The sequence below is a fragment of the Lissotriton vulgaris genome, chromosome 3_1, assembly GCF_964263255.1.
Source record: "Lissotriton vulgaris chromosome 3_1, aLisVul1.2, whole genome shotgun sequence".
NCBI classification, from domain to species: domain Eukaryota; kingdom Metazoa; phylum Chordata; class Amphibia; order Caudata; family Salamandridae; genus Lissotriton; species Lissotriton vulgaris.
In genome coordinates, this window is record NC_141689.1 from 50,329,809 (window position 1) to 50,401,897 (window position 72,089).

Below are 72,089 nucleotides of genomic sequence, written 5' to 3' on the forward strand. Positions count from 1 at the left end.
ACCCCCTTTTCTGAATCGTTTTTTCCATCATAAGCGTGGAAGGGTATGCTCAGATGTGAGTCCCTTGCTCACTGCACCATCAGGATTCAAGCAAGCCGGGCCGAAGACGGCTGTAATGCCAGAAACCGGTCCCCGGAAGCTTGTTTCCTTTCCAGTATAAGAATTGGCTTGGTAGTTTGGTCTGCCCTGTTCCCATGATGCACTGGGCCAGGGACAGACTAATTTGCATGTAGCCAGGTTCTGAGCTGGGATGGTGCAGTGAGCTAAAATCCGGTGATGGATCAAGCCCTCATCTGATGACTGGGTAGGAGTGTTCTGCTTAATTCAGATACTCTGTCCATCACCACCCCCTTTTCTGAATCGTTTTGTCCACCATAAGCGTGGAAGGGTATGCTCAGATGTGAGTCCCTTGCTCACTGCACCATCAAGATTCAATCAAGCCGGGCCGAAGACGGCTGTAATGCCAGAAACCGGTCCCCGGAAGCTTGTTTCCTTTCCAGTATAAGAATTGGCTTGGTAGTTTGGTCTGCCCTGTTCCCATGATGCACTGGGCCAGGGACAGACTAATTTGCATGTAGCCAGGTTCTGAGCTGGGATGGTGCAGTGAGCTAAAAAACGGTGATGGATCAAGCCCTCATCTGTTGACTGGGTAGGAGTGTTCTGCTTAATTCAGATACTCTGTCCATCACCACCCCCTTTTCTGAATCGTTTTTTCCACCATAAGCGTGGAAGGGTATGCTCAGATGTGAGTCCCTTGCGCACTGCACCATCAGGATTCAAGCAGCTGGGCCGAAGACGGCTGTAATGCCAGAAACCGGTCCCCGGAAGCTTGTTTCCTTTCCAGTATAAGAATTGGCTTGGTAGTTTGGTCTGCCCTGTTCCCATGATGCACTGGGCCAGGGACAGAATAATTTGCATGTAGCCAGGTTCTGAGTGGGATGGTGCAGTGAGCTAAAAAACGGTGATGGATCAAGCTCTGATCTGTTGACTGGGTAGGAGTGTTCTGCTTAATTCAGATACTCTGTCCATCACCACCCCCTTTTCTGAATCGTTTTGTCCACCATAAGCGTGGAAGGGTATGCTCAGATGTGAGTCCCTTGCTCACTGCACCATCAGGATTAAAGCAAGCCGGGCAGAAGACGGCTGTAATGCCAGAAACCGGTCCCCGGAAGCTTGTTTCCTTTCCAGTATAAGAATTGGCTTGGTAGTTTGGTCTGCCCTGTTCCCATGATGCACTGGGCCAGGGACAGACTAATTTGCATGTAGCCAGGTTCTGAGCTGGGATGGTACAGTGAGCTAAAAAACGGTGATGGATCAAGCCCTGATCTGTTGACTGGGTAGGAGTGTTCTGCTTAATTCAGATACTCTGTTCATCACCACCCCCTTTTCTGAATCGCTTTGTCCACCATAAGCGTGGAAGGGTATGCTCAGATGTGAGTCCCTTGCTGACTGCACCATCAGGATTCAAGCAAGCCGGGCCGAAGACGGCTGTAATGCCAGAAACCGGTCCCCGGAAGCTTGTTTCCTTTCCAGTATAAGAATGGGCTTGGTAGTTTGGTCTGCCCTGTTCCCATGATGCACTGGGCCAGGGACAGACTAATTTGCATGTAGCCAGGTTCTAAGCTGGGATGGTGCATTGAGCTAAAAAACGGTGATGGATCAAGCCCTGATCTGTTAACTGGGTAGGAGTGTTCTGCTTAATTGAGATACTCTGTCCATCACCACCCCCTTTTCTGAATCGTTTTGTCCACCATAAGCGTGGAAGGGTATGCTCAGATGTGAGTCCCTTGCTCACTGCACCATCAGGATTCAAGCAAGCCGGGCCGAAGATGGCTGTAATGCCAGAAACCGGTCCCCGGACGCTTGTTTCCTTTCCAGTATGAGAATTGGCTTGGTAGTTTAGTCTGCCCTGGTCCCATGATGCACTGGGCCAGGGACAGACAAAATTTGCATGTATCCAGGCTCTGAGCTGGGATTTTGCAGTGAGCTAAAAAACGGTGATGGATCAAGCCCTGATCTGTTGACTGGGTAGGAGTGTTCTGCTTAATTCAGATACTCTGTCCATCACCACCCCCTTTTCTGAATCGTTTTGTCCACCATAAGCGTGGAAGGGTATGCTAAGCTGTGAGTCCCTTGCTCACTGCACCATCAGGATTCAAGCAAGCCGGGCCGAAGACGGCTGTAATGCCAGAAACCGGTCCCCGGAAGCTTGTTTCCTTTCCAGTATAAGAATTGGCTTGGTAGTTTGGTCTGCCCTGTTCCCATGATGCACTGGGCCAGGGACAGACTAATTTGCATGTAGCCAGGTTCTGAGCTGGGATGGTGCAGTGAGCTAAAAAACGGTGATGGATAAAGCCCTGATCTATTGACTGGGTAGGAGTGTTCTGCTTAATTCAGATACTCTGTCCATCACCAACCCCTTTTCTGAATCATTTTGTCCACCATAAGCATGGAAGGGTATGCTCAGATGTGAGTCCCTTGCTCACTGCACCATCAGGATTCAAGCAAGCCGGGCCGAAGACGGCTGTAATGCCAGAAACCGGGCCCCGGAACCTTGTTTCCTTTCCAGTATAAGAATTGGCTTGGTAGTTTGGTCTGCCCTGTTCCCATGATGCACTAGTCCAGGGACAGACTAATTTGCATGTAGCCAGGTTCTGAGCTGGGATGGTGCAGTGAGCTAAAAAACGGTGATGGATCAAGCCCTGATCTGTTGACTGGGTAGGAGTGTTCTGCTTAATTCAGATACTCTGTCCATCACCACCCCCTTTTCTGAATCGTTTTGTCCACCATAAGCGTGGAAGGGTATGCTCAGATGTGAGTCCCTTGCTCACTGGACCATCAGGATTCAAGCAAGCCGGGCCGAAGACGGATGCCAGAAACCGGTCCACAGAAGCTTGTTTCCTTTCCAGTATAAGAATTGGCTTGGTAGTTTGGTCTGCCCTGTTCCCATGATGCACTGGGCCAGGGACAGACTAATTTGCATGTAGCCATGTTCTGAGCTGGGATGGTGCAGGGAGCTAAAAAACGGTGATGGATCAAGCCCTGATCTGTTGACTGGGTAGGAGTGTTCTGCTTAATTCAGATACTCTGTCCATCACCACCCTCTTTTCTGAATCGTTTTGTCCACCATAAGCGTGGAAGGGGATGCTCAGATGTGAGTCCCTTGCTCACTTCACCATCAGGATTCAAGCAAGCCGGGCCGAAGACGGCTGTAATGCCAGAAACCGGTCCCCGGAAGTTTGTTTCCTTTCCAGTATAAGAATTGGCTTGGTAGTTTGGTCTGCCCTGTTCCCATGATGCACTGGGCCAGGGACAGACTAATTTGCATGTAGCCAGGTTCTGAGCTGGGATGGTGCAGTGAGCTAAAAAACGGTGATGGATAAAGCCCTGATCTATTGACTGGGTAGGAGTGTTCTGCTTAATTCAGATACTCTGTCCATCACCAACCCCTTTTCTGAATCATTTTGTCCAACATAAGCATGGAAGGGTATGCTCAGATGTGAGTCCCTTGCTCACTGCACCATCAGGATTCAAGCAAGCCGGGCCGAAGACGGCTGTAATGCCAGAAACCGGGCCCCGGAACCTTGTTTCCTTTCCAGTATAAGAATTGGCTTGGTAGTTTGGTCTGCCCTGTTCCCATGGTGCACTAGTCCAGGGACAGACTAATTTGCATGTAGCCAGGTTCTGAGCTGGGATGGTCCAGTGAGCTAAAAAACGGTGATGGATCAAGCCCTGATCTGTTGACTGGGTAGGAGTGTTCTGCTTAATTCAGATACTCTGTCCATCACCACCCCCTTTTCTGAATCGTTTTGTCCACCATAAGCGTGGAAGGGTATGCTCAGATGTGAGTGCCTTGCTCACTGGACAATCAGGATTCAAGCAAGCCGGGCCGAAGACGGATGCCAGAAACCGGTCCCCGGAAGCTTGTTTCTTTTCCAGTATAAGAATTGGCTTGGTAGTTTGGTCTGCCCTGTTCCCATGATGCACTGGGCCAGGCACAGACTAATTTGCATGTAGCCAGGTTCTGAGCTGGGATGGTGCAGTGAGCTAAAAAACGGTGATGGATCAAGCCCTCATCTGTTGACTGGGTAGGAGTGTTCTGCTTAATTCAGATACTCTGTCCATCACCACCCCCTTTTCTGAATCGTTTTGTCCACCATAAGCGTGGAATGGTATGCTCAGATGTGAGTCCCTTGCTCACTGCACCATCAGGAATCAAGCAAGCCGGGCCGAAGACGGCTGTAATGCCAGAAACCGGTCCCCGGAAGCTTGTTTCCTTTCCAGTATAAGAATGGGCTTGGTAGTTTGGTCTGCCCTGTTCCCATGATGCACTGGGCCAGGGACAGACTAATTTGCATGTAGCCAGGTTCTAAGCTGGGATGGTGCATTGAGCTAAAAAACGGTGATGGATCTAGCCCTGATCTGTTGACTAGGTTGGAGTGTTCTGCTTAATTCACATACTCTGTCCATCACCACCCCTTTTCTGAATCGTTTTGTCCACCATAAGCGTGGAAGGGTATGCTCAGATGTGAGTCCCTTGCTCACTGCACCATCAGGATTCAAGCAAGCCGGGCCGAAGATGGCTGTAATGCCAGAAACCGGTCCCGGGACGCTTGTTTCCTTTCCAGTATAAGAATTGGCTTGGAAGTTTGGTCTGCCCTGGTCCCATGATGCACTGGGCCAGGGACAGACAACATTTGCATGTATCCAGGCTCTGAGCTGGGATGGTGCAGTAAGCTAAAAAACGGTGATGGATCAAGCCCTGATCTGTTGACTGGGTAGGAGTGTTCTGCTTAATTCAGATACTCTGTCCATCACCACTCCCTTTTCTGAATCGTTTTGTCCACCATAAGCATGGTAGGGTATGCTCAGATGTGAGTCCCTTGCTCACTGCACCATCAGGATTCATGTAAGCCGGGCCGAAGACGGCTGTAATGCCAGAAACCGGTCCCCGGAAGTTTCTTTCCTTTACAGTATAATAATTGGCTTGGTAGTTTGGTCTGCCCTGTTCCCATGATGCACTGGGCCAGGGACAGACTAATTTGCATGTAGCCAGGTTCTGAGCTGGGATGGTGCAGTGAGCTAAAAAACGGTGATGGATCAAGCCCTGATCTGTTGACTGGGTAGGAGTGTTCTGCTTACTTCAGATACTCTGTCCATCACCACCCCCTTTTCTGAATCGCTTTGTCCACCATAAGCGTGGAAGGGTATGCTCAGATGTGAGTCCCTTGCTCACTGCACCATCAGGATTCAAGCAAGCCGGGCCGAAGACGGCTGTATTGCCAGAAACTGGTCCCCGGAAGCTTGTTTCCTTTCCAGTATAAGAATTGGCTTGGTAGTTTGGTCTGCCCTGTTCCCATGATGCACTGGGCCAGGGACAGACTAATTTGCATGTAGCCAGGTTCTGAGCTGGGATGGTGCAGTGAGCTAAAAAACAGTGATGGATCAAGCCCTGATCTGTTGACTGGGTAGGAGTGTTCTGCTTAATTCAGATACTCTGTCCATCACCACCCCTTTTCTGAATCGTTTTGTCCACCATAAGCATGGAAGGGTATGCTAAGATGTGAGTCCCTTGCTCACTGCACCATCAGGATTCAAGCAAGCCGGGCCGAAGATGGCTGTAATGCCAGAAACCGGTCCCCGGTAGTTTGTTTCCTTTCCAGTATAAGAATTGGCTTGGTAGTTTGGTCTGCCCTGTTCCCATGATGCACTGGGCCAGGGCCAGACTAATTTGCATGTAGCCAGGTTCTGAGCTGGGATGGTGCAGTGAGCTAAAAAACGGTGATGGATCAAGCCCTCATCTGTTGACTGGGTAGGATTGTTCTGCTTAATTCAGATACTCTGTCCATCACCACCCCCTTTTCTGAATCGTTTTTTCCATCATAAGCGTGGAAGGGTATGCTCAGATGTGAGTCCCTTGCTCACTGCACCATCAGGATTCAAGCAAGCCGGGCCGAAGACGGCTGTAATGCCAGAAACCGGTCCCCGGAAGCTTGTTTCCTTTCCAGTATAAGAATTGGCTTGGTAGTTTGGTCTGCCCTGTTCCCATGATGCACTGGGCCAGGGACAGACTAATTTGCATGTAGCCAGGTTCTGAGCTGGGATGGTGCAGTGAGCTAAAATCCGGTGATGGATCAAGCCCTCATCTGTTGACTGGGTAGGAGTGTTCTGCTTAATTCAGATACTCTGTCCATCACCACCCCCTTTTCTGAATCGTTTTGTCCACCATAAGCGTGGAAGGGTATGCTCAGATGTGAGTCCCTTGCTCACTGCACCATCAAGATTCAATCAAGCCGGGCCGAAGACGGCTGTAATGCCAGAAACCGGTCCCCGGAAGCTTGTTTCCTTTCCAGTATAAGAATTGGCTTGGTAGTTTGGTCTGCCCTGTTCCCATGATGCACTGGGCTAGGGACAGACTAATTTGCATGTAGCCAGGTTCTGAGCTGGGATGGTGCAGTGAGCTAAAAAACGGTGATGGATCAAGCCCTCATCTGTTGACTGGGTAGGAGTGTTCTGCTTAATTCAGATACTCTGTCCATCACCACCCCCTTTTCTGAATCGTTTTTTCCACCATAAGCGTGGAAGGGTATGCTCAGATGTGAGTCCCTTGCTCACTGCACCATCAGGATTCATGTAAGCCGGGCCGAAGACGGCTGTAATGCCAGAAACCGGTCCCCGGAAGTTTGTTTCCTTTACAGTATAATAATTGGCTTGGTAGTTTGGTCTGCCCTGTTCCCATGATGCACTGGGCCAGGGACAGACTAATTTGCATGTAGCCAGGTTCTGAGCTGGGATGGTGCAATGAGCTAAAAAAACGTTGATGGATCAAGCCCTGATCTGTTGACTGGGTAGGAGTGTTCTGCTTAATTCAGATACTCTGTCCATCACCACCCCCTTTTCTGAATCGTTTTGTCCACCATAAGCGTGGAAGGGTATGCTCAGATGTGAGTCCCTTGCTCACTGCACCATCAGGATTCAAGCAAGCCGGGCCGAAGATGGCTGTAATGCCAGAAACCTGTCCCCGGAAGCTTGTTTCCTTTCCAGTATAAGAATTGGCTGGTAGTTTGGTCTGCCCTGTTCCCATGATGCACTGGGCCAGGGACAGACTAATTTGCATGTAGCCAGGTTCTGAGCTGGGATGGTGCAGTGAGCTAAAAAACGGTGATGGATCAAGCCCTCATCTGTTGACTGGGTAGGAGTGTTCTGCTTAATTCAGATACTCTGTCCATCACCACCCCCTTTTCTGAATCGTTTTTTCCACCATAAGCGTGGAAGGGTATGCTCAGATGTGAGTCCCTTGCACACTGCACCATCAGGATTCAAGCAAGCTGGGCCGAAGACGGCTGTAATGTCACAGACCGGTCCCCGGAAGCTTGTTTCCTTTCCAGTATAAGAATTGGCTTTTTTAGTTTGGTCTGCCCTGTTCCCATGATGCACTGGGCCAGGGACAGACTAATTTGCATGTAGCTAGGTTCTGAGCTGGGATGGTGCATTGAGCTAAAAAACGGTGATGGATCAAGCCCTGATCTGTTGACTGGGTAGGAGTGTTCTGCTTAATTCAGATACTCTGTCCATCACCACCCCCTTTTCTGAATCGTTTTGTCCACCATAAGCGTGGAATGGTATGCTCAGATGTGAGTCCCTTGCTCACTGCACCATCAGGATTCAAGCAAGCCGGGCCGAAGACAGCTGTAATGCCAGAAACCGGTCCCCGGAAGCTTGTTTCCTTTCCAGTATAAGAATGGGCTTGGTAGTTTGGTCTGCCCTGTTCCCATGATGCACTGGGCCAGGGACAGACTAATTTGCATGTAGCCAGGTTCTGAGCTGGGATGGTGCAGTGAGCTAAAAAACGGTGATGGATCAAGCCCTGATCTGTTGACTGGGTAGGAGTGTTCTGCTTACTTCAGATACTCTGTCCATCACCACCCCCTTTTCTGAATCGCTTTGTCCACCATAAGCGTGGAAGGGTATGCTCAGATGTGAGTCCCTTGCTCACTGCACCATCAGGATTCAAGCAAGCCGGGCCGAAGACGGCTGTAATGCCAGAAACTGGTCCCCGGAAGCTTGTTTCCTTTCCAGTATAAGAATTGGCTTGGTAGTTTGGTCTGCCCTGTTCCCATGATGCACTGGGCCAGGGACAGACTAATTTGCATGTAGCCAGGTTCTGAGCTGGGATGGTGCAGTGAGCTAAAAAACAGTGATGGATCAAGCCCTGATCTGTTGACTGGGTAGGAGTGTTCTGCTTAATTCAGATACTCTGTCCATCACCACCCCCTTTTCTGAATCGTTTTGTCCACCATAAGCGTGGAAGGGTATGCTCAGATGTGAGTCCCTTGCTCATTGCACCATCAGGATTCAAGCAAGCCGGGCCGAAGACGGCTGTAATGCCAGAAACCGGTCCCCGGAAGCTTGTTTCCTTTCCAGTATAAGAATTGGCGTGGTAGTTTGGTCTGCCCTGTTCCCATGATGCACTGGGCCGGGGACAGACTAATTTGCATGTAGCCAGGTTCTGAGGTGGGATGGTGCAGTGAGCTAAAAAACGGTGATGGATCAAGCCCTGATCTGTTGACAGGGTAGGAGTGTTCTGCTTAATTCAGATACTCTGTCCATCACCACCCCCTTTTCTGAATCGTTTTGTCCACCATAAGCATGGAAGGGTATGCTAAGATGTGAGTCCCTTGCTCACTGCACCATCAGGATTCAAGCAAGCCGGGCCGAAGATGGCTGTAATGCCAGAAACCGGTCCCCGGAAGTTTGTTTCCTTTCCAGTATAAGAATTGGCTTGGTAGTTTGGTCTGCCCTGTTCCCATGATGCACTGGGCCAGGGACAGACTAATTTGCATGTAGCCAGGTTCTGAGCTGGGATGGTGCAGTGAGCTAAAAAACGGTGATGGATCAAGCCCTCATCTGTTGACTGGGTAGGATTGTTCTGCTTAATTCAGATACTCTGTCCATCACCACCCCCTTTTCTGAATCGTTTTTTCCATCATAAGCGTGGAAGGGTATGCTCAGATGTGAGTCCCTTGCTCACTGCACCATCAGGATTCAAGCAAGCCGGGCCGAAGACGGCTGTAATGCCAGAAACCGGTCCCCGGAAGCTTGTTTCCTTTCCAGTATAAGAATTGGCTTGGTAGTTTGGTCTGCCCTGTTCCCATGATGCACTGGGCCAGGGACAGACTAATTTGCATGTAGCCAGGTTCTGAGCTGGGATGGTGCAGTGAGCTAAAATCCGGTGATGGATCAAGCCCTCATCTGTTGACTGGGTAGGAGTGTTCTGCTTAATTCAGATACTCTGTCCATCACCACCCCCTTTTCTGAATCGTTTTGTCCACCATAAGCGTGGAAGGGTATGCTCAGATGTGAGTCCCTTGCTCACTGCACCATCAAGATTCAATCAAGCCGGGCCGAAGACGGCTGTAATGCCAGAAACCGGTCCCCGGAAGCTTGTTTCCTTTCCAGTATAAGAATTGGCTTGGTAGTTTGGTCTGCCCTGTTCCCATGATGCACTGGGCCAGGGACAGACTAATTTGCATGTAGCCAGGTTCTGAGCTGGGATGGTGCAGTGAGCTAAAAAACGGTGATGGATCAAGCCCTCATCTGTTGACTGGGTAGGAGTGTTCTGCTTAATTCAGATACTCTGTCCATCACCACAACCTTTTCTGAATCGTTTTTTCCACCATAAGCGTGGAAGGGTATGCTCAGATGTGAGTCCCTTGAGCACTGCACCATCAGGATTCAAGCAAGCTGGGCCGAAGACGGCTGTAATGCCAGAAACCGGTCCCCGGAAGCTTGTTTCCTTTCCAGTATAAGAATTGGCTTGGTAGTTTGGTCTGCCCTGTTCCCATGATGCACTGGGCCAGGGACAGAATAATTTGCATGTAGCTAGGTTCTGAGCTGGGATGGTGCAGTGAGCTAAAAAACGGTGATGGATCAAGCTCTGATCTGTTGACTGGGTAGGAGTGTTCTGCTTAATTCAGATACTCTGTCCATCACCACCCCCTTTTCTGAATCGTTTTGTCCACCATAAGCGTGGAAGGGTATGCTCAGATGTGAGTCCCTTGCTCACTGCACCATCAGGATTAAAGCAAGCCGGGCAGAAGACGGCTGTAATGCCAGAAACCGGTCCCCGGAAGCTTGTTTCCTTTCCAGTATAAGAATTGGCTTGGTAGTTTGGTCTGCCCTGTTCCCATGATGCACTGGGCCAGGGACAGACTAATTTGCATGTAGCCAGGTTCTGAGCTGGGATGGTACAGTGAGCTAAAAAACGGTGATGGATCAAGCCCTGATCTGTTGACTGGGTAGGAGTGTTCTGCTTAATTCAGATACTCTGTCCATCACGACCCCCTTTTCTGAATCGCTTTGTCCACCATAAGCGTGGAAGGGTATGCTCAGATGTGAGTCCCTTGCTCACTGCACCATCAGGATTCAAGTAAGCCGGGCCGAAGACGGCTGTAATGCCAGAAACCGGTCCCCGGAAGCTAGTTTCCTTTCCAGTATAAGAATGGGCTTGGTAGTTTGGTCTGCCCTGTTCCCATGATGCACTGGGCCAGGGACAGACTAATTTGCATGTAGCCAGGTTCTAAGCTGGGATGGTGCATTGAGCTAAAAAACGGTGATGGATCAAGCCCTGATCTGTTAACTGGGTAGGAGTGTTCTGCTTAATTGAGATACTCTGTCCATCACCACCCCCTTTTCTGAATTGTTTTGTCCACCATAAGCGTGGAAGGGTATGCTCAGATGTGAGTCCCTTGCTCACTGCACCATCAGGATTCAAGCAAGCCGGGCCGAAGATGGCTGTAATGCCAGAAACCGGTCCCCGGACGCTTGTTTCCTTTCCAGTATAAGAATTGGCTTGGTAGTTTAGTCTGCCCTGGTCCCATGATGCACTGGGCCAGGGACAGACAAAATTTGCATGTATCCAGGCTCTGAGCTGGGATGGTGCAATGAGCTAAAAAAACGTTGATGGATCAAGCCCTGATCTGTTGACTGGGTAGGAGTGTTCTGCTTAATTCAGATACTCTGTCCATCACCAACCCCTTTTCTGAATCATTTTGTCCACCATAAGCATGGAAGGGTATGCTCAGATGTGAGTCCCTTGCTCACTGCACCATCAGGATTCAAGCAAGCCGGGCCGAAGACGGCTGTAATGCCAGAAACCGGTCCCTGGATGCTTGTTTCCTTCCCAGTATAAGAATTAGCGTGGTAGTTTGGTCTGCCCTGTTCCGATGATGCACTGGGCCAGGGACAGACTAATTTGCATGTAGCCAGGTTCTGAGCTGGGATGGTGCAGTGAGCTAAAAAACGGTGATGGATCAAGCCCTGATCTGTTGACTGGGTAGAAGTGTTCTGCTTAATTCAGATACTCTGTCCATCACCACCCCCTTTTCTGAATCGTTTTGTCCACCATAAGCGTGGAAGGGTATGCTAAGATGTGAGTCCCTTGCTCACTGCACCATCAGTATTCAAGCAAGCCGGGCCGAAGATGGCTGTAATGCCAGAAACCGGTCCCCGGAAGCTTGTTTCCTTTCCAGTATAAGAATTGGCTTGGTAGTTTGGTCTGCCCTGTTCCCATGATGCACTGGGACAGGGACAGACTAATTTGCATGTAGCCAGGTTCTGAGCTGGGATGGTGCAGTGATCTAAAAAACGGTGATGGATAAAGCCCTGATCTATTGACTGGGTAGGAGTGTTCTGCTTAATTCAGATACTCTGTCCATCACCAACCCCTTTTCTGAATCATTTTGTCCACCATAAGCATGGAAGGGTATGCTCAGATGTGAGTCCCTTGCTCACTGCACCATCAGGATTCAAGCAAGCCGGGCCGAAGACAGCTGTAATGCCAGAAACCGGGCCCCGGAAGCGTGTTTCCTTTCCAGTAAAAGAATTGGCTTGGTAGTTTGGTCTTCCCTGTTCCCATGATGCACTAGTCCAGGGACAGACTAATTTGCATGTAGCCAGGTTCTGAGCTGGGATGGTGCAGTGAGCTAAAAAACGGTGATGGATCAAGCCCTGATCTGTTGACTGGGTAGGAGTGTTCTGCTTAATTCAGATACTCTGTCCATCACGACCCCCTTTTCTGAATCGCTTTGTCCACCATAAGCGTGGAAGGGTATGCTCAGATGTGAGTCCCTTGCTCACTGCACCATCAGGATTCAAGTAAGCAGGGCCGAAGACGGCTGTAATGCCAGAAACCGGTCCCCGGAAGCTAGTTTCCTTTCCAGTATAAGAATGGGCTTGGTAGTTTGGTCTGCCCTGTTCCCATGATGCACTGGGCCAGGGACAGACTAATTTGCATGTAGCCAGGTTCTAAGCTGGGATGGTGCATTGAGCTAAAAAACGGTGATGGATCAAGCCCTGATCTGTTAACTGGGTAGGAGTGTTCTGCTTAATTGAGATACTCTGTCCATCACCACCCCCTTTTCTGAATTGTTTTGTCCACCATAAGCGTGGAAGGGTATGCTCAGATGTGAGTCCCTTGCTCACTGCACCATCAGGATTCAAGCAAGCCGGGCCGAAGATGGCTGTAATGCCAGAAACCGGTCCCCGGACGCTTGTTTCCTTTCCAGTATAAGAATTGGCTTGGTAGTTTAGTCTGCCCTGGTCCCATGATGCACTGGGCCAGGGACAGACAAAATTTGCATGTATCCAGGCTCTGAGCTGGGATGGTGCAATGAGCTAAAAAAACGTTGATGGATCAAGCCCTGATCTGTTGACTGGGTAGGAGTGTTCTGCTTAATTCAGATACTCTGTCCATCACCACCCCCTTTTCTGAATCGTTTTGTCCACCATAAGCGTGGAAGGGTATGCTCAGATGTGAGTCCCTTGCTCATTGCACCATCAGGATTCAAGCAAGCCGGGCCGAAGACGGCTGTAATGCCAGAAACCGGTCCCTGGATGCTTGTTTCCTTCCCAGTATAAGAATTAGCGTGGTAGTTTGGTCTGCCCTGTTCCGATGATGCACTGGGCCAGGGACAGACTAATTTGCATGTAGCCAGGTTCTGAGCTGGGATGGTGCAGTGAGCTAAAAAACGGTGATGGATCAAGCCCTGATCTGTTGACTGGGTAGAAGTGTTCTGCTTAATTCAGATACTCTGTCCATCACCACCCCCTTTTCTGAATCGTTTTGTCCACCATAAGCGTGGAAGGGTATGCTAAGATGTGAGTCCCTTGCTCACTGCACCATCAGGATTCAAGCAAGCCGGGCCGAAGATGGCTGTAATGCCAGAAACCGGTCCCCGGAAGCTTGTTTCCTTTCCAGTATAAGAATTGGCTTGGTAGTTTGGTCTGCCCTGTTCCCATGATGCACTGGGACAGGGACAGACTAATTTGCATGTAGCCAGGTTCTGAGCTGGGATGGTGCAGTGATCTAAAAAACGGTGATGGATAAAGCCCTGATCTATTGACTGGGTAGGAGTGTTCTGCTTAATTCAGATACTCTGTCCATCACCAACCCCTTTTCTGAATCATTTTGTCCACCATAAGCATGGAAGGGTATGCTCAGATGTGAGTCCCTTGCTCACTGCACCATCAGGATTCAAGCAAGCCGGGCCGAAGACAGCTGTAATGCCAGAAACCGGGCCCCGGAAGCGTGTTTCCTTTCCAGTAAAAGAATTGGCTTGGTAGTTTGGTCTTCCCTGTTCCCATGATGCACTAGTCCAGGGACAGACTAATTTGCATGTAGCCAGGTTCTGAGCTGGGATGGTGCAGTGAGCTAAAAAACGGTGATGGATCAAGCCCTGATCTGTTGACTGGGTAGGAGTGTTCTGCTTAATTCAGATACTCTGTCCATCACCACACCCTTTTCTGAATCGTTTTGTCCACCATAAGCATGGAAGGGTATGCTCAGATGTGAGTCCCTTGCTCACTGGACCATCAGGATTCAAGCAAGCCGGGCCGAAGACGGATGCCAGAAACCGGTCCCCGGAAGCTTGTTTCCTTTCCAGTATAAGAATTGGCATGGTAGTTTGGTCTGCCCTGTTCCCATGATGCACTGGGCCAGGGACAGACTAATTTGCATGTAGCCAGCTTCTGAGCTGGGGTGGTGCAGTGAGCTAAAAACGGTGATGGATCAAGCCCTCATCTGTTGACTCGGTAGGAGTGTTCTGCTTAATTCAGATACTCTTTCCATCACCACCCCCTTTTCTGAATCCGATAACTGGTAGGCACATTCCTATCTGGAACCAATTAATAACGGTCACTGATCCTACTGAGCATGTCTGAGCATGCTGAAAGCGGAGACTACTAAAAATAGCCTGTTGCCGGGCAGACTCCAGGCGCAATGAACAAGAAGGTAGGACCAGGCATATGACGAGCACATGGCAGTGTATGGCATACAAAATGGCCGCTACAAATTCAAGATGGAGTCGGCACATTTATTACGATAATGGTTAAAACCGAAGCATGTCTTCTGCTAATGCTTGATCTAACCACTGCTGATTTACATCACTGGTCTATGAAAGATCTGGCTTGGCACTTTGGGCTGGTATTTTCCCATGAAGAGCAGGGTCAAGACTGATTTGCATGTGGCTGGGTCTGAACTAGGGTGGCGAAGTGAGCACCAGTGATGGATTTAACCCAGATCTAATAGTGACTTGGGGTGGGAGTCTGAAAAGTTTAAATACTCTGTCCATCATAATATTGTGTTTGCACAGTTTAAAACTGAACACACAGGCTGTAATGACAGTCCTAAGCCATAATTAAAAGGGCTACATAAGTGGGTAGCACAATAAGTGCTGCAATCCCACTAGTGCAAACAAAACAGGTGATGGACCGAATGTGGATCAATGTCACACATTCACCCCAGTCCAAAGATCTGGGCCCAAATCCATCATTTTTTTGCACTCCACACCACCCTGGGTTAGACAATGGCGATATGCAAATCAGCTCTGACCCTGTCGTTTCTACGTGTCCAGCCTGTTTGGGACACTCTTCTTCATCACTGCCACTCTCTGTCACCACTGCCACTCTCTGACTACTCATGCCACCCTCTGGCCCACCCATGTCACCCTCTGTTTCATCACCACACCCTCTGGTTGTCCAGTGTACATTATTTTCGGCAAAGCAAAGCACACCTTCCCTGCCTCAAGTGACCTGAATTAATTTGGGGCTGATTAATGTGTCACAGAATATTTTTTTAGCTGGCACCTGCTTCCTTAGTGCGCCCTGATTAGTGATCTTTTGCACTTGCTAAGTGCTTTCATTGTTGCAAAATTAGTTACAACACCTGCCCTGCCCCAACTGACAATAATGAATTAGGGGCTGATTAATGGATTTTAACTTCCAGCCTGGCTCCTGCTTGTCTCCCTTAGCTGTAATTCAGGACCTTTGTGGCATATGTGTAACTATTCTGAGGTTCAGAGCAGGGTCACATAATAGTTTCAACTGGCAACTGAACTCTGGAGGGGCCCCTCAGGAAGCACTACAGGAAATGGCTACTAATGATGAGCCTGAACTTTTGAACCTGGTAAGTAGTTACTTTCAGTTTTGCTAGGATCGTATTTCTGCAATTTTGCACTTATTCGCGGGGCGCGAACTCACGCGAACTCACGCGAACAGTGCGAGCAGTGCGAGCAAAATCCGCTGCTCGCGGATTTGCGGATTTTGCGGGAGATTCGCAAATCTCGCGGATTGCGGATTTCCCGAAAATCCGCAAAATCCGCGAGCGGAACGGATTTTCCGCCCACCCCTATTATAGGCTCATCGAGTATAAGAAAAAAAGATTTGAAGTAGCTCAATTAGAACTGCTGACCTTTAACCCCGCTCATTAGTATTTATAGCCAGACCGGGAGTGGTTTGAGTTAGACACCACAACCATTACGTTTGCTGGAGGCAGGGAGGGTGTGCACCCAATATAAGGTATGGTGGACTTGCGATGAAGTTTAGAATTCCTACATTATGCTAGGTATCGTTAAAATAGAATAGAGAGTCTGTTTTTTATAAATGCTGTTTAGGTAATCCGGCTTTGCTAGATACGGGGTCGCTATACCTGAGATAACTAGCACATATTGGGCACGATGTAGGTCACCAAATACCGGTCGGTAACAGCCAAATTTGGCCGTTACCGACCGGTATTTGGTGATTGAGATTTAGGGGCCATTATTTTACAGAATCTGTGAATTTACCGAATCGGTAAATTTACAGATTCTGTAAAATACCGAATCGGTAATTTTACTGATTCGGTAAATCCCTGATGTAGGTAGCACTGTTTACAGTGCTACAGGCCTTCAGAATTCGGTATTTTATCACCCAAAACAATTGGGTGGTAAAATACCGAATTCAGGTGTACATGCACATCTGTGCATGTACACCTGTACCATGTGACACATAGACAAGCCCTTAGGGCATGTATGTGTGCCACATGGCACACAAGCCTGGAATTGGGTTGCTACAGGGTGTCAAAGTGACACCCCGTTCACCCTTGCAGGATTCGGTATTTACTGATTCGGTAAATACCGAATCAGTATTTCCCATTGATTCCTATTGGCTTCAAGGCCCATAGGAATAAATAGGAAACACCGAATCGGTAAATACCAAATCTTACAGATTCCGTAATTCTAAAATAAGAATTACCTACATCTGCCCCCTTCCTATTTACCTACTCTTAAATACCGAATCGGTATGATTCGGTATTTAAGAGTAGGTAAATAGGAATTACCTACATCGGGCCCTAAGTGACTACACTTTTAAAGCCCTTCTGGTTATGTTAACCGACTGCGCAGTGATACATGTCCTGCTATGTCACACAGCAGTTATTTTGAAACGGATAAGGCGATTTAGGGGAAAGGTTCAAATAAAGTAGCACATCTGTGTGATCGAGGTACCTGTTTAAAAAGGGAGTCAACATACAACCAGCAAAACTGTCGCCTCGAATCAACCAACATCGTGATTAAGGGGAATAAGGATTACCAAGCATCACTTTTGAGTGTTTGGAAGATTAGAGATTTAAGTATAACAAGCCTCTGTTTTTTGCAGAAACACGAAGTATAGGTTGATTAAGGACCTTTATTACTGAGGCACCATTATAATATCAATGACAATATAGGAGAAGATAATATACCTAGGGCTCGCAAGGTGAGATATAGTAATAGCCAGATGAGTCAGAGCATACTAACATTAATAGTTTATAGAAACATACGATGGTGAAAGATTTAAAATATATCCGTTTCCTTCACAGACCATAAACTGTTAGACCTGTCAGCCCTATGGGTGGTCCTCTCTAATTTTTCTCCCCTTTTTGCCTTCTCATTCGTTTTACTTTTGTGTCCACTGTAATTTTTGGTGTTGTCTGTAGAGCTCTGGGTGCCTCATTCCTTTTTTTTTTACATGAAGGGGCACAGGTGCTCTTCTAAAATGGAAGTGGTAGTGTAGTGAACCCTCAACCCTGCACCTGAAACAAAAGAACTGTCAGGGCATTACTTAATGTCAAAGGCGGGATAAAGAAAACTCACCCCTATCGTTGCTGTGATACCGGAATCTCTGGCACCCCCCTGCACTAATGTGGCCTTGCCGCCGCTAGACTGAGAAGTCTCCAGAGATTGAAGGGGGACGCGGGGCTCGAGTGTCAGAGCCTGCTGCGACCATTGAATAAACCCCTTAGTATTCTGGTGAGGAGCGGGAGTCAGTGTTGAGCCCCGTCTGAGGGCCGGCGCCGAAGGGAACGTCAGTCTCACCGGAGAGGGAAGGGTGCCCGATCCCAAGTAACAAGGCACAGGGAACAGGAAGTGCGAAGGAGAACCCTCCGCCTCAGCTTTGGCTGGAGGCGGGTTCAGAGGAGTTGAGGAGGGCCTGGAGGCGTTGACAAGGGAGGAATCCTACACTGTGTGGTGGGAGGTGAGAAGCGCGGAGAACTGACGGCGGAGAGCGTTTCGCATCCCTGAAAGAAACTCGGCCTCAGAGGTCTTCCCTCTACAAACTGGGCCTTGAACTTTGCCGTGGAGGGAAGAGAGAAATAACGGCGCAACTTCGCCGCCTGATAACGGCCAATTCAAAGGAGTGAAGTAAGCGGATATTGTGGGTTGTAGGGACAGGAAGGGGAAAGGTTTGGTGCACCGAGATCCCTTCACTAAGCCTGGTGGGTTGGGCCTATCCGTATAAGGTATGTGATTCTAGAGATGTAGGACAGAAAATAGTAATTTATGAATACGTGGGTACCTGATAACATTGTTACAATAGTTGGTGTTTTGTTTAATTATGTTTTGTGTATAGGTGGTTTCCTATTTATCCACATTGGAATCAGCACCACCGCAAATGATAAAGCGGATCTGTTTGTCTTTTTAAAGTATGATGACTAGTCTTCATAGACTAGAGGTATATGTGTTTTTGATACTAATTGGGGACTAAAACTTAGAAAATTAACATACATGAATGTTCCCGGTTACTATTATCAGAGTAATGGACATATATGAACAATGATCCTTATTTCTTGAATAATCGTGGGTATTGGATAATATGTATGTAATTTTGACCCTCGGGTTTAGCCCACAATTACCGTAGATGGAGATATGTTGGGTAGGTTTTGAGCTTAATTAATTGTTGAACTTGTTTTAAAGTAAAACAATTTATAAATCAGTGAAGATGTGTATGTCAATATCTGTTAGAGCCTGCAAATAAAATATATGTATTTTTTCTGTATAGAAAACCGTCATGAAGAAGGTGTCACATCACTAAAGCACCGAAGGGCCGCTTCAACTGTTTGGTTTTTCTGCATATGAATTGTATATTGTGTTTTTTTAAATAAACTGTGGAGGCTAATCCCTCTTTTTTATAATAAAATCTGATGTTTTTAAAAAAATGCAGTGCTCCTCTGATGGTTTTTTTGTATTTGTTTTTTGTAATTGCCTTTTAACTTATGTTGATATTGTGTTTTCATTTTTGATACTATTTTATTTGAACTGCACAGAAGCTGGTAAAAGTGATACTGTATATTTTTACCAGGGACCTGGGACCAGGGACCAGGGACCTGTATAGCTTCCATTGTGTAAAATGGAACTGTCATCAAACCAACAACTAGCAAGAAGCTGTTTATAGTGTTGACTAATTGGAGGGACAACTGTTTCTTTAGTTTTGAAGTCTGTTTCAGAATCATTATCATACAGCACAATTTCTTACAGCAGCATCATTGCAATTGAAGTAGATTATATGTGTGGTTCACTATACACAACAACTGCACAGGTTGCAATTGTGATATTACAGCAAAGCATTCTGTTGTTGTAGTTGGTGCTTAAATTGCACCATTTAATTCGTTTCCTGTACTTGATTTCCATGATACATCATTCTAATGGATTATTGATTTCAACATGGCCGTACTCCTTTATGGGGTAGGTCTTCCAGAGTAGGAAAAGGGATGTACTGATCTTTTCTAGAGACACCTTGGTGTTATTAGAGGTATATGTTTCCTTGAATGGTTTATGGCTAATATGGAATCACTGTGTCAGGAGCAAAAAGTCAAGGAACATATTACATGGCTAACTTACTAGGTAGTGTAAAGAATTGATGATTTATGGTTTGTTTTTAAGTTTTACTTTACATTGAATTATCTTTGCAAAGAGTAATGAGCTCTGGTAATACAGTTAGCATCATGTTTATTGCATCTATTCTGTATTTTAATAGCTGATCAGGTTCCTGCAGAAGATTCATTTTAAGACACCTTCTGGAGCTGATTTTGAATTTGATGACACAGGTGATGCACCAGCTCAGTATGACATAGAAAACTGGCTTGTCTATCCTAATGGAACCACCAGAGAAATCCAAGTTGGCACTTTTGACTCATCTGCTCCCTCTGGTCATCAACTTGTCATCAACAAAAATTCAATCCATTGGGACTCTTTCTGGTCCAAATTTAATAAGGTCAGTTTACAAAATGAGCTTCCTATACACCTGAACAAACTATAACATGTATAAAATTGTAGCCATGTTACAAACAACCTACTTTCTTGAGGCAACAAATAATTTTACATTTAACTGAATGTTACCTACAATATATTTTAGCCTAAAGGTATAGAGTTTACATTAGATGATGACTCACAATAACAAGCTCCCAGATATTGGCTTCATGCTGCTGTGGCAGATTTTTCAATACCCTTTTCAGGAGTTATACTACATTTCATCAGCAATGAATTTGGTGCACCCAGCAAATATATCACAGAGTATTACATCTGATTGACACAACTCTAAATCAAAATGAATTCTATCTCTGTACATGCACAACCTGTTTGACAGATGGCCCTTCACCACACTCCTCAAGCTCTAATCATTGAAGTCTAAACCCTTTTCTAAATCAAATTTTTTAATGTTTTTAATTTTGGACTTCCCCACTGCAGCTGCTGCAACAACCAAGGTGATGAAAGAAATTCTTCAGTTAATCCCAGTCATTAGCAACCTTATGGGTTGTATTCCAGTGCATAACTTTTCAATTATTCTCTCGATAGACCCTAGACAGTGTCTGTGTGTTGTACGAGATGGTTCAGGACAGAAATGGACCCCATGCTCACCCAGAGAGAAGTTTGCAGCCAAACCTAACGAAGGGGGCCTAAGTAAGCCCACACTGATCTGGGCCACTTGTGTTCCTATAGCAAACAAAAAGGAAGGGGAGAGGGTACGGTGCTCACCTACTCCAAACTCCCTATTAAATACTTATACCCACCAAGAATGGAGTGGAGTGAGTGAGAAAACATTGTTTTGTGATCTGGTGTGGACACGTGCTGCGTGGTCTAATACTTCCCTCAGTCAAACAAATGTGTGACATGCTTCATCATAGGGATGCTTACAACACACCACAGCACAACCAAAGCATGGGGTGGAACAATCCAGTGGAGGAAGATATACACAACATAAAAAGAAGAGAACAATATTCCAACTTGTGACTGGGAACAATGGAGGTGAATGTGAGTGTTAAAACTAACTCGGAGGTGTCCCTAAACCTAGACTTAATTACTGGATCCTCCAGCCAGGACTAAAAACAAAGGATGGTAGAGCCAGGGAGATATCATGTGCTCCTTACACCCCTCCTTGCTGCCCAATGGTCAACATGTTTCGGCCATCTGGATGTGCCCGATACAGGGGTCACGTCGGCCTTCTTCAGGACTCTCTTGGTCCCAAAGTATAGATTCCTACTTAGTCCGCCATTTGTGTTAGAAGGTGTTTCAAACCCTAGTACTTACTCTGAGGAATTTCCCACAAGAGATTTTAGTGTGAAAGGTAAAAAGACATATAGTCCCAAGGTTAGGCTGTATATTTTCCTTGACGTGTTCTAACTAGTTGAAAAATGCTTCATACATGCATTTCCCAAGGCCCACTCCACACCAAAGTTAAAAACACTAATATCCCGGGTGTTACACCCTGCGGACATGGGCTGCCTCAATTAGGTCACTATATTCGTATTTCATTCTCCAATTTTGAGGTCATGCTGAAATAAGTAGGTTTAATCACCTGTATCATTCACACACTCATGTTCAACATTTACATGGCCCCACTCGCACACGTAGCCAGACAGCACAACCTCAACATAATCTCCTAGGCTGACGACACTCAGCTAATCCTCTCCCTCACCAAGGACCATCACCCCTAAAGCCAACCTCCACGAAGGAATGAAGGCCGTTGCCGACTGGATGAAGACCAGCCGTCTGATGCAGAACTCGGACAAGACGGAGGTCCTCATCCTCGTCTCCAACTCTTCAGCCTGGGACAACTCCTGGTGGCTGGTGGATGATGGCAATGGGGGCAGCCCCGACACCCACCGACCACACATGCAACCTGGGAATCATCCTCGACTCAACGTTTTCAATGACCAAGCAAGTCAACGCCGTCTCCTCCACCTGCTTCAACACCCTCCGCATGTTCCGCAAGATCTACAGATGAATCCTGACAGATACAAGAAAGATAGTCATATAGGCCCTCGTCAGCAGCAGACTTGACTACAGAAACGCACTCTACGCGGGAGCCCAGACCAAGCTCATCCAACGACTACAACACATCCAAAATGCCTCGGCACACTGATGCTCGACATACCACACCAAGGCCACATCACCCCCCACCTGAGAAACCTGCACTGGCTCCCCGCCAACAAGAGGATATCCTTCAAGCTCCTCACCCATGCACACAAGGCACTCCACAAGACAGGCCCAGCCTACCTCAACAGACGGCACTCCTTCTTCATCCCCAACCACCAGTTACACTCCGCCGACCTCTCCCTTGCCACCGTCCCGCGCATCCGAAGAACAACCACCGGTGGGAGTTCCTTCTCCCAACTCCCCGCCAAGACATAGAACCTACGACAGACCCAAGACCTGCTGACCTTCAGGAGGATACTCAAGACCTGGCTGTTTGATCAGTAGCAGCCCCCCTCCAGTGCCTTGAGACCCTCGCGGGTATGTAGTGTGCTTTACAAATGATTGATTGATTGATTGATTGACTCATCAAACAATCCACACTTCAAGTGCTTGCCACTATTAAGGCCTACTCAGATGTAGAATACTCACCAAGTTTGCCCCTAAGTCATGCTAAAAATGGTGGTTTGCAAGGAGAGACCACCTGTTGTCATACTCTAGGATGGTAAAAGGAAAATGAGGGAGAGAGACACACATCGTACTCATTAATATTGTCTTAACAGTAGCTGTACATGTTACAAAACTAAAATATCGTATCCTGTGTGGTTTTATACGGGCTGACTTGTCAGTGCTTTAGGTCAATTTCATGATAATTATCATTAGTGTGCTGTTGTGGTGCTCGTATATGCCCAAAAGTTTACCCACATATAAAGTTGTAATGAGGGATGTTATCTATAACCCCCATATCTCAAAAGTTCATCTGCCATAAACAGGGCGGCGGCGGTTCTGTCACCGTTCACTAGTGCCAGGTCTTTCAATAGTAGTGTAAGAGACTGGAGTCTCTGTAATGGACAATCAACAGATTGCGCATGCCAGAGAAGGTGCCCCGTGAATTGAGAAATCCCCCCCAGAATCAAGCTGATGGTCAGCATGTGTGCCCCTAGTGCTATCCTCGATCTCTTTTTTCCTCCTTACTACTCCAAGGGTGGTGCTTTTCCTTCGTCAGTGCTTGCCTGCTCCCGCCATGTAGAAGTGTGAGGAGTCAGGGAGCCCAGCTGTATATGAAGGGAATCCCGTCTAACGGATCCGCTTCCGGGTACCTTGACATCAGTGCACGATTATGTGCCTCAGTTCTCCCAATTCCCAGTTTTGTTCCTAGAATGGGCGGAAGCTCATTGCTATGGGTCCCAACAAACCCATTGACGTCAGACACACAGTTACATAGCTCTGCTCTCCCAAGCCCCGGCTATTTCCTAGAATGTGTGGCAGCCTGTTGCTATGGATACCAACAGACTCCTTGTCAATGGAGCAGGCATTTTTAAGAAAAGGAGTGTTCTGCTACCCTGGTTAGGATAAAGTTGATTTTGCCCTGAAGACACACACCCCAAGGGTGCCAGATCAGGTTTTTTATTGTGCCCCTTGAATGTATCTATGGGGGCAGGAGTGCATATATGGCCATGCTCAATAGGCGGTATGATTAAGGTGATCTAAGAAAGGGTTCTGGGTGCAGATTACGCTACCCCACTATGCAATGTGGGCAGTAGCGTACAGGTGCTCTACGCTGAGGGTCTACGCAGTGGTGGATATGCGCACATTTAGTCTTCTAAAGCTTGGTTATCGCCTACAAGCCCTAGCCTAATCCCTGTAATTTAGACATACCCGGATGGAATGTAGGTCTATAGGTTGTGGAGAAGGGTATTTGATTACCATTTTTCACTGAATCAAATGCCAGTACATGGGTTTTATCTATTAAGAGAATGCCACGGCATTTCATCATTTAAGTCAATTGTCTGACTCCTCAATCGGTACACCCACTACTGCTCGCTCAAGAGTAGTGCCCTTGGTTTGTCCTCTATAAAGGGTGGCAGAGTGGGTTTTTCAATAACCGTCCAGGTCATATCATCTGGAGTATGTTGTCTTCCCAGGTAGTGGGTTGTGAGTTTGGTATTTGATCTCCTGCATTTTATCCTTCTTCGATGTTCCATGATACGTGTATTCACCTTCCTGGTGGTCATGAACAAATGCTCCATGTCACATGGACAAGTGATCAAATAGATCACATTTTCTGTGTTACAATTGGTCTGTGATCTTTGCTCCTAAGGATAGGTCAATCCTATGTCGATGGTCTTGGTGTTAGTTAATTGACAATCGTTACAAGATCCGTAGCGGGAGCGTCCTTGTACCCGTGGTAGGGGATCCTGTGCTTCAGTTCTTCTTTATGGTAGTCCTCCTGGTCTTGTGTGTACTAGTAGGTCCTTCAAGTTGGTGCTCCTTATGAAAGAGAACAGGGGTCTTTCAATGTTCAATCCCTGGGAGTTCAGTATACTTCCATGTTTCAGTATCACCTGTTTGATTTGGTGAGAGGCTGTATTGAAGGTGGTGACACACACTGGTTTGTCTGTGTGAGAAGTTGGCCTAGTATATGATGCTCACTAGTTCTAGTGATCACCTTGTACCATGCCAAGCAACCCTTATGATGATTGGTTGTAAGTCAACCTTATAGACCAGCTATCCTAGTAGCGTGGACAAAGCAGTCTTAGGCTAAACTCTGTAAAGGCATGTGAAGCAAGCTGTTTTACCATACACAATCCCCTTGAATACCAAATGAAAGGACACCACACAGATATATATTGAAAAGATATATATATTCATTACTACAAGTATCCCCTATACTCTTTATGAGCACAGAAGCAAATACGATAAAACAAAACACAGTTTAAATACACAAAAGTTGCACAATATGGATGAGCCCTAGGGGCCACTTAAACCATATACTAAAATAGTGGTATAAGTGTCACTATCAGGAAAGGAAATAGGCCTAGGGCCTGGGGAATCGCTGGAGCTGTTCGGGACTAACAGTGAAGAAGTCGGGAAAGGCCCGCGGGACTCGGGGGCAGCGCTTAAAGCACCCGCATGCACCAATGCAATGTTAATGGTGCATAAACGTTACAAAGTTAGTGTTTAGGGAACATTCCGATGGACCTACAAGGACAAAACTTTAGACCTAGGCACTAGAGATATATACCAGTGTGGGAACACCGGCGTTGCTGAGTTACCTCACCCACAGGAAGCGGGTGCACAGGTGCGAAGTAGTGTCGGGTTTCGTCACACAGGTCGATGGTGCCTGGAGATGAAGATGCTGCAGGCGGGTCAACGAGGAAAGTTCCGGTGGATCCAAGGGTGGATCTGAAGTTGTGAAGACCTGAAAGCAGAGGGGATAATGTTCAAAGTCACTAGCCAGTGACTACCGTGGAACCAGGATGGAACCAGGCGGTGTCGGGTGCAAACAGGCGATGAGGTGAAGATTGTCTCTGCAGCCACGTGGACACAAAGAGGTCGAGGACTTCCAGGCATCGGTCATGAGCTGTCCCACAAAGGTTCTAGCTGATGGCCATGTCGGCTTCTTGATCAGAGCAAACAGGCCTTGGCTAATGCAAGCTAAGCAGGAATCGATGCAAGCTTCTCACTCAGACCAGCAAGGTCAGAGCGGGTGCTCCTTTTCAGGGGAGCGAGGGCTAGTCTGGAGCAACCAGACCAGTGGTGTAGTTTGTAGATTTCATCACCAAGATGGCCACCAGCCGAGTGGCTAGTGATCGGGATGGCGCGTCGAGTGGCAAGATGCAAAAGGGCCCCACGCAGATCGTGGAGATGCTGGGGGACTGATCTTTGGTGGAAATGCTGCTCGGTGGTGGGGCTTCTCAAACCCCAAAGCCCAACATCGAGGGTGCCTCGGGTGCTGCGCAGTCAGCTTCTCAGGGGTCTTTCAAGAGGTCCGGTCTCAGGTCTCTCGGTGCCACCATGGGTCTCTTCTTTTCAGGGACTGTGGATAATGCTCTGAGATTTCTGGAAATCCAGGTCTTGTTGGGCTCGGGCTCCGGCGGGAGGCGGCGGCAAAGCAGAAAACGAGTTGCTGATTGGTGTCTGTATTCACAGGGTGGTCACCCCTTGGCCACAAGGGAGATTCTCTTCAGTCTTCAGTGCAGCAGAATGTCGAAGTCCAGTTTTCTTCTTAGTTTCAAGTCGAGTTCAGGATGATCTGAAGTCTTAGGACAAAGCTCCAACTCTTATTCCAAATCTGGGGGCCGGATCACCTGCTAGGTCCCTCCTCTGGGTGGGACCAGGAAGGGGGGCGGTTACACCCCCTTTCCTTTGTCCAGCTCCGCGCCAGGACTGGGGCTGGAAAGCCCCAGCACCGGTTTACACCTTGTGTGCCCCGGGCATGTCTCAATCTATTCAGCCCTGTCCTACCCAATACACAAAATCCTGTCTGGGGTGGTGCTCACATCTCCCAAGGCAGGAAACCCTTTGTCCAAGCCTCCCTCGCTGGAACGACTCCCAGCAGCAGGAGGTCAGACTTGTGTCTGTGTGGCAGAATCCATTTTGTGATGCTGAGGCTCTGGTTAACTTTAACCTGGGTTCAGGTTATGTACATGATGTGTCCCTCTAGAAGGATGGAACCCTATCCCCGTCGACAGAACTGTCGAGGGGATAGTATTCCAAATCGTATGACACCTTACTCAACATGTTTTGATAAAGCCAAACCAAAGTTTGCAATTTAACGCGAGGATTATAATGCACTTAAGAGTATATGATATGGCAATATCCCGGAACAGCTAAGGGAGTTGTTCCCGACAGCTGCAGACAGGCTCAGCTCGTGCCAGAGCACCATCTCACATGAGACCACACACTCTGCCTCCAGGATTGTAGAGGCCTGCCATAGGAGTGGCTCACAGGTTAACATGTGTCCAGTTAGGTTAGATATAGATATACTATATCTAAGCAAGATATGATTACACCAACTTACCCCAGCTGAGTGATCAGCCAATTGTGTCAAATATGGAGGCCAGGCCAGGGGTGGCACAATACATGCTGCAGCCCCTGGTAGGCCTTGGATACACCTATGCCCTGGGTACCTTGGGTACACTGTTACAGGGGCCTATAAGGTGAACCAGTTCTAATTCGTAATGCACCTAGAGTGCATTGGCATTAATTTAGAGAGAGAACAACAGGATGTGGGTATGATTAGCAGGCCCACAGCCACATTAAGTCATAAACCAGTGAAGCAAAAAGAAAAAAATTGGGGTGACCATAGGACAGCAGACCCTACTCTCCTACAGTCTGTGACAGGTTTGAATCTTTTTTCTAATAGGTTATCCCTGTTGGCATTCATTGCTCTTTTGCAGGCTATCATAACGGTGTGTTCTGGATAGCCTCGATGAGATAGTTTACTGGAGAGGAGGCTGGCTTCCTCATTAAAGATTGTTCTCTCCGTGCAATTGTGGTGCAGTTGAAAGAATTGGCCTACACTTAGCTTTTCTCTCAAGGATTTGGGGTGGAAACTGTCAAAGGCTAGCAGGGCGTTCTTGTCAGTAGGTTTGTGATAGACACAGGTGTGGAGTATTGCCTCCTTTGGTTTGATAAAATGGTCCAGAAATGGAAGTCCTGTTCTGGTCATGATATATGTGAAATGGAGCAAAGGATTCCTTGGTTGAGCCAGTCTACAAATGTTCCCACTGACTCTGCATCCCCCTCCAGATCACCAAGACGTTGTCTATGTAGTGTAGCACCTCCACAATTTTATATTTCCCAACCAGAACTTGTGTTCCTGCCTAGAAAAGTACTGGCAGTTTGGGTTTGGACTGGATGGCTCCTAAGGGAGTTGTACTTGTCTGATTTACATATGTCTGATCTCTGTCTAGAGCAGTATCCGGCTGAAAAAATATGAACTGGAATAGGGCCCCCAGTGATCGCTAGTGACTGATATTAATTAGACATTAAAGTTAATATACATATTTCATCCAAAGGCTTATTTTGTGTTACCTTTGTCACGCCAATATGTATGGCCAAAAGGTTGGATAAAGAATAATTTTGGGGTTAACTTGAAATTCTGGATAAGACTGTGACGCTGACTCCCTTTCAAGCTCTCTCGCAGCCCATGAATGCAGCAGCAATATTTGTTACACTGTTTGAATAGTCACAATTATGTACACCGGCTCACATTGTAAAGCAATATTCCAAAACTTGCATTATATGTGTGATAAAAAAAAACGTTTTAAATCTCTTTTCATTTCTGACCTGAAGGTGATAACTAGTTAATGAATGCTTATAATTATTATTTCAACCTTATATAGCATTTGAGAAATGCTTGTCTTTTATCTGAATTGCAATGTATCCCATCTACTTGCTCGTGTATTTTGTCCGGTTTGCATCTGATGATTGATCCCTGTATCACAAGTACCACTCATGGAGATAAGCCTTGCATTCATCCTGTGCTAAGTAATGGGAAGACATGGGTACATCACCCCAATGGAGGCTTGAGAGTTCCTGTAGTCTGTCATATCATGAATAAAGAGCTTGTCGAGTTCTGTCATAGGACACCTGATTTTCAGTGAAATAAAGGAATTGCCATAGATGAACTGTTGTTAGAATGGCCTCCTTTATATATGTATTTACAACAAGGGGTGGTGAGGGACAGAGTCTCTGAATTAAGCAGAAAGCTCTCACCCAGTCAAGAGATCAGGGCTAGATCCAACACCGTTTTTTAGCTCACTGCACCATCCCAGTTTCAGAACCTGGCTGTATGCAAATTAGTCTGTTCCTGTCCCAGTGCATGATGGGAACAGGGCAAACCAAACTACAAAAGCCAATTCTTACACTGGGAAGGAAACAAGCTCCCGGGGACCGGTTTCTGGCATTACAGCCGTCTTCGGCCCGGTTTGCTTGAATCCTGATGGTGCAATGAGCAAGGGTCTCACATCTGAGAATACCCTTCCACGCTTAGGGTGGACAAAAATATTTACAACAAGGGGTGGTGAGGGACAGAGTCTCTGAATTAAGCAGAAAGCTCTCACCCAGTCAAGAGATCAGGGCTAGATCCAACACCGTTTTTTAGCTCACTGCACCATCCCAGTTTCAGAACCTGGCTGTATGCAAATTAGTCTGTTCCTGTCCCAGTGCATGATGGGAACAGGGCAAACCAAACTACAAAAGCCAATTCTTACACTGGGAAGGAAACAAGCTCCCGGGGACCGGTTTCTGGCATTACAGCCGTCTTCGGCCCGGTTTGCTTGAATCCTGATGGTGCAATGAGCAAGGGTCTCACATCTGAGAATACCCTTCCACGCTTAGGGTGGACAAAAATATTTACAACAAGGGGTGGTGAGGGACAGAGTCTCTGAATTAAGCAGAAAGCTCTCACCCAGTCAAGAGATCAGGGCTAGATCCAACACCGTTTTTTAGCTCACTGCACCATCCCAGTTTCAGAACCTGGCTGTATGCAAATTAGTCTGTTCCTGTCCTAGTGCATGATGGGAACAGGGCAAACCAAACTACAAAAGCCAATTCTTACACTGGGAAGGAAACAAGCTCCCGGGGACCGGTTTCTGGCATTACAGCCGTCTTCGGCCCGGTTTGCTTGAATCCTGATGGTGCAATGAGCAAGGGTCTCACATCTGAGAATACCCTTCCACGCTTAGGGTGGACAAAAATATTTACAACAAGGGGTGGTGAGGGACAGAGTCTCTGAATTAAGCAGAAAGCTCTCACCCAGTCAAGAGATCAGGGCTAGATCCAACACCGTTTTTTAGCTCACTGCACCATCCCAGTTTCAGAACCGTTTTTGGCCACTATAGGTGTGGCAGGGTATACTCAGACATGAGTCCCCTTCTCACTGCTCCATCAGGATTCAAGCAAGCCGGGCCGAAGAAGGCTGAAATGCCAGAAACCGGTCCCCGGTAGCTTGTCTCCTTTCTGGTGAAGAATTGGCTTGGTAGTTTAGTCTGCCCTGTTCCCATGATGCACTGGGCCAGGGACAGACTGATTTGCATATAGCCAGGTTCTGAGCTGGGATGGGGCAGCGAGATAAATAACGGTGATGGATCAAGCCCTGATCTTTGGACTGGGTAAGAGTGGTCTGCTTAACTCAGACACTCTGTTCATCACCACCCCCTTTTCTAAATCGTTTTTGGCCACTATAGGTGTGGCAGGGTATGCTCAGACATGAGTCCCTTTCTCACTGTTCCATCAGGATTCAAGCAAGCCTGCCCGAAGAAGGCTGAAATGCCAGAAACCGGTCCCCGGTAGCTTGTCTCCTTTCTGGTGAAGAATTGGCTTGGTAGTTTAGTCTGCCCTGTTCCCATGATGCACTGGGCCAGGGACAGACTGATTTGCATATAGCCAGGTTCTGAGCTGGGATGGGGCAGTGAGATAAATAACGGTGATGGATCAAGCCCTGATCTTTGGACTGGGTAAGAGTGGTCTGCTTAACTCAGACACTCTGTTCATCACCACCCCCTTTTCTAAATCGTTTTTGGCCACTATAGGTGTGGCAGGGTATACTCAGACATGAGTCCCTTTCTCACTGCTCCATCAGGATTCAAGCAAGCCGGGCCGAAGAAGGCTGAAATGCCAGAAACCGGTCCCCGGTAGCTTGTCTCCTTTCTGGTGAAGAATTGGCTTGGTAGTTTAGTCTGCCCTGTTCCCATGATGCACTGGGCCAGGGACAGACTGATTTGCATATAGCCAGGTTCTGAGCTGGGGTGGGGCAGTGAGATAAATAACGGTGATGGATCAAGCCCTGATCTTTGGACTGGGTAAGAGTGGTCTGCTTAACTCAGACACTCTGTTCATCACCACCCCCTTTTCTAAACCGTTTTTGGCCACTATAGGTGTGGCAGGGTATACTCAGACATGAGTCCCTTTCTCACTGCTCCATCAGGATTCAATCAAGCCGGGCCGAAGAAGGCTGAAATGCCAGAAACCGGTCCCCGGTAGCTTGTCTCCTTTCTGGTGAAGAATTGGCTTGGTAGTTTAGTCTGCCCTGTTCCTATGATGCACTGGGCCAGGGACAGACTGATTTGCATATAGCCAGGTTCTGAGCTGGGATGGGGCAGTGAGATAAATAACGGTGATGGATCAAGCCCTGATCTTTGGACTGGGTAAGAGTGGTCTGCTTAACTCAGACACTCTGTTCATCACCACCCCCTTTTCTAAACCGTTTTTGGCCACTATAGGTGTGGCAGGGTATACTCAGACATGAGTCCCTTTCTCACTGCTCCATCAGGATTCAAGCAAGCCGGGCCGAAGAAGGCTGAAATGCCAGAAACCGGTCCCCGGTAGCTTGTCTCCTTTCTGGTGAAGAACTGGCTTGGTAGTTTAGTCTGCCCTGTTCCCATGATGCACTGGGCCAGGGACAGACTGATTTGCATATAGCCAGGTTCTGAGCTGGGATGGGGCAGTGAGATAAATAACGGTGATGGATCAAGCCCTGATCTTTGGACTGGGTAAGAGTGGTCTGCTTAACTCAGACACTCTGTTCATCACCACCCCCTTTTCTAAATCGTTTTTGGCCACTATAGGTGTGGCAGGGTATACTCAGACATGAGTCCCTTTCTCACTGCTCTATCAGGATTCAAGCAAGCCGGGCCGAAGAAGGCTGAAATTCAGAAACCGGTCCCCGGTAGCTTGTCTCCTTTCTGGTGAAGAATTGGCTTGGTAGTTTAGTCTGCCCAGTTCCCATGATGCACTGGGCCAGGGACAGACTGATTTGCATATAGCCAGGTTCTGAGCTGGGATGGGGCAGTGAGATAAATAACGGTGATGGATCAAGCCCTGATCTTTGGACTGGGTAAGAGTGGTCTGCTTAACTCAGACACTCTGTTCATCACCACCCCCCTTTTCTAAATCCTTTATATATGTGACCCTGCACCAATTCATTCTTTAAATGTATGTCTGCCCTTCCTCCCCCAGGCCTCTGTGTGCTTAAGTGTGAGCTTTTCCACTGGTTTCTTCTTGTTGGGGATGATGCAGGTTAAGCTCTTTAAACCTTTTGCTTTCAGGAAGTACACACCTTCACTTTTCAAAGCAAGGCAAATTCTGTAAGGGCTGTAGTTTCAAAGGGTGCAGCTGGTGCAGTCATTCAGATTGCAATCCTCTTGGTACAGGCCAGGGTTCCAGCACAGCTGTCTATCTTCTTCTTGCAATTTCAGGAAAGGATTTAAGTTGCTAGGAAGCTCTCCCAAATGTATTCTGTGGCCTTTGTACGACAAACAGGGGGCACCTCTGTCCATAGGGGTGCAGGGTACCACCCAGAACTATGACAACATCCTCCAAAGTGTGGCATTCTCTTGTGCCACAAAGCCCAGTACTTTAAAATCCAAATTGGTGAAATTCTCTTCTTGGGCTTGGGATCTGGGTCAGTCAGGCAAGAAGGGTGGCTTTTTTTCCCTAAAACACCCCTTCCAGACTCTCTGCTTAACTAATTACTGGGGCTCCCAGTTTGCTGCAGGGGTAGGTAGTGAGGGTGAGCCTGTGTATTGTCTCAACTGATTGAAGATCAGTTTGGCTATTCTACTCCCTGCCTGTCCCTTGCTCTGCTCCTGCAGATCACCTCCCACCAGATGACCTTTGTCTCTGTGCATGCCACTTCACACCTCATCAGAGCAGTTTGATAGAGTCTGTCAAAGGCTGGAGAATTAGGAGAGGCTGCTTGAAGGGTGAGATTTCGCTCAACAGAAAAGTTTCATAACTGTTTTGTGTATTAGACATACTAAATCTAACATTGGCAAGCTGTTGGATTTATCATTACTAATCTTTTAAATCTCTGAAATATAATTTTAGGTCACTCCTGCAATAGTGGCAGTTTAATAAAGTATTCCTATGTTGGAGCTAAAATGCAACAATGGGGAAAAATTAAATTGGTAAGTTTTCCCTCACCTAGGCATATAAAACACCTTTTAAAATGGTCCTGCTTAGGGGTGACATATGTGTAAAAATAAGATATTTTAATACTTTGGAAGTATCTCAAAATGCAATGTTGATTTTGCATATAATTTCAATATAAAAGCTGCTTGCAAAGCAAGCAACATAGCAGTGCACACTTAAGTGCCATATAATAGGGACTCATGGGTAGGTGCCACTTGTTATTGCACCTAATTACCTTATACCTTTTAACAGAGTAAAGGCACAGGGCCTGGCTAGCAGGGCCTAGGGCACAATCAGAGTCAGTAAACACCACTATCTTGTAAAAAATGGAGTAAAACAATTGTAGGACACCGCAAACAGTCCTGGTTTCTCACATCATATAACCCCTTTTCTTCACAGACCCCCTCCTCTGTCTGTAGTAAGAGCTGCTCACCTGGGTACAGGAAGGCTCCCATAGAAGGAAAATCTGCCTGCTGCTTTGTCTGTGTGCCATGTGCAGAGGGAGAGTTTTCAAACTCCTCTGGTGAGTGAAGACTTTTTAACTGAAGGTGTTTATAAGTCATTAACAAGAACAAGTGGATTAAATACAGGAGGGAATGTTTCCAAAGGTGTGCCTCCTCAACAAATATTCTTGTTATTAGCCCAGCTGATTGTGTGTTTTTGTGAACCTTCTGTGCTAGAGAATAATGAATGATGCTTCTGGAAGTGCTTTGTTCACAGCATAATATTATAGCTTGTTCTGTCCTACATTGATAACAGAGGGACTCCTGGCTTTATTGGACACAAAAACAGAGATGAGTCTTCACAATGTATCCTGCTCAGAGACTGGGGTGCATATTTATGGGAAAATCACACAGCACATCAAGTCACTTTGCTGCACTGCGTAACTGGGAAAGGGCAGGAATGCACCACATTTAAAAGATTATGGTGTATCCCTGCCTTTTTCTTGCGCTTGTGTTATTTTTGCTACCTAGTACAAATGCAGGTACTCCTAAACCATTGTGCAAGGGTGCCTGTGTTGTCTGCAAGATCATTTGAAGCCCGATTCCCACGCAAAGGACAGTATCAAAATGCAAGAGTGTTGCATTGGAATACCCACAGCAACACTCATGAAAGCCCCTTCCACAATGAGAAATGCATTTCCTCGCACCATATAATGAGGGCCATGAAAAGCCAGGCAGGGTGGCTTTGCATGGCCTTGTAAATAGGGACCGGCACACTGCACCTCCGCAGCACCACAAAGTGACACACTGGCTGCATAAAAGTACTGCAGTGTTTAGCCTATTTAAAAATATAGTTGTGGCACTTATGCAGGCAATGCACCTCTCCACCAGTCTGCTAACATATTGTTAGAGACACAAGAGTCATCTCCTCACTCAGCTCTCCTGCGGAGAGGTCCTACTTTGGGGAAAAGGGGTTCACTTGTAGTGTAGTTCCTATATTCCCAATAGGCTCTGCGCATTGAAATAATATATCATATAGATTAGACGTAGGACTGAGGTCGACTAGGTCTCTATCGAATATATTAAACTTAATTGTGAGTGCTAGCTAGCTCAAAGGTCACTAGAAATTTTCTCGAATAAACAAGAAGGGATTCGTTTCTGACAACCGCATACACATGACAACTTCGTTTCCCAAGAGTAAGAAGTATATCTCTAGAGTCGGTGAAACAATAGATATGTATTTCGCTCAGTCAATCATGCATGCTTTGTTTCTACAGGTTTGTAGAGCAATAGAGAGACAGGCATTTTCAATAATAGATTTATTGATCAGTCTTCTTTGTCACACAAGAGAAGTGAACTGCTACAACCATTAAGCAGGCTGCAAAGTATAAGTACAATAGGAAGAGTATTATAACATAATACTGTAAAAGCATGGTATGGTTTCCAAGCCATATAAAATAACATACATAAATAACAAAGCTAAAAGTACTCAACTGGTGCTTCTAAAATACGCCTACCCCAATGTACCTAACCTAAGTCTAGTACGCGGGAAGAAGTAAGTATGGTGTAGCATGGGTTTAGCATTCTATTGCCAAGAATCTATCCAAGATTTCTCTTAGGGTCTAATCAGCTCTGTGCCTTGGTTTTAGAATGAAGGAGGTCTGGTATCTCTCTATCTCAGGACTTGATTTCCCAAAACCCCGCAAGGGGAGCTTGGAAACACTGGAGCTGGATTTAGGACAGCATCTCTCTCAGTGCATCAGGTGGAGGGTCGGCTTCCTTCAGCACTTGCTGTAGCGAGCTGCGTAGGGCAAGTAGATAGTCGAACTGCTCCAAACCACCGTGTGTTTGCCAGAGCAAGTGAAGGTATATTTATACCTTGAAGGAGCCTGGTTTGACATAAAGTCAGGCATAATAACGTCATCAAAGAATAACAATTCTTTAAAAACTCCATGAGTTCTTGGACAAATCAATGTTCAAGCAAGGGGAAGTCCCTATCTGCTGAAGCCGAGTTTTCCAAGAAATCGTTGTGGCTTTTCAGAACTGGTGGACGTAGCCATGCCTGTATTTGGACTGCGTGGGCTATGGCTAAATATGGGTATGATTTCTATGCCTATATTAGGGCAATGTGAATTGTACCTATATAAGAGCATGAATCGGGAAAATTAAACTAGTGTCCTAAAATGCTATACAACACACTGGTTGGTGGTTGACACCTTGTTTGCTCATGACGGGGAGGAGAATGGTAGTACATTAATTTGGGGGAAGGGTGTATCATATGCACCTTGCATGCTGAGCTCAAAGTATTTACTGATCCTCTCAGATAACATCAGCAAAAGGTTGTAAAATAAAATAGGATAATCAACTAAGATCAATTATTAAACATATTGAGGCACAGAAAATGTACAGTTACTTAATGTATGCTCTATTTTATGCTGCTTATAATGCATTCTTGCATTGACTGTGTCCTCATGTCTAAAGATGCAATGAGCCTGGCTTACACACACACTGGCCTTTTCCTGTTTCTTGTAGAACTAAAAATTATTGACTGACATCCTCCCTCCTTCTAAAGAAAATTTCCTTCTGAGTCCTTGTTGAACACTGTGGGGCATATTTACAAGCCCCTATCACCTCATGAATGTCAGTTTTAGCAACGTTCCTGTGGCGATAGGGACTCCACCTTATTTACAATGCCACGTTAACCCTCTTGACATGGCTTAACACCACCTTATAAATAAGGCGTCTTTCACGCTACACTTAGCTTGAAAGGGGTGGGCAATGGGTGACATGAAAAGGAGGCAGCCCCAAAATTAAGACCACGGAAAACCTGGTCTTAACATGGCGAAATGAAGAGACATGTTTACTTCGCCTCGTTTTTGCTAATTTTGTGTGCTGCACTGTACAGCACACATATAAACATAGCGGATTTGACATATAGAAGGCTCAAACCAGTTCAAACAGACAATACCTAATAAACTCTTGTGACAGATCTAAAAACGCCTTTTAGATATTAATCGGTCATGCCTAACTAGGCCTTGTTCATTTAGAATCATTCTGGCGAAGTAGTAAAAACCCTGTGGGAGTGCTGTTAATTATAAACAAAACAGGTGATGGACCGAATGTGGATCAATGTCACACATTCACCCCAGTCCAAAGATCTGGGCCCAAATCCATCGTTTTTTTGCACTCCACACCACCCTGGGTTAGACAATGGCGATATGCAAATCAGCTCTGACCCTGTGCCCCATGGGAACAGTCCAGTCCGAACTACAAAAGCCATGTCCTTCCCAGAACGGAATCAAGCATCCGAGGACCGGACCGGTTTCGAGGTAACACCTCTCATCAGCCCGGCTAGCTTGACTCCAGTGGTGTGGAGTGCCTGGGACCCACGTCTGAGCATCCCCAGCGCACTTATGGCGGAATTTGCAAACAAAACAGGTGATGGACCGAATGTGGATCAATGTCACACATTCACCCCAGTCCAAAGATCTGGGCCCAAATCCATCGTTTTTTTGCACTCCACACCACCCTGGGTTAGACAATGGCGATATGCAAATCAGCTCTGACCCTGTGCCCCATGGGAACAGTCCAGTCCGAACTACAAAAGCCATGTCCTTCCCAGAACGGAATCAAGCATCCGAGGACCGGACCGGTTTCGAGGTAACACCTCTCATCAGCCCGGCTAGCTTGACTCCAGTGGTGTGGAGTGCCTGGGACCCACGTCTGAGCATCCCCAGCGCACTTATGGCGGAATTTGCAAACAAAACAGGTGATGGACCGAATGTGGATCAATGTCACACATTCACCCCAGTCCAAAGATCTGGGCCCAAATCCATCGTTTTTTTGCACTCCACACCACCCTGGGTTAGACAATGGCGATATGCAAATCAGCTCTGACCCTGTGCCCCATGGGAACAGTCCAGTCCGAACTACAAAAGCCATGTCCTTCCCAGAACGGAATCAAGCATCCGAGGACCGGACCGGTTTCGAGGTAACACCTCTCATCAGCCCGGCTAGCTTGACTCCAGTGGTGTGGAGTGCCTGGGACCCACGTCTGAGCATCCCCAGCGCACTTATGGCGGAATTTGCAAACAAAACAGGTGATGGACCGAATGTGGATCAATGTCACACATTCACCCCAGTCCAAAGATCTGGGCCCAAATCCATCGTTTTTTTGCACTCCACACCACCCTGGGTTAGACAATGGCGATATGCAAATCAGCTCTGACCCTGTGCCCCATGGGAACAGTCCAGTCCGAACTACAAAAGCCATGTCCTTCCCAGAACGGAATCAAGCATCCGAGGACCGGACCGGTTTCGAGGTAACACCTCTCATCAGCCCGGCTAGCTTGACTCCAGTGGTGTGGAGTGCCTGGGACCCACGTCTGAGCATCCCCAGCGCACTTATGGCGGAATTTGCAAACAAAACAGGTGATGGACCGAATGTGGATCAATGTCACACATTCACCCCAGTCCAAAGATCTGGGCCCAAATCCATCGTTTTTTTGCACTCCACACCACCCTGGGTTAGACAATGGCGATATGCAAATCAGCTCTGACCCTGTGCCCCATGGGAACAGTCCAGTCCGAACTACAAAAGCCATGTCCTTCCCAGAACGGAATCAAGCATCCGAGGACCGGACCGGTTTCGAGGTAACACCTCTCATCAGCCCGGCTAGCTTGACTCCAGTGGTGTGGAGTGCCTGGGACCCACGTCTGAGCATCCCCAGCGCACTTATGGCGGAATTTGCAAACAAAACAGGTGATGGACCGAATGTGGATCAATGTCACACATTCACCCCAGTCCAAAGATCTGGGCCCAAATCCATCGTTTTTTTGCACTCCACACCACCCTGGGTTAGACAATGGCGATATGCAAATCAGCTCTGACCCTGTGCCCCATGGGAACAGTCCAGTCCGAACTACAAAAGCCATGTCCTTCCCAGAACGGAATCAAGCATCCGAGGACCGGACCGGTTTCGAGGTAACACCTCTCATCAGCCCGGCTAGCTTGACTCCAGTGGTGTGGAGTGCCTGGGACCCACGTCTGAGCATCCCCAGCGCACTTATGGCGGAATTTGCAAACAAAACAGGTGATGGACCGAATGTGGATCAATGTCACACATTCACCCCAGTCCAAAGATCTGGGCCCAAATCCATCGTTTTTTTGCACTCCACACCACCCTGGGTTAGACAATGGCGATATGCAAATCAGCTCTGACCCTGTGCCCCATGGGAACAGTCCAGTCCGAACTACAAAAGCCATGTCCTTCCCAGAACGGAATCAAGCATCCGAGGACCGGACCGGTTTCGAGGTAACACCTCTCATCAGCCCGGCTAGCTTGACTCCAGTGGTGTGGAGTGCCTGGGACCCACGTCTGAGCATCCCCAGCGCACTTATGGCGGAATTTGCAAACAAAACAGGTGATGGACCGAATGTGGATCAATGTCACACATTCACCCCAGTCCAAAGATCTGGGCCCAAATCCATCGTTTTTTTGCACTCCACACCACCCTGGGTTAGACAATGGCGATATGCAAATCAGCTCTGACCCTGTGCCCCATGGGAACAGTCCAGTCCGAACTACAAAAGCCATGTCCTTCCCAGAACGGAATCAAGCATCCGAGGACCGGACCGGTTTCGAGGTAACACCTCTCATCAGCCCGGCTAGCTTGACTCCAGTGGTGTGGAGTGCCTGGGACCCACGTCTGAGCATCCCCAGCGCACTTATGGCGGAATTTGCAAACAAAACAGGTGATGGACCGAATGTGGATCAATGTCACACATTCACCCCAGTCCAAAGATCTGGGCCCAAATCCATCGTTTTTTTGCACTCCACACCACCCTGGGTTCAATTTAAAGAAAAACTATATCCGGTTAAACCCAAAAGGGTGCTAATGTGTCATTGATTTTTGACTCTAGTGGGTAATGGACAACATTTCATTAAAGAAGTGACAGGGGTAGAAAGAAGCACATTGACATTCTTAGTCAAGAAATATTCATTATAAGCACAAAAAATATTCGTGACCTTTACTTCTTTTTTTCAGAGAAACAGTAATGAGATAATTTACATGTCGGCTAATAATCCTTGTCATGTTGTTTCCTGTTTGTCAAGATGATAAGGGCTCCACGCTTTTACCCACCCCCATTTGCTGTGTGGCTGACACTGGTTGCCTGTTAAAAATACTAAAAGGCATCACAGTTATGGCTGTAGACCTTTCCTCAGAAGCTCCCTTCGGACAAGCACCTGCCAAAAGAAGTGGGCACATTAGGGTGTGCTTGTATGTGAGCAAGAGCGTGTTTGTCATAGGGAGAGAAAAGGAGTGTGTGGGTGTGTGTTTTGTGATGTGTGTGTATCACCACCAGGTGACAAAGTGGCGCGGTGAACATTAAGGTGAAAAGTAAACATTTGGCAGCTGCAGCATTCACACACTGATGAAGTGTGCATTGGCAAGCAGTTTGTGGATCTGGTCTCCTGTTTTAGATATCTTTTGAACTCTGACACCATATTTGTGCTCCTGTGCTTGCAACCTAAGATATATATTACCAGATACAGGTACAGGTCTTTATCTGTCATCAGATTCTATCTTATGGATGATGAACTAATAACAAAAACATGGATTTTGACTGTGTGAAAAATGAATATGGCTGAGGACAAAAGATAGTTTCCACAAACTAACAGAGTGTATAAATTATTGCAACTAAAGGGACCTCATCCAGGGCTTTAAAAATTCTACTCCATTATGCTAGTCTTAGATTCACAGGAGTAATTTTCAGAATGTACTCATGCTGAACAGACACCATTTGGCCGTCTTACACAAAATGCCCTGAAGGCATAACAGGAATGTGTTCCCGCTTTGTGCATCACCAGAGCACTTCCTTATTATAGAATGGGCTGCAGATGCTTTTTGCCCCTTCTGTAATACTGATAGCACTGTTGCACATATAACACCAGCGGTGTTTCGAGAGGGCATTCCTTCATTTGCATGGGAGCTTGGCCCCATCTAAATTATGAAATCGCTTTGCCTTAATGCCCGCCATATTATTAATGCAGGTGCAGAGGCAAATTTGCCTTTAAGAGGCACACTGATAGCATCCCTTTGGAGAGGAGAAAGCGTGAGCCATGGACACCCCAGACATCCCCTTGCATATGCTTGCAGTTAATCTGTGTATTCACCTGCACTGCAAGGGGATCTCTCTCCCCTCTGGAAAATGCAGGCCGGTGCCGCCTACACAGTGAAACACTGAGTGGTTTTAAACAACCATCCCATTTATCTCTTGAAGGTACTGGCCCCAGGGCAACTGGAGGTTGCAGCTGCCTTGGGGGCAGCACATTCGACATAATAAGGTACACTTTCCCTTGTTTGCACAAGGGGCCCCTGTTTGAAAGTGCTCCATGGCAAAAACAAAAAAAGTATGCCCTTTCAGTAAAAGGGCCCCAGGTGGAAAAGCTATATGAGTAAATAAGTTAAGATTGTGAATGTTACTATTAAAGTTTTTACTTTGAATATTTGACATTTGCATTCTATTTTTTCAAGGGAATATACCCTTTGTGTGAAAGCAGTCCTTTCCACTCATTACCTCGAAGAATGGGGAGGACCCTCTCCATTTCAACTCGGAATTGGCAATTATTCCAGTATTTAGAAGTATTATCTTACATGCATTCCATGGTAATAAATAGCCTGAAAAAATATTATCAAACACCCACATCATTTTGCAGACCTACACCCACGCAGGTTGTGATTTGGCTGCCTTGTTTATGACTGTATGCATAGCACATATAAATCTACCCTGTCAATTTTGTATTTACACATAGCAAATGTAGATCCTATAATTGTACATATAAATCACAAACAGCATTTTGAACAACTAAGTAAGCAAAATCCTTTTGTGAACCTGACCCTAAATAATAGATGTTTTTGTACAGGTTTTATACAAACTCATATTGAATCTTGTGTCGGAGTTGTGCAGCTTTTGCTTAATGCATCTCATGTTTCCATGCAGCCTCAGTCACACATTTAATTTGCATTTATTCTATTAACACTGGGAAAGGTATGTTTATCTTATGTGAATATCATATGGGCACTCAGGGAATTTTCGTCTACTGGGAGTTCCTGAAGATATTGCAATTCTTTACCTTTATGCATCACTTTATCCTTTGATAACAAGCCAATATTGTAGAGCAGGCAGCAGATAAAGTTATGATACCATTTCTATCTCATGCTCTAATATGTATATTAAAGACACATACATATCATTTTAGAACATACATTTTTTTGCAGGAGTCGTGCAACCAGCGTGCCCCAGCATGTATATGATGTCACGCGGGACCCGCCACAGCACAAGCGTTGCATACGTAATGCAAATGTGTCGCAAATGGGCGGGAGCAGGAGTCACAAACTGGTTGCATACCAATCGCGCACATCACGTAATATTAAATGTATATGATGTAACTGAAAAACACGCAGCCGTTGCAACCCGAAGTGAATCCTTCATAACTTAATGCATATCACTTTTCCATGCAGCCTCAGTCACACATTTAATTTGCATTTATTCTATTAACACTTAAAAAGTTATGTTTATCTTATGTGAATATCATATGGGCACTCAGGGAATTTTCTTCTACTGGGAGTTCATGAAGATATTGCAATTCTTTACCACTATGCATCACTTTATCCTTTAATAACAAGCCAATATTGTAGAGCAGGCAGCAGATAAAGTTATGATACCATTTCTATCTCATGCTCTAATATGTATATTAAAGACACATACATATCATTTTAGAACATACATTTTTTTGCAGGAGTTGTGCAACCAGCGTGCCCCAGCATGTATATGATGTCACGCGGGACCCGCCACAGCACAAGCGTTGCATACGTAATGCGAATGTGTCGCAAATGGGCGGGAGCAGGAGTCACAAACTGGTTGCATACCAATCGCGCACATCACGTAATATTAAATGTATATGATGTAACTGAAAAACACGCAGCCGTTGCAACCCGAAGTGAATCCTTCATAACTTAATGCATATCACTTTTCCATGCAGCCTCAGTCACACATTTAATTTGCATTTATTCTATTAACACTTAAAAAGTTATGTTTATCTTATGTGAATATCATATGGTCACTCAGGGAATTTTCGTCTACTGGGAGTTCATGAAGATATTGCAATTCTTTACCTTTATACATCACTTTATCCTTTAATAACAAGCCAATATTGTAGAGCAGGCAGCAGATAATGTTATGATACAATTTATATTACAAATGAGACATATGTTTTTGCTTTTAGACATGGAAAACTGCCTGAAATGCTCAGATGACCAATGGCCCAAAAAGAGGAAGGACGGCTGCATGCAGAAGGATGTGGTTTATCTTTCATACACTGATGGCCTTGGTGTGAGTTTAGTCTCCATATCTATTGCGTGCTCCATAGTCACAGCAGGAGTGTTGGGAATCTTTCTCAGATACCGGGACACACCAATAGTCAAAGCTAATAACCGAGATCTCAGCTACTCCCTTCTTGTCTCTCTAATGTTGGCATTTCTCTGTACCCTGCTATTCATCGGACGCCCTACCTCATCGACCTGTCTGATTCAACAAGGCGCATTTGCAATTATTTTTACTGTTGCTGTATCTTGTGTATTAGCAAAAACCATCACCGTTGTCATTGCTTTTAATGCCACAAAGCCAGGGAGCAGCTTAAGCAGATGGCTGGGACCACGCATATCTGCCTCTACGGTCCTTTTGTGCACGATGGTTCAACTAGTAATTTGTGCCACTTGGCTGCTTACCTTACCACCTTATCCAGATAGTGACACACAGTCTGAAACTGGCAAGATGATCCTGTTGTGTGCCCAGGGTTCTACCACTGCCTTCTACAGTGTGATTGGCTACATGGGCCTGCTGGCCTTTATGAGCTTTATAGTGGCCTTCCTAGCCCGGGACCTGCCTGATAGATTCAACGAAGCCAAGCTCATCACATTCAGCATGCTGGTGTTCTGCAGCGTCTGGGTATCCTTCCTTCCAGCCTACCTTAGTACTAAGGGCAGAAATATGGTGGCTGTGGAGGTCTTTGCTATTTTGGCTTCCAGCACTGGACTGCTTGGCTGTATATTCTTTCCCAAGTGTTACATTGTTCTGCTTAGGCCCAATTTAAATACAAGATAAACTCTTGTAGATAAGAACAATTTATAGTTAGACTTTTTAAAACCGCAGGTTATGTTTTTGTATGAAACAGCATATTTGATTTTTATCACACACTTCTCATCTTTTCAATTGTGTGTTGACAGTTCTTTAAAAGACTAGGTATAACATTGTATGAGTTTATATGCAGAATCGATTGTAATCTCTGTTTTCTGAAATGTTTCACCCAATTTGACCTGGCTGACCATCTGAGGATTTTAGTGGTTGTGTGGGATTCTGAGAGCTCAACTTGACATGTTTTACAGCCATCACATGGTCTGGATGCAGAGTAACACAGTTGTGAATATCAGGAGTCTAGGCTAAAGTTATTTTGAGGTCTTATGAAAAACATTGCTGAAAAAAATATGAAGGTAATTGACTTCAGTAACGTGTCTTTAGATGGATGTGACCGTGCTTTCTCCTGATAAGGCTTAGCAATTGAAATAAATTGTCATTTACCAAATTTAGAGTTCTTATGATCATGATGACTCTGACTTTATCTAAGAAAGAAAACACACAATATATTTACTTCCTTGGAAGGGTGATGAGGTGGGATGAAGACAATGTATCTGCGAGAACATGGAAGCATTAAGAGGAGTGATTGGGGAGGCCGAGGAGAGGAGAAAACAACCAGCTCCAACTGTAAACACAAAGTCGACAAGAACAAACAATCAGGTAGTGAGGATCCATCCTCACCACATGATATTGAGAGTGCTTTTACTAAGCATGAGAAGTCGCAAGAGCACATTTAGATTAGGCACTGTAACTTCAAGTGCACCTAGATTATTATCGCGTACAGCATGCAGACATCGAGAAAAAACAGGAAGGAGGGCCTCACTGACTTCTAACTTACCACAGAAGAATCCACTCAAGATGGCATTTAATAAGCATGACAACAAAGATAGGACATTAACCGTTAGGTATTGTTTCAGCAGTATGCAAAATGAACTCTCCAATTCTAATTTCCCATCACCCTCTCAATCCATCCTCCCTATTCACGTTAAACACTGCTGAGCACCACCTAGGCACAGAAATGTCGCCCCTAGTCTGCACAATGTTAAAGCAATTTTAAGAAACATTTTAGAGGTCATTATAAGAGAGCCATATGTAATCAAGATGCCCATTTCCTTTTCCCTTGTCGATCCCTAGCACGTTGAGAAGAGTAAACTACATACAAGAACGACCAACAAATAAGATCCCAGGAGAGATACTGCATCCTATGATGCAAATTGGATATGGTATGTCAAAAGTCTCAATTTAGCTAAACAACACTCATTACAGTAGACACTGAACTGAGTGCTTATACGTTTTTAATTGTATATCCATACAGGCACCTAATATCATACACGTTTAAAATCCCACCCTGATGAAGACCTTCACAGAGAGTCTCAGAGCAACTGTACAAAATTAGCATGTTCAATTACAGGTGCACTTGAGCTGATAAACTGCAGATCTGGAAACAAGTCGGTGAACCTATCTCTGACCTCTCTAGAACCTGGCTAGTAGATTTAATTGAGGGAAAAACATAGATAATAATCCCAATTAGAATTGTTAATCAGTAAGACTTATGTGTGTCAGGCTTGACATTCGTGAAAAAATTGGTGCATGCAGTACTGTTTTAAAGTCCTGAGTCTTATATTCGTTGTGTTTTGTAAATGCTGTACGTTTTGGCACAACTTTGTCTAAGTCGTGCAAAAGTTCTGTACTGTATATACTCACAAAAAACAAAAAAGAGGAGGATGTTGCAAATGTGTATTGTGAAGGTAACCTCGTGTTTGATTAAGAACAAATTAAGGATGAATCCATAATATAAATGGAGTTAATGGCTATTAATAACCCATTGTGCTAGGAGTAAAATACTTGATTTATGGTGTAAGAGGTATTCTGTTTTTTCTTTCTTATTAAAAAATTTGTGTTGCAAAACCATCAAACTTGGTTGTTTATGAAACCTTGTGTCTTGGTAATCATCAATATCATCTCCAGGAAGATTAACAACTTCAGGAAGATGTTTGAAGATGGATCTTTCTTCGAAACCATGGGAGTGAAGAAGAAGAAATGTTTTCCATTTGTTACTGAACCTTGAAGTACCAATAGCTCTGAGGTAAGTTTGAAGGGCGTCAAACCTAACCTCCCATCTGACCGGAGGCTCTCCTCGAGATGCCAGAAAGGAAGGAGGAGGGGTTACAGATTGCATGTCTTTAAAGTGTTTACAGAGCTTAAAACAGAAAATATAAAACAAATGTAAAACACTTGTCAATTGCAGATAGAGTGTGCAAATCACTGTTTTATGATCTGCCAAAATAAGCACAAAGCAAAAAAAAATGGTGTGCAGGTCACCGTCTATTATGACCACAATATAGCACTTGACGATAGAGAAGTGTGCTAATCACTGTTAGATGATCTGCTTTAGTGTGCGGATCACTGTTTCAATCTGCTTGAAACAAGATTACATTAGTTTATGTCTAAATTAAAATTTTAGTAGCAATAGTAAGCAAGTAAGATGGCTGTGGTAAGATGATGACACGTATGGCCTTCGTTGCGGTTTATAGACCGTAATTGTTAAGAGAATAGTTGGCTGAGTCGAGCTGTTAACGTGTTAGGTTGCTATCAATGGTAGCACAAGACGTCCAACGCGACATTGCTTAACAATGCTAAACACGCGTTGAAGAACAGCTGAAGACTCAGATGTGACGTGCGTCACAAACTTAGCGATTAAGAGGTTCGGCAACCAGGCAGCTGTGCGCGCGTCCGTGAAAAGTAGTTAGGCCGCGGGGAAAACAAAGACCCAAATAAAAGCTTGCGCGGTATTTTAAAGTTCCCAGAGACCCTAAAACAGACAGTCCACATCAGATTAAAAACTGCGATAACATGGTAAGTTCCTTTAAACATTTTCTTGAAGACATGTAGCGAAACGATTAAATTCTTCTTTATGGTTTGCGGTAATCATGGTGTGTCGAGGAGAGAGAATGCCAATGTGAAGAAATATAAATGGGGCATTCTTACCACTTTACTGCAACTTGAAGTCTTGACTAGTGGTAGAAATCGAACTTGCTTTGCACGCTGAGTTCATTGTAAAGCTATATAGCATGAATCGTCGCCACAGAAATTGTAATAATAAACTCCAAACAGGCAGCCAGAATATGGTGTGGGATTTATTGAGGTAGAGACAGCAAAATAGATGAAAAACAGCTGGATCCCAACTGCTCTCTCTGACCAATTCAAAACCTAGAACCCAGTGACAGTGCATCCAGGCAACCATAAACATTCCACATGACAGAGCCTAGAATGCAGAACATATTAACTGAGCACAGTGTTATTTATTTAAGTTAAAAACACTATTGAGAGAGTATAACAAATGAACTTGTATATCTTCTTGAACTTTTGCACGCAAATATGTTTATTCCTTATCTTTTTCACCAGATATCAGATTTTTCTTCATTCTCAGGATACAGGATCAACTGATCAAAAAGTTAGGTGTTATCTATCACTCAAGCACCTGTATCTTCTGATATCTGAAAACATATATCCCCAGTTTGAAAAGAAATTTGTGGACTTCCTCGACTGGATGAAAATTAGTTCATCGCTGTGAAGCTGAATACTGGTAGTTTAGATAAACATCTTTGGTATGATACTATTGAACTCTGGTCATTTCTGCCTGACATGTTTAGCAAGATCAGCAGTTTGTTTTGGATAACACCACACCACAACTTAACACCTTAAAACAATATCCAACATATCTGACTACACATATGCGTTATTTATACACAACATACCAACCGGCATATGCTGTCAATTTGTCCGATTGTGTTGATACAACTGGAGGGGGCCGTTCTGTCCTCTGTAAATGGCATGAAAATCATCTATTGGTAATGCTTTAAGGCTAGAAAAGCTGCCATTCGTTAATTATCTATGTCTATGCCAGAATACCCATTTGGCAGCAAAAATGATTCTTGACAAGAAGTAGATTATTTCACTTAATGTAATTGAATGTTAGAGGAAATGTGTTTTATTAACACATTTTATGCTTCTAGTACATATATACTTTTTAAAGTGATAAACCTATAACATTTTAATATATAACATTAGTGTAATGCAAAACAAAAAAAATCATAGTTTTAGTACTACTATATATAAATATATATTTTTATGAAAATATTATAAAAATATTTATATTCACTGAAAAAAACATAGGTTTCAGGCACGTTATAGTTAGGATATAGCATTTAAAAAACCTCAGAAATTCACTGAAATAAACATAGGTTTCAGGGGTGCTATAGTTAGTTGGAAATTTCACTCATACAAAACCATTGAAATTCCCTTGTTATAGTTAGTTCAGCTAACTATAACACACGTGCCCGCAATGTACTGCTGATGACGTCACATAATACATCACTCATGACATGGCATCACTGATGACATCTCAAATGACATCACTGATGACATCGTCCATGTGATCATCTGATGCGCTCCTCACACCCTAAAATACAGACTACCATTCTCGAAACCATAGAACACCAATACTAGTACAGCAACACTATTCTGTGCACTACGCATGTAGAACTCTAATCAGCTAAATAGCATTGATACAGTCTTTTAAATACTCAGTTAGTACCTATACACTCTAGGAATCCTTCTATATGTCCCATGCAGTTATCCAATCATCCATCCAGCACAATCTACATATCCTATCACTTCACCAACACCTAGGCACTTATAAATTGAGCATGCACTCTCTTTGCAGCAATGAAAGTACTCCCGTTATTAGTCATATACTTAAAGAATAGCCTAGCCACTAATACAAGTGCAGGTACAATGTTTTGTGCACTATGCATGCATACCTTTAACCAGCTACATACTATTGATATGCTCTTCTAAATATCCAGTTAGTACCTATGCAGTGTAGGAATCCTCCTATCTGTCCCATGCATTTATCCAATCACCCATCCAGCACTAGCTACTTATCCTATTACTCCACCAATACCTAAGCACTTATAATAACTGAAAAAAAGTTGTAGCATTCTTTGATATGTACTACTGTCAAGGTAAGATTAAGTAATCCAAACACTATCAATGCACAACTACATTCAGCTGTGCACTATATATATAAACCTCTAACCAGCTACTTAGTAAAGTACTACCCATGCAACCTAGGAATCCTCCTGTCTGTACCATGTACTTCTCCAATCACCCATCGACCACTAACTACATATCCTATCACTCCGCAGTACCTAAGGAGTTATAATTTCAACATGTACTCTCTTTGCAGCACTGAAATTATTCTAGTTACTAGTCATATACCTAAGGAATAGCCTAGCCAGTAAAACTAGTACAGATACAACATTCTGTGCACTATGCACGCATACCTCTAATCAGATACATAGCATTGATACAGTTTTTTAAATACTCAGTTAGTACCTACACAGTCTAGGAATTCTTCTGTCTGTCCTATGCAATTGTCCATTTATCCATCCAGCACTATCTACGTATTCTATCACGTCACCAATACCTAAGCACTTATAAATTGAGCATGCGCTCTCTTTGCAGCACTGAAATTACTCCAGTTATTAGTCATATACTTAAAGAATGGCCTAACCAATAATACAAGTGCAGGTACCATATTTTGCACACTATGCATGCAGACCTTTAACCAGCTACATACTATTGATACGCTCTTCTAAATATCCAGTTAGTACATATGCAGTGTAGGAATCCTCCTGTCTGTCCCATGCATTTCTCCAATCATCCATCCAGCACTAGCTACCTATCCTATTACTCCACCAATACCTAAGCACTTATAATAACTGTTTTTTTAACCATTTTCTGATATGTAATACTGTCAAGGTAAGATTAAGTAATCCAAACACTATCAATGCACAACTATATTCAGCTGTGCACTATATATATAAACCTAAAACCAGATACTTAGTAAAGTACTACCCATGCAACCTAGGAATCCTCCTGTCTTTACCATGCATTTCTCCAATCACCCATCCAGCACTATCTACCTATCCTATCACCCTGCAAGACCTAAGTACTTATAATTTTAACATGTACTCTCTTTGCAGCACTGAAATTATTGTAGTTACTAGCCATGTACCTAGGGAATGGCCTAGCCAGTAAAACTAGTACAGCTACAATATTCTGTGCACTATGCATGCAGACCTCTAATCAGCTACATAGCATTGATACAGTCTTTTAAATACTCAGTTAGTACCTACACAGTCTAGGAATCCTTCTATCTATCCCATGCACTTTTCCATTCAACCATTCAGTACTATCTACCTATCCTATCACTCTGCCAATACCTAAGCACTAATACATTTAGCATGCACTCTCTTTGCAGCACTGAAATTGCTCCAGTTATTAGTTGTATACTTAAGGAATGGCCTAGCCACTAACACAAGTGCAGGTAAAATATTTTGTACACTATGTATGCAGTCCTCTAACCAGCCACATGCTATTGATACACTCTTCTAAATACCCAGTTAGTACCTATGCAGTCTAGGAATCCTTCTGTCTGTCCCATGCACTTCTCCATTCACCCATCCTGCACTATCTACATATCCGATCACTCCACCAATACCTAAGCACTTATAAATTCAGCACGCACTTTCTTTGCAACACTGAAATTACTCCAGTTATTAGTTTTATACTTAAGGAATGGCGTGGTCACTAACAAAATGCAGGTACAATATAACTGTTTTTTTTTTACCATTTTCTGATATGTAACACTGTCAAGGTAAGATTAAGTCATCCAAACACTATCAATGCACAACTACATTCAGCTGTGCACTACATATATAAACCTAAAACTAGCTACTTAGTAAAGTACTACCCATGCAACCTAGGAATCCTCCTGTCTGTTCCATGCACTTCTCCAATCACCCATCCAGCACTATCTACGTATCCTATCACCCTGCAATTCCTAAGCACTTATAATTTCAACATGTACTCTCTTTGCAGCACTAAAATTATTCTAGTTACTAGTCATGTACCCAGGGAATGGCCTAGCTATTAACACAAGTACAGCTACAATATTTTGTGCACTATGCATGCACACTTCTAACCAGCTACAAACTATTGATACGCTCTTCTAAATACCCAGTTAGTACTCATGCAGTGTAGGACTCATGTGGTCTGTCCCATGCATGTCTTTAATCACTTATGTACCATTATTTACGTATCCTATCACTCCACCAATACGTAAGCATTTATAAATTAAGTGTTCACTCTGTTTGCAGCACTGTCAGTTACTAGTGATTCTTATAAAATGACCTAGTCACCAACACAAGTACACATAAAATATTCTTTGCATAATCCCTACATATCTCTAAGCAGATACATACTATTGGTCTACTGTACTGAAGTCTTACCCATGCAGTGCAGGATACCTCCTGTCATTCTCATGCAATTCTTCAATCACCCATCAGCACTATGTTCTTATTGTATCAGTCTGCCAATACCTAAGCACTTATGGGGCAGATTTACAAGCACCCTGCGCCACCAGAACGTCACTTTTTGTAACGTATTGATGGCGCCAAGCACTCCTTCATATTTACAAGGAGAGGACTTGCCACCCTACATGGTTTTTCCTCTCCTTGTAAATACGACCCCTTCATACACAGAACTTTGCATTGAAGGGGAGTTCCATAGGTGTTGCTGTGGGTGTTCCCAAGCAACAACCATAGAACAAGACACATCTCCAGATTTATGAGAAATCATAAATCTGGAGATGTGTGTGAATGCTGCACAATCCTAGAGTTGGTGTTGCAAGGCGCAATGAGGAGAATTGTTTTCATTTCTCCTAATTTTTTCCTCTTTCAATGCATACTGCATTCCACAGCATACATTGAAAGAGGAAAATGCCTTTACTGATTGTTTTTGTGCAGGAAGGTGTCCCTTCCTGCACAAAAACAATCTCCGCTCGACACGGACATCCTTGCACCATGGTGCAAGGGTGCCTGTGACACCGCATGGCTGCAGTTTGTGCAGCAGTGCAGGGGGAAGCACAGAGTTGCAACATATTCATGTACATATGTCACATCCCTGTGCTTCGGAAGTGCCACAGTGCAGTGCAGCTAAAGAGCTTGCAGAGTCACTCTGCAGTACTTCCTTTAAAAAATCTTCACCTATAAATTCACCATATACTACTAATGCATTTTTTCAGTCAATCATGCTGTATACGTATATTCAACCAAACTTTCACACATTACCTTGAAATTATAGTTCTTTCTTTAACCAGATAAGGTGGTTCTGATAAGAAATGTTTTTCTTCTTTTTTCTTTTGTATTTTTTTGAAAAAATGTGTATTTTGTTTGGTGTTTTTTCAAAAAAATGAACAAAAAAACGAATAAAACAGGAAAAATGTGGAATTACTTATGGTTCCAAAAACAAAACAAAAAAAATTAACAACGATGGTTGCATTGCGCAGCACAAACTGCCTTCACCGACTGCTCACCGAAGCATATACGTTTCTTACACTTCACGCAGTGTTGCTTCAGAAAGGCGAATTCTGGCCTCATGTTTATTGCAGGTGTTCCTGAGGACGCTCCAGACGTACTTGCCACTGCAGGTGAGGGGTTCAAAGCAGCTCGCCTCATTCCTCCCGAGCAAGATTGAGAGAATGTGTGGTCCGGAGATGCTTGTACATAGAAGCAGTGCCACAAGAGTATTTCTTTCACTGCTTCTTGACAGGACTCGGTCACAAATTTTGCACATCACCTTTCTCGCATTTACTTTCTTCTCTCCAGGTGGAAAAGTGAAGAATTTCCACATGACAGATTCCAGCCTCTGTGGCCTTTGTTCCTCCTACAAGAATTCTTCTTCAGAAGATACTTCCTCCTGCTGCTGCTGTCCAGATGCCATTTTGTTTTATATTTTTTTAAAACACTCAAAAAAACAAGCAAAAAGGGTTCTTGTATGAAAAGAGATGACTCTTTAAAGATGCTCCAACAATAATGATTAAAATGGTGGAGTCCTTCAATAGTTACAGTGGGAAATGTTATGAACCAATTAAATATTTTTTTTTTAGGTCACATGGGATCCGCGCACTCTGCGCTCACAAAACACGCACCCAACGCGACTTTGCAAAAATATATTTAAAAATGATATAAGTTTATTATAAGTACAAATATATTATTTTTATGAATGTCTTAGATAATGATTGATTGATTATAGTGCTTATATAGCGCATGCTGTCACCCTACGGGTATCCTGGCGCTTCAGATTAGGAAGAATTGACCAGAATGGAATAGGTCAGAGCAGAAAGACAGAGAGACAAGAAGTTAAGCCCTAGGAAAGAGCCAGGTCTTTAGACTCCTATTAAACTTTATCAGAGAATCCGTTTGCCTGAGGTTCAGGGATAGTTCATTCCATAGGCAGGCACCAGGCACATTAAATGCCCTCGCGCCTGACCTAGAGCATTTGAACCTGGGAACCATCAATAGACTGGCGCTAGAGGAGCGAAGCTGCCTCTTTTGCTGGTACCATGTAAACTTTTCCTGCAGTGGGGCTGGACCAAGCTTGTGCACCGCTCTGAATACCAGGCAGAGAGACTTAAAGTGGACCCTTTACTTAAAAGGCAGCCAATGTAGGTCTCTCAGGGCCATGGTGGTAGATCTCACGCTCTAATATGTATATTAAAGACAAATACATATCATTTTAGAACATACATTTTTTTTGCTGGAGTCGTGCAACCAGCGTGCCCCAGCACGTATATGATGTCACGCGGGACCCGCCACAGCACAAGTGTTGCATTCGTAATGCACATGTGTCGCGAATGGGCGGGAGCAGGAGTCACAAACTGGTTGCATACCAATCGCGCACATCACGTAATATTAAATGTACATGATGTGACTGAAAAACACGCAGCCGTCGCACACCGAAGTGGATCCTTCACAACTTTTCTAAAATGGTGTCTAGAATCCGCGCACCCACTGTGATGAGTAAGCTTTGCATGCGCAACTTCGAAAAAAAATTGGAAAATGTTTTTTTTTTTAAACAAAATAATATAAATATATTAAAATAAAAAATAAACAATATTTCAGTTTAAATTAACAAAATATTTTTTTTGCAATTTCAGAAAAATATATATTGTTATTTAATGAATAAAATATTTATAAATAAACAGTTAAAAAACTGTAGAAAATCAATAAAAAAAATAAGTATAACTATAAGATTCACGTCCACTTCTTAGATTCCGGATGATGCCCAAAGGGGTACACCTCCCGACATCCCCAACTCTAGATAATACAACACAGAGTAGTAAGGCAATCAGGTGAGGGAAAGGTATTAGGGAAAGAACAGCGGGGAGAGAGAGACCTGCAACAAAAGAATACAGGGTTAACACAATGTGACATCTGTCTGCTAATCTCATATATTCTCACTATAACTGACCTCTGCTCCAGTATACCAACTCAGATCCAAACAGAGATACTTCTCTCCAATGTATAGGGGTATATCTATGCAAAGAAAGCAGGGAATGTTAGATACCCAACCATACATACTACCAACAAAAAGACTTATGACACGTATCCATACATACCCAGGTAAATAACTTTCATACTCAAAAGATATATCACATCAGCAGTCCAAGGATGCTCCCCCTTCTATGGTTATTTGGAGAACATGGGCATTTGTATAGATTGAAATCCAATAGTTCTCTATACTCCTCTTGTTCCAATTGGGATAAGTAAGGAAGAACACAAAATAACAAACTCAAAGTCATTGCTGAATAAGACCTCTCCTCTGAGGTAAGGCCAGTGTCACTGCGAGAACAAGAATTCCAAGGAAACCAAATTAATCCTTCTGAAGCCAAAGCACAAGAGCAGCACGAAAATAAATGAGCTTCTATCCAGCTCAAAGGAAAAAAACAATGTCAAGAACCCCTGACCGATTTGAATCGCTTACCTTCATCGCGGTACACAGGCTGCAGCGAGAGGTCAGAGCAACCAGCGCTTCTCTCAGCGAGGCTTCCCCAACTAAAACGCTTCCTTCAGTGCAATCGGTAAGATCAGCGGTCCAGGAATCGGCGCTTCCTTTAGCGTGGCTTTCCAAATGGTAATGCTTCCTTCAGCGTTAACAGCCAGAACAGATGTTGTGGAAGCGCCGCATCCCTCAGAGAGGAATTCCCAAAACAACATTGCTTACTTCAGTGCGGCTTAACTAAATCACAGCACTTCCCACAGCGCGGTCGGCAGTCTCCAAGGACACGATATACTAAGGAAAAAGGAATCGAGTATCCGCCGGATCAAACAGTTTGAACAGAAATATGCGCACTTCCTTAACTCTCTGGCTGGGTAATATTAGAAATGCTCCTCCCATTGTAGAAGTATTTTCCTGGAGATGTAGTCATTAAATGAAATCCTCGGTAGGCGCATAGACTCAGCGCCTGACAGTATGTCCTCCTCCCGAGCGCCTCCTAGACCCCGGCTTATCCGGATAGCGAGCATGGAATGCTCGCACAGCCCTGGGATCATGGACGTTGGAGAAAGGTTACCAGGAGTCATCCTCTATTGCATACCCCATCCACGCGATGAGATACCATAAACGTCCACGATGGTACTTGGAGTCCAACACCTTCCGCACCTTGAATTCCAGCTGACCATCCCGGACCACCGGCGGGACCACCATTCTCTTGGCCCCCGTTGTGGGTTTCAACAAACTACAGTGAAACACAGGGTGAATGCGTAAAGAAGCAGGCAACTTCAATTTGTATGCAACAGGACCGACGGGACGCACCACCACATAGGGACCAATATACCTAGGATGAAAGATGCTGCGGAAACGGAATTGAATGTTCTTGGAGGATAACCATACATGATCACCTGCCCTATATGAGGGGCCATCCTGACGATGCCGATCCACCCAGGTCTTGTACCGTGTTTTAGCCACATCCAGATTCCGTAAAACGTTCTCATGCATTGCTCTAAGAACCTCTACTTGAGCTGCCATGGTAGGTTGATTCACAATATCACAGGGGACAGACAACAGAAGGACCTTAGCATGGAACCCATGGTTGGCTCTGAAAGGAGATTCCTGTATGGGGCTGTGCCAGGCATTGTTATATGACAACTCCGCTAGCCAAAGCATGGAGACCCATGAGTCACTTGCTTCCCTCAAATAATATCGTAGATAGGACTTAAGAGTCTGATTCAGCCTCTCCGTTTGGCCATCCGTCTCAGAATGGAAGCTAGTTGACGTGGCCACCTCAATCTTTAGAGCTTTGCACCATATCTTCCAAAACCGGGCAATGAATTGTGGCCCTCCGTCCGATACAATCACTCTCGGAAGTCCGAGTAATTTGACAACATGTGACAGTAACAGCTGAGCGGTGTGACCTGCAGTGGGTACCTTTTTGCAAGGGATGAAGTGTCCCATTTTTGTAAGACTGTCCACCACCACCATGATGGCATCACAACCCTGATCCAAAGGTAGACCCAGAACGAAATCCATACTTATGGTGTGCCACGGCTTAGAGGGAGTAGGCATGGTAACCATCTTTGCCTTTTGCTTTGGAATGCTCTCCTTCTGCACGAGCACAAGTGTCACATTCCTTTACCCAAAGACAAACATCTGAATCCATGTGCTCCCACCAGAACTGTCTTTGCATCAAATGAAGAGTCTTATTGCATCCTGAATGACCGGCTATCACCGAGTCATGACACCAATTGAATGCTTTTATTTGGAGAACTAAGGAAGGCAAATACAGACGGTTTTTGTAGAAAGGTAATCCATGCTTGAGGGTACGCTGTGGAAACTGACTTGCCCATTTCCTCCACCACTTAGTCTTTGTGTGTCTTTACCTAATCCAAGAAATTCTCTAACGGGAGAGAACACATCACTTTTTTCTGGTGAAATGATGGCTTCCGAAACGTGTTTTCCGGATTCAAGAACTTCCTCTAGTCTTGACAATTAATCTGCTTTTCTATTTTCGGAACCTGGCCGAAAGGTAACTACAAAGTCAAATACTGCAAAAATTAGCATCCACCGCATTTGTCTTTGGGTGAGATGCCTGGCCATTTTCATGTATTGTAGGTTTCTGTGATCGGTGTATACCGTGACCGGATGTTTTGCCCCCCACAGGTCGTGCCTCCACTCCTGGAAAGCCTTCTTGATGGGCAGCAACTCTTTTTCTGCTACTGTGTAGTTGAGTTCGGTGGGACTCAACTTCTTGGATAAGAAGGCAATTGGATGTAACTGCCAGGTATACCTATCACGTTGAGACAAAACAGCCCCTACCCCCTAATCTGGTTCCCTCGCAATTCAGCTGTGATAAAATGAACAACTTCTTCTGTGAAAAGATAGACAAGATCTACTCTTCCTTCCCCAATACTGAGACGGGCTTCTCAGGGGAACAAGAGCCACCTACCTCCCATGCCCACTGTACCAGCTTCGGCCCATTCTCCGAAGAGGAAGTAGGCAAAGCAATGCTCGAAATAAAATCCGGCTCCCCCTTGGACCCTTGCCCCCACCATATCTTCCGTCAACTTATTCCTCTGATTTGCCCTGCAGTAACCCAGTTGCTGAATCACTCATTAGAAACAGCAGAATTTCCATCCAGCTGGAAGAATGCTACAGTTACCCCCCTTATAAAAAAAGCAGGTCTTGATATCAACAACCCGGCCAACTACAGACCCATTTCCCAACTTCCCTATCTGTCGAAAGTACTAGAGAAACTGGTCAATAGACAATTGGTCAGTTTTCTCGAAACAAACAACCTCCTAGACATTACACAAACAGGATTTAGGGCCAACAACAGCACTGAAACTACTCTCCTTGCTGTGCTTGATAACATCAGAATGCATGTGGACAAGGGGAAAACAGTTGCCCTAATCCTGTTAGACCTCTCGGCAGCATTCGACACTGTCCCCCACAATCTGCTCCTGGAAACCTTGGCATCCAGAGGCATCAGGGACAGAGCACTGGGATGGCTGCGGTCTTTCCTATCGGAAAGATCACAATCAGTGCACTTGGGCAACTTCTCATCCCCGCGCCGGACTATCAAATACGGGGTCCCGCAAGGGGCCTCGCTAAGCCCTACCATGTTTAATGTTTTTGTGTCTTCCCTTGCTGAAGTTGGCAGAAGGTGGGGTGTTGAAATCTGCTCATATGCTGATGACACCCAGCTTACTGTAATTTTAGACGAGGAGGATAATCCCAAGGAGAGGCTTATAAACTGTCTCTCTGATTTGGCTGACTGGATGCACAAGCACTATCTCAAGCTTAATGCAGACAAATCAGAGATACTGCTGTTCGGAGGACATACTGAACTGTGGAACGACACCTGGTGGCCGGTTGCCCTGGGTGTCCCTCCTGCCCCAACATCGACAGCGAAGAACCTTGGAATAACGATTGACACCTCCCTCTCCATGAAAACGCATGTAGCCACTATATGCGGCAAAGGCTTTGCAACCCTGAAAATGCTCAAAAGAGTCTTTCCATGGGTTCCAATAGAGTGCCGAAGAATCTTAGTTCAGTCTCTCTTGATGAGTAGGCTGGACTATGGGAATTCCCTGTTCGTTGGCATGGCGGAGTACCTATTCACCAAACTCCAACTGGTGCAGAACGCAGCAGCCAAGGCCATCTGTATGAAAGGGAAATACGACTCGGCCTCAAACTGTCTGCGTGATCTGCACTGGCTGCCAATAAAACAGAGAGCAACTTTCAAAATGCTATGCATCACTCACAGAGCACTGCACCAGACAGGACCGCTCATTCTGAGAAATAGGATTCACTTCTACACTCCCACTAGAAACCTCCGCTCTCAACTTTCGGCGCTAGCTAGCGTCCCCCGGGTTAAAAGAGCCAGGATGGGCGAACAAGCCTTTTCCCACGCCGCAGCAAAGAAGTGGAACGAACTGCCTGTGGCCCTCCGACTCACAGAATGCCATTTGGCATTTAGGAAAAAACTAAAAACTCTCCTTTTCCCCCACTTCGACTAAATCAAGCAACGTTGCTCACTGCACCCGTTCTCTAGCAAACTTAGCGCCGTGATATCCCTTTGGGATGATTGTTAGCGCTCTACAAGAAACCTAAATAAAAATAAAAATACCGCGATGTGTGATGCATCCGCCTCCACAATAAATGGCGCTTAGGTTTGCAGGTGTTGCAATATCGGTGCTGAGGTAAAAGCCCTTTTTAGGTATGCGAAGGCATCCATGGCCTCCGTAGTCCAACAAAAAGGATTCCCTTTCCTCAAAAAACGAGTCAAGGGTGAAACTAGCTGAGAAAAATGAGAGATGAATCTCCTGTAATAATTGGAGAAACCCAAAAAGCACTGCACATCCCTCACATTCTTTGGAATGGGCCAATCCTGCACCATCAACACCTTTCTTTCCGCCATACACAAACCAGATGGACTTAAGATCACACCAAAAAACTCAACCTCATGCACGTGGAACTCACATTTATTCAGCTTGCAAAATAACCCATGCTCTAATAACCTTTGCAATATCTGAGACACATGGCTAATGTGGGTTTCCTGATCATTGTAATAAATCAAAATGTCATCTATGTAGACAGCCACAAACGTGTCCACATAGTCTTTTAATGCATCATTCAAAAAAAAAATTGAAATGCCGCAGGGGCATTACAAAGCCCAAACGCATTACAAGATACTCAAACAAACCATAGCGTGTTTTAAAAAGCCATCTTCCACTCATCCCCCTCTTGTATCCTGACCAGGTGATAGGCCCCTCTTAGATCTAGTCTGGTGTAAATGACAGCCTCCCTCACCTGATCCAGCAAGACAGAGATGTTTGGAAGAGGGTATCGATTTCGGACAGTGTTTCTGTTTAATAAACTAAAGTCCAATCATATCCTTAATTCACTGTTGGCTTTCTTAATGAAAAATAAAGGCAAAGCCGATGGTGAATGAGAGGGTCGGATAAACCCTATGTCTATATAAGGGTCCAAGTATTCATGTAGGTGTTGTGTCTCGGGTTCAGATAATGCATAGACCCGACATGAAGGCAAAATTGCCCCTGGTATCAAATCTATCTGACAATCATAGGCACAGGGTGGTGGTAATACCTCTGCCTTGATTTCACTGAATACTTGACATACCATGAAGGAAGTATCGTCTCTTTTTCTGTGGCTGTCGCTACATGATACATCTGAGCCAGAGCCACTAAATGAGTATTGTGAGGGTGGATTTTGGAAAAGGTGATGGACAGAGTTTCTGAATGATGCAGAATACTCCTACCCAGTCAAGAGATCAGGGCTTAATCCATCACCGTTTTTTAGCTCACTGCACCGTCCCAGCTTCAGAACCTGGCTATATGCAAATTAGTCTGATCCTGTCCCAGTGCATGATGGGAACAGGGCAAACCAAACTACCAAGCCAATTCTTATACTGGGAAGGAGACAAGCTACCGGGGACCGGTTTCTGGCATTTCAGCCTCGTCGGCCCGGCTTGCTTGAATCCTGATGGTGCAATGAGCTAGGGACTCACGTCTGAGTATACCCTCCCACACATAGTGTGGATAAAATCAATTTTGGAAAAGGTGATGGACAGAGTTTCTGAATGATGCAGAATACTCCTACCCAGTCAAGAGATCAGGGCTTAATCCATCACCGTTTTTTAGCTCACTGCACCGTCCCAGCTTCAGAACCTGGCTATATGCAAATTAGTCTGATCCTGTCCCAGTGCATGATGGGAACAGGGCAAACCAAACTACCAAGCCAATTCTTATACTGGGAAGGAGACAAGCTACCGGGGACCGGTTTCTGGCATTTCAGCCTCGTCGGCCCGGCTTGCTTGAATCCTGATGGTGCAATGAGCTAGGGACTCACGTCTGAGTATACCCTCCCACACATAGTGTGGATAAAATCAATTTTGGAAAAGGTGATGGACAGAGTTTCTGAATGATGCAGAATACTCCTACCCAGTCAAGAGATCAGGGCTTAATCCATCACCGTTTTTTAGCTCACTGCACCGTCCCAGCTTCAGAACCTGGCTATATGCAAATTAGTCTGATCCTGTCCCAGTGCATGATGGGAACAGGGCAAACCAAACTACCAAGCCAATTCTTATACTGGGAAGGAGACAAGCTACCGGGGACCGGTTTCTGGCATTTCAGCCTCGTCGGCCCGGCTTGCTTGAATCCTGATGGTGCAATGAGCTAGGGACTCACGTCTGAGTATACCCTCCCACACATAGTGTGGATAAAATCAATTTTGGAAAAGGTGATGGACAGAGTTTCTGAATGATGCAGAATACTCCTACCCAGTCAAGAGATCAGGGCTTAATCCATCACCGTTTTTTAGCTCACTGCACCGTCCCAGCTTCAGAACCTGGCTATATGCAAATTAGTCTGATCCTGTCCCAGTGCATGATGGGAACAGGGCAAACCAAACTACCAAGCCAATTCTTATACTGGGAAGGAGACAAGCTACCGGGGACCGGTTTCTGGCATTTCAGCCTCGTCGGCCCGGCTTGCTTGAATCCTGATGGTGCAATGAGCTAGGGACTCACGTCTGAGTATACCCTCCCACACATAGTGTGGATAAAATCAATTTTGGAAAAGGTGATGGACAGAGTTTCTGAATGATGCAGAATACTCCTACCCAGTCAAGAGATCAGGGCTTAATCCATCACCGTTCAGATACTCTGTCCATCACCACCCCCTTTTCTGAATCGTTTTGTCCACCATAAGCGTGGAAGGGTGTGCTCAGATGTGAGTCCCTTGCTCACTGCACCATCAGGATTCAAGCAAGCCTGGCCGAAGACAGCTGTAATGCCAGAAACCGGTCCCCGGAAGCTTGTTTCTTTTCCAGTATAAGAATTGGCTTGGTAGTTTGGTCTGCCCTGTTCCCATGATGCACTGGGCCAGGGACAGACTAATTTGCATGTAGCCAGGTTCTGAGCTGGGATGGTGCAGTGAGCTAAAAAACGGTGATGGATCAAGCCCTGATCTCTTGACTGGGTAGGAGTATTCTGCATCATTCAGAAACTCTGTCCATCACCTTTTCCAAAATTGATTTTATCCACACTATGTGTGGGAGGGTATACTCAGACGTGAGTCCCCAGCTCATTGCACCATCAGGATTCAAGCAAGCCGGGCCGACGAGGCTGAAATGCCAGAAACCGGTCCCCGGTAGGTTGTCTCCTTCCCAGTATAAGAATTGGCTTGTGTAGTTTGGTTTGCCCTGTTCCCATCATGCACTGGGACAGGAACAGACTAATTTGCATAGAGCCAGGTTCTGAAGCTGGGATGGTGCAGTGAGCTAAAAAACGGTGATGGATCAAGCCCTGATCTCTTGACTGGGTAGGAGTATTCTGCATCATTCAGAAACTCTGTCCATCACCTTTTCCAAAATTTATTGTGAGGGTGGATACATGTATTTATGCACTGTTCTGATTCAAACTCCACTGTCTTCTTTGTCCAATCAATCGTGGGGTTATGATTCCATAACCATGGCATACCCAGTATTACCTCATACTGAGGTGCCTCTATGATGTTTAAGGATATTCTCTCAACATGATTCAGATCTTCCCCTTGTCTGATTAACTTCAGTTCCTCGGTTACTTCAGTGATAGGACCTGATTTCAATGACTTCCCATCTACCGCCAAAAGTCTTTCGGGGTGCCTCTAGGTACATGCTGCAACTCAAAAGGTTGAACTAAACCACTGTCTATGAAGTTTCCTGTGGCTTCTGAATCCACCATGACCCCGATCAGATGGGTTCTTGACTTATCTGTAATAAACATGGGTATTACAATGTTAGAGACTGAAGTATCCAACTCAGAGCCCGCCAAAGAAGGCAACTGCAACCCTTGTGAAGGTGTCTGATCAACTTTCTTTCCAATATCCGTTTCGTTAGGAAGAGAAGTGGGAACAGTAGTAATGGCCACTTTCTTGTTAGAATAAACATGCCTGATTTCTTTGGTTTGGTGGGACAGTCTCTCACAAAATGACCCTTCTTACCTCAATACATACAGAGTCCCAACATTCTGCGGTTTTCCCTTTCTGCCCTAGACAATGGAGCTCGGACGGCTCCTACATCCATTGGTTCAGAATGTTGTTCTGAGGAAGAAGTGGTAGTTCTACTTCCTCTCTCTGTTTTTTCGGCATGATTATACGCCCTTTTTCTCCTCCTTTCTGCTATCCGGTGATCCAAACGTAACGTAAGATTAATTAAATCCGTGTACGTTGTTGGCTGTGGATCTATCTGGGCAATGACATCTTTCATGTCGTCCCTTAAACCTTGATAATACAGAGACATCCTCTTCTCTTCCGGCCAAGCTGTCTCAGTAATCAGATGATTAAACTTAGTCGAGTAAGTCACTAAATCCTGCTTCCCTTGTCTAAGTTCCTGCAACTCTCGATCTGCAGAGAGAGTTGTAGCTCGCCTATCGAATACCCTTTCAAATTCTCTATGAAAAGAGTCCCAATCTGATAGGAGAGAATCATCATATATGACCAACGGTACCGCCCAATTAGCCGCATCACCTGTCGTATATGAGAGGGCAAAAGCAACCCGGGAATGGTTGGTAGGGAATGATGCAGGTTTACACCAAAAGTGCAACATAATCTGTGTTAGAAATGTTTGTATCTTTAAAGGGTCCCCTGAAAACCTTTCAGGACTAGCCAGTGGAATGGGAGGTGGTACAGTCACTTGAATTTGGGACGAAACCTGTGAGGCGTCAAATGGGTTTCTAGCTTGATGGTCCACCCTTTCTCTTAGGGCAGTAGTTTCAGCTTTAGAAGCAGCTAATTCCTGTCGTACTATCACTAGTGCTTGTAATACATCATCTAAGGTCGCCATGTTCGTGCCACATACGAAACGGAAGGAGTGATATATCTTGGGGGCGCAATTCTGTAAGATTCACGCCTCCCGACATCCCAAACTCTGGATAATACAACACAGAGTAGTAAGGCAATCAGGTGAGGGAAAGGTATTAGGTAAGGAACAGCGGGAGAGGGAGACCTGCAACAAAAGAATACAGGGTTAACACAATGTGATATCTGTCTGCTACTCTCATATATTCTAACTATAACGTACTAATACCTGTGGACTTGATGTATGCGGTATCTCTACTCCAGTATACCAACTCAGATCCAAACAGAGATACTTCTCTCCAATGTATAGGGGTATACCTATTCGAAGAAAGCAGGGAATGTTAGATACCCAACCATACAAACTACCAACAAAAAGACGTGTGACACATATCCATACATACCCAGGTAAATAACTTTCACACGCAAAAGATATATCACATAAGTGGTCCCAGGAATATCCCCCTTCTATGGTTATTTGGAAAACATGGGCATTGGTATAGATTAAAATACAATAGTCCTCTATACTCCTCTTGTTCCAATTGGGATAAGTAAGGAAGAACACAAAATAACAAACTCAAAGTCATTGGTGAAAAAATCCTCTCTGTGAGGGAAGGCCAGTGTCACTGCGAGAACAAGAATTCCAAGGAAACCAAATTAATGCTTCTGAAGCCAAAGCACAAGAGCAGCATGAGAATAAACATGCTTATTTGTCCTTCTGATGGCGTTGGTCAGAGCTGTTTACTGGGCATGCTGGAGGCAATGTTTTGAGGTTGCTGAGATGGGTGCCTACCGGAGGCATAACTTGTGGTGTCAGGGCTTTAGTAAAGGCCATTTGGATTGGGAATGTGGGCTTTAATGCTATAGGACATCATTTCCCAAACTTTGGTCCATGGACCCCCAGGGGTCCGTGACACTTTCCCAGAGGGTCGGTGTAGAAAACGAAATGCTCATGCGCCTTCTCAGCACATAAGAGGTGTGAATGTTTTTGGCACCAGGGCAGCAAGACTGCAGTACAATCTGGCCAATCACCATTCAGCTATAGGTGCAAGCTGAAGGGTGATTGCCCTTATTGTGTTATTCCCTTTTGCCCGACATCGCGCTCGCACAGCAGTGCGTGCGTTTCCTCTTTTGTTTGTGGCCAGGCCCAGGGCATTTTGCTACCATATGTCTTCATTAGCCCTGAAAGCAGCTGTGTGTTGACATTGAAGAGCATTGGAGGCTGGAGCATGCCGAACAAGCAGGGAGGCTCTTCTCTGTCTGGAACTGCATGTAAGTGTTTAATTTGTATGTGCACTTTTGCTAATGGACTGATCTTTTCAGGTTTAGTAATGGCAACTGCAAATTTTCAGTACTTTCCACTTTGCTACTACAGTACCTTGTCTTTGCTTCTCTACGTACTTAGTATGCAAGTCACTGAGATTGGCACGCTTGTAATGTTGATTTAATTAGAGGCAGTAATATTGAGTATCAGCCAGGCCATAAAACAGTAATAAACGTATGACCCTAATGGAACTGATCAATATGAGCTGGAGTGATCGCCTCTCCCAGACTTGCTCAAATTAGAAAAAACTGAAGCAGGGTTTTATTTCAGGCCTCAGCATTTTCCATTAGCACGCCTTCTGGACGGGGCCGTGAGTATCCCGTGGGCCTCCACCTCCGTGCATCAGGATTGAAATTCCACCATTAGGATGGATTTTTGTTCTAACATTAGCCTGCTCGGTTTTTGTTGTTGTTTTTTTCTTTGTTTGGTTGCAATATGCAAAATAAGCAGGCAGGGCAACCTCCCCAGCCTTGGCGATGGGGCTACCTGGGGTACAATTCCGAGATTTTTCGGATTGAATGCTCATAGTATTTTCTAGAAAGTGTTTTACTTCATGTTGCTGCGTTGCAAAGGGCAGGCTCAGAAGTCTGGGTTTCTCATTGTAAACGGAAGTAAAACTACGGTAAATGGATGAATAACAGTTCCTGATTGACACCAAATGGGAACACAATTTGAATTTTTAAAGTAGCAGCTGAGACTAAGACAGCAGCACAGATTCTTAACAAGCAGCGTCATCTAAAAACTTCTTGTCCAGATCTGGGTTCCACCTCCGAGAAGGCAGATGTCCGTCATAACTGCTCTTAGCAAACCCCTGCCTCTCCATCACAGTTCACAGTGGACCCCCCACCCAAGAAGGTAGACGTCTGTCATAAGCTGCTCTTAGCAATTCCTGCCTCTCCATCACAGTTCACAGTGGACCCCCCACCCAAGAAGGTAGACGTCTGTCATAAGCTGCTCTTAGCAAACCCCTGCCTCTCCATCACAGTTCACAGTGGACCCCTCACCCAAGAAGGTAGACGTCTGTCATAAGCTGCTCTTAGCAATTCCTGCCTCTCCATAACAGTTCACAGTGGACCCTCCACCCAAGAAGGTAGACGTCTGTCATAAGCTGCTCTTGGCAATTCCTGCCTCTCCATCACAGTTCACAGTGGACCCCCCACCCAAGAAGGTAGACGTCTGTCATAAGCTGCTCTTAGCAATTTCTGCCTCTCCATCACAGTTCACAGTGGACCCCCACCCAAGAAGGTAGACGTCTGTCATAAGCTGCTCTTAGAAGTCCCTGCCTCTCCATCATAATTCAGAGAGAACCCCCTCCCACCATCTGTGAAATGGTGTATTAGAAAAACAAACAAGTATAAACACTGTGAGGTCATGAGCAATGCATTTTGTCTGCACGTAATAGTATGCATGGTTGATGCATCAGTAATGGATTGCAGCGTTTACTATCAATCAATCAATCAATCAGAGTACTTGTAGAGCGCGCTACTTACCCATGAGAGTCTCAAGGTGCTGAGGGAAGGGGGTGCTGCTACTGCTCGAAGAGCCAGGTATTGAGGAGTCTTGTGAAGGCGAGTAGGTCTTGGGTCTGCCGTATGTGGGTAGGGAGGGTGTTCCAGGTCACAATCAGGACACAAAGGCAAGAAAAACGAGCACATTCAGGGGGCAGAGGCAAGAAAAACGAGCAAAATCAGGGGGGCAGAGGCAAGAAAAATAAGCACAATCAGGGAACTGGGCAAGAAAAACAAGCACAACCAGGGAACAGAGGCAAGAAAAACGAGTACAACCAGGGGGCAGAGGCAAGAAAAGCGAGCACAATCAGGGGGCAGAGGCAAGAAAAATGAGCACAAGTGGCAAGAAAAACAAGCACAACCAGGGAACAGAGGTAAGAAAAACTAGCACAATCAGGGGCAGAGGCAGGAAAAACGATCACAATCAGGGAGCAGAGGCAAGAAAAACTAGCACAATTATGGGAGCAGAAGGCAGAAGGCAGGAAAAAGAGCACAATCAGGGGAGCAGAGGCAAGAAAAAACAAGCACAATCAGGGGGCAGGGGCAAGAAAAACTAGCACAATCAGGGGGCAGAAGGCAGGAAAAGCGAGCACAATCAGGGGGGTAGAGGCAAGAAAAGCTAGCACAATCAGGAAACAGAGGCAAGAAAAACAAGCACAACCAGGGAACAGAGGCAACCAGGGAACAAAGGCAAGAAAAAACTAGGACAATCAGGGAACAGAGGCAAGAAAAACATGCACAATCAGGGAACAGAGGCAAGAAAAAAAAAGCATAACCAGGGGGCAGAAGCAGGAAAAACTAGCACAATCAGGGAACAGAGGCAAGAATAAACTAGCACAATCAGGGAACAGAGGCAAGAAAAAACAAGCACAATCAGGGGGCAGAGGCAAGAAAAACTATCACAATCAGGGAGCAGAGGCAAGAGAAACGATCACAAGCAAGGAACAGAGGCAAGAAAAACTAGCACAATCAGGGAACAGAGGCAGGAAAAACGATCACAATCAGGGGGCAGAGGCAAGAAAAACGAGTATTGTGAGGGTGGATACATGTATTTATGCACTGTTCTGATTCAAACTCCACTGTCTTCTTTGTCCAATCAATCGTGGGGTTATGATTCCATAACCATGGCATACCCAGTATTACCTCATACTGAGGTGCCTCTATGATGTTTAAGGATATTCTCTCAACATGATTCAGATCTTCCCCTTGTCTGACTAACTTCAGTTCCTCGGTTACTTCAGTGATAGGACCTGACTTCAATGGCTTCCTATCTACCGCCAACAGTCTTTCGGGGTGCCTCTAGGTACATGCTGCAACTCAAAAGGTTGAACTATACCACCGTCTATGAAGTTCCCTGTGGCTTCTGAATCCACCATGACCCCGATCAGATGGGTTCTATTTCTATTTCTATTTCTATTTAAAAATATTTATAGAGCGCACGTACACCAGCGGTTTCATGGTTCTTGACTTATCTGTAATAAACATGGGTATTACAATGTTAGAGACTGAAGTAACCAACTCAGAGCCCGCCAAAGAAGGCAACTGCAACCCTTGTGATGGTGTCTGATCAACTTTCTTTCCAATATGGGTTTCGTTTGGAAGAGAAGTGGGAACAGTAGTAACGGCCACTTTCTTGTTAGAATAAACATACCCGATTTCTTTGGTTTGGTGAAACAGTCTCTCACAAAATGACCCTTCTTACCTCAATACATACAGAGTCCCAACATTCTGCGGTTTTCCCTTTCTGCCCTAGACAATGGAGCTCGGACGGCTCCTACATCCATTGGTTCAGAATGTTGTTCTGAGGAAGAAGTGGTAGTTCTACTTCCTCTCTCCGTTGTTTCGGCATGATTATACGCCCTTTTTCTCCTCCTTTCTGCTATCCGGTGATCCAAACGTAACATAAGATTAATTAAATCCGTGTACGTTGTTGGCTGTGGATCTATCTGGGCAATGACATCTTTCATGTCGTCCCTTAAACCTTGATAATACAGAGACATCCTCTTCTCTTCCGGCCAAGCTGTCTCAGTAATCAGATGATTAAACTTAGTCGAGTAAGTCGCTAAATCCTGCTTCCCTTGTCTAAGTTCTAGCAACTCTCGATCTGCAGTGAGAGTTGTAGCTCGCCTGTCGAATACCCTTTCGAATTATCTATGAAAACAGTCCCAATCTGATAGGAGAGAATCATCATATATGACCAACGGTACCGCCCAATTAGCCGCATCACCAGTCATATATGAGAGGGCAAAAGCAACCCGGGAATGGTTGGTAGGGAATGATGCAGGTTTACACCAAAAGTGCAACATAATCTGTGTTAGAAATGTTTGTATCTTTAAAGGGTCCCCTGAAAACCTTTCAGGACTAGCCAGTGGAATGGGAGGTGGTACAGTCACTTGAATTTGGGACGTAACCTGTGAGGCATCAAACGGGTTTCTAGCTTGACGGTCCACCCTTTCTCTTAGGGCAGTAGTTTCAGCTTTAGAAGCAGCTAATTCCTGTCGTACTATCACTAGTGCTTGTAATACATCATCTAAGGTCGCCAAGTTTGTGCCACATACGAAACGGAAGGAGTGATATATCTTGGGGGCGTAATTCTGTAAGATTCACGTTCACTTCTTCCGGATGATGCACAAAGGGTCCACCTCCCAACATCCCAAACTCAGGATAATACAACACAGAGTAGTAAGGCAATCAGGTGAGGGAAAGGTATTAGGTAAGGAACAGCGGGGAGAGGGAGACCTGCAACAAAAGAATACAGGGTTAACACAATGTGATATCTATCTGCTACTCTCATATATTCTAACTATAACGGACTAATACCTGTGGACTTGATGTATGCGGTATCTCTACTCCAGTATACTAACTCAGATCCAAACAGAGATACTTCTCTCCAATGTATAGGGGTATACCTATACAAAGAAAGCAGGGAATGTTAGACCCAACCATACATACTACCATCAAAAAGACTTATGACACATATCCATACCTACCCAGGTAAATAACTTTCACACTCAAAAGATAAATCACATCAGTGGTCCCAGGAATATCCCCCTTCTATGGTTATTTGGAATCATGGGCATTGGTAGTGCTATAAAAATGCTATTAAAATCCAATAGTCATCGATACTCCTCTTGTTCCAATTGGGCTAAGTAAGGAAGAACACAAAATAACAAACTCAAAGTCATTGGTGAAAAAGTCCTCTACGTGAGGGAAGGCCAGTGTCACTGCGAGAACAAGAATTCCAAGGAAACCAAATTAATGCTTCTGAAGCCAAAGCACAAGAGCAGCATGAAAATAAACAAGCTTATTTGTCCTTCTGATGGCGTTGGACAGAGCTGTTTACTGGGCATGCTGGAGGCAATGTTTTGAAGTTGCTTAGATGGGTGCCTACCGGAGGCATAACTTGTGGTGTCAGGACTTTAGTAAAGGCCATTTGGATTGGGAATGTGGGCTTTAATGCTATAGGGCACAGTTTCCCAAACTTTGGTCCATGGACCCCCAGGGGTCCGTGACACATTCCCAACGGGTCGGTGTAGAAAACGAAATGCTCATGCGCCTTTACAGCACATAAGAGATGTGAATGTTGTTGGCACTGGCCTCTCCCAGACTTGCTCAAATTAGAAAAAACGGAAGCAGGGTTTTATTTCAGGCCTCAGCAGTTTCCATTAGCACGCCTTCTGGACGGTGCCGTGAGTATCCCGTGGGCCTCCACCTCCGTGCATCGGGATGGAAATTCCACCAGGAGGATGGATTTTTGTTCTAACATTAGCCTGCTTGGTTTTTGTTGTTGTTTTTTTCTTTGTTTGGTTGCAATATGCAAAATAAGCAGGCAGGGCAACCTCCCCAGCCTTGGCGATGGGGCTACCTGGGGTACAATTCCGAGATTTTTCTGATTGAATGCTCATAGTATTTTTTAGAAAGTGTTTTACTTCATGTTGCGACGTTGCAAAGGGCAGGCTCAGAAGACTGGGTTTCTCATTGTAAACGGAAGTAAAACTACGGTAAATGGATGAATAACAGTTCCTGATTGACACCAAATGGGAACGCAATTTGAATTTTTAAAGTAGCAGCTGAGACTAAGACAGCAGCACAGATTGTTAACAAGCAGCGTCATCTAAAAACTTCTTGTCCAGATCTGGGTTCCACCTCCGAGAACGCAGATGTCTGTCATAAGCTGCTCTTAGCAAACCCCTGCCTCTCCATCACAGTTCGCAGTGGACCCCCCACCCAAGAAGGTAGACGTATGTCATAAGCTGCTCTTAGCAATTCCTGCCTCTCCATCACAGTTCACAGTGGACCCTCCACCCAAGAAGGTAGACGTCTGTCATAAGCTGCTCTTAGCAATTCCTGCCTCTCCATCACAGTTCACAGTGGACCCCCCACCCAAGAAGGTAGACGTCTGTCATAAGCTGCTCTTAGCAATTCCTGCCTCTCCATCACAGTTCACAGTGGACCCCCCACCCAAGAAGGTAGATGTCTGTCATAAGCTGCTCTTAGAAGTCCCTGCCTCTCCATCATAATTCAGAAAGAACCCCCTCCCACCATCTGTGAAATGGTTTATTAGAAAAACAAACAAGTATAAACACTGTGACACAACCAGCACAACCATGGAACAGCGCAGCGGACGAGCGCAAGCCCGTCTGCGCCCGTCCGCGCCAGACCGAGCCCTGAGCCCCCAACCCCTGCTGCATGTACCCAAGTACTCATCAAATACTCCCAAGAATCTCTGCTTCAACTCAGAGACCTTCCACATACAAGGTGTAACGGCACCATTACCCCGGAGGATGTACACTCACGATGCCCTCATTGTTCCTATAGGTTTACCCCTTCCCCCCCCCCAGAACCCACTTGCCTCGGAATGGCCCTGCTTAATTGCAGATCCCTTCTGAAGCATCAGATGGAAATTAACTTACTTCTGACAGATTCTGACATCGACGTCCTTTTCCTAACAGAAACCTGGCTCTCATCAGGTTCGGAGCCAGACATTATTCAAACTTTACCACTGGCTACCTCATAAAATCCCACAACAGACCCACGGGTACTGGAGGGGGTTTAGCGATCATATATTGCGACTACCTGTCTTGTCAGTTTAAAGACAGCCCCATCTTAGACTGCGAAAATGTCCATTATTCCATACACCGCCCCCCGTCTACCACGCTATCCGGGATACTAATCTACCGTCCCCCGGGACCGGTAGGGCGCTTTACTAGCTCCTTAATCAACACTATCTCCTCCCTCGCTTGCGTGGCCTCGAACTTTACAATCCTTGGAGATTTAAATCTCCACTTCGACGTCCACGCTAACAAACTTGCTGCTGATCTTAAAGCAGACCTAAGCTCCGTAAACCTACAACTTCGAAACAATGTACCTACTCATATGAAAGGACATCTGCTAGACCCCATTTTATCCAACCTCACTAGATTGTTAGTACAACCCCCTATGCCCCTTCCCTGGTCAGACCATTTTTTAGTTCCTTTTAAACTTCAATTATCAGTGAATAAATTGGAAATACCCCTTCCCCAGCTTCCCTCCCGCCCATGGAAAAATTTGGACATTAACTCCTGGGCACCAGCACTTTCCTCTACCTCGCCTGTACTGGACCCAGATCCTTCCAGAGCTGATGTCCAAGTGCACAAATGGATCAACGATTCTCTTAATTCAATCCTGCCACTCAAATCTCTTCCAACTTTTAGGAAATCTGCCAAACTCCCGTGGTTTACTAAGGAATTACGCGACCTAAGGAAAAAATGCAAAAGGCTAGAGCGCCAATGGAGAAAAAACTGGACTACGGAAGATAAAAGAGAGTACAGAGCCCATATTAGACTCTATAAAAACTCTATAAAAACAACGCAGGCCACCTTCTTCGAGAAAAAAATAGCTTCTGCGGCCAACTCCGCAAAAGAGACCTACCATATTGTACATCTCCTCACCAAAATTCAGGACCCACCACGTACGCCAGACCTGGAGGGCGTAAGATGTAACCAGATGGCCGAGTTTTTCTCTGAAAAAATCGGAAAAATTATGACCTCCCTACCGGCCCCCTCCCCTACACAAGCCTGTACAAACCCCTCCCCTCTCCGAGAGGCCCCTTGCCTATGCACCTTCC

The 72,089-nt window shown here is 45.3% G+C and overlaps 1 protein-coding gene across 1 annotated transcript; it reads left to right on the top strand.

The window, feature by feature from the left end:
• The first annotated feature begins 17,201 nt into the window (after positions 1-17,201).
• LOC147725922 (vomeronasal type-2 receptor 26-like) lies at positions 17,202-43,355 on the top strand. Its single transcript, XM_086960050.1, has 4 exons — positions 17,202-17,208; positions 19,679-19,845; positions 33,144-33,267; positions 42,478-43,355. The coding sequence occupies exons 1-4, from the start codon at positions 17,202-17,204 to the stop codon at positions 43,353-43,355; spliced, it is 1,176 nt and encodes a 391-aa protein (XP_086816176.1).
• Positions 43,356-72,089: the final 28,734 nt, after the last annotated feature.

Coding starts and splice junctions, on each gene's coding strand:
- LOC147725922 (XM_086960050.1), top strand. Junction 19,846..33,143: donor TCTGGTCCAAATTTAATAAG/GTCAGTTTACAA, acceptor TTTTCTTCACAG/ACCCCCTCCTCTGTCTGTAG. Junction 33,268..42,477: donor AGAGTTTTCAAACTCCTCTG/GTGAGTGAAGAC, acceptor TTTTGCTTTTAG/ACATGGAAAACTGCCTGAAA.